This window comes from Hemiscyllium ocellatum (genome assembly GCF_020745735.1).
Source record: "Hemiscyllium ocellatum isolate sHemOce1 chromosome 27 unlocalized genomic scaffold, sHemOce1.pat.X.cur. SUPER_27_unloc_2, whole genome shotgun sequence".
Lineage (NCBI taxonomy): Eukaryota > Metazoa > Chordata > Chondrichthyes > Orectolobiformes > Hemiscylliidae > Hemiscyllium > Hemiscyllium ocellatum.
Genome location: NW_026867487.1, coordinates 4,958,132 through 5,011,155, shown reverse-complemented (window position 1 = coordinate 5,011,155; position 53,024 = coordinate 4,958,132). Strand labels below are relative to the sequence as shown.

The 53,024-nt window shown below is 44.0% G+C and overlaps 4 protein-coding genes and 2 long non-coding RNA genes across 12 annotated transcripts in view; 3 read left to right on the top strand and 3 right to left on the bottom strand.

Moving 5' to 3' along the window:
- LOC132807631 (uncharacterized) overlaps positions 1–12,027 on the bottom strand; it is a 12,775-nt gene extending 748 nt beyond the window's left edge. Inside the window, exons 1-2 of the long non-coding RNA XR_009641979.1 lie at positions 11,203–12,027; positions 9,570–9,728 (exon numbers count right to left, since the gene is read on the bottom strand). This is a non-coding gene — a long non-coding RNA (uncharacterized LOC132807631). The remainder of the gene's footprint in view (positions 1–9,569; positions 9,729–11,202) is intronic.
- LOC132807630 (zinc finger protein 234-like) lies at positions 11,779–22,981 on the top strand. 3 transcript variants are annotated; one of them, XM_060821678.1, is made up of 2 exons: positions 11,779–14,299; positions 19,250–22,981. In XM_060821678.1, the coding sequence occupies exon 1, from the start codon at positions 12,830–12,832 to the stop codon at positions 14,258–14,260; it is 1,431 nt and encodes a 476-aa protein (XP_060677661.1). In that variant the 5' UTR covers positions 11,779–12,829; the 3' UTR covers positions 14,261–14,299; positions 19,250–22,981. The 3 variants fall into 3 exon arrangements, with proteins under 3 accessions (XP_060677661.1, XP_060677664.1, XP_060677663.1); XM_060821681.1 differs by lacking the exon at positions 11,779–14,299 and adding an exon at positions 18,828–18,883; XM_060821680.1 differs by lacking the exon at positions 11,779–14,299 and adding an exon at positions 18,913–19,155.
- A 2,347-nt stretch (positions 22,982–25,328) lies between these two features.
- On the bottom strand, positions 25,329–30,058 carry LOC132807707 (zinc finger protein 383-like). Of its 2 annotated transcripts, none has more exons than XM_060821742.1 (4): positions 29,951–30,058; positions 27,621–27,716; positions 26,393–26,536; positions 25,329–26,301 (listed from the first exon to the last, which is right to left on the bottom strand). In XM_060821742.1, the coding sequence occupies exon 4, from the start codon at positions 26,121–26,123 to the stop codon at positions 25,422–25,424; it is 702 nt and encodes a 233-aa protein (XP_060677725.1). In that variant the 5' UTR covers positions 26,124–26,301; positions 26,393–26,536; positions 27,621–27,716; positions 29,951–30,058; the 3' UTR covers positions 25,329–25,421. The 2 variants fall into 2 exon arrangements, with proteins under 2 accessions (XP_060677725.1, XP_060677726.1); XM_060821743.1 differs by having other exon boundaries at positions 29,997–30,026.
- On the top strand, positions 29,786–33,564 carry LOC132807708 (uncharacterized). The gene is made up of 3 exons (XR_009641995.1): positions 29,786–29,999; positions 31,759–31,932; positions 32,221–33,564. It is a non-coding gene; the product is annotated as an uncharacterized LOC132807708 (long non-coding RNA).
- On the bottom strand, positions 31,876–48,116 carry LOC132807704 (zinc finger protein 665-like). Of its 4 annotated transcripts, XR_009641993.1 has the most exons (5): positions 48,031–48,116; positions 44,604–44,711; positions 40,023–40,192; positions 34,827–34,964; positions 33,324–33,530 (listed from the first exon to the last, which is right to left on the bottom strand). XR_009641993.1 is itself a non-coding variant. In XM_060821739.1 (4 exons), the coding sequence occupies exon 4, from the start codon at positions 38,239–38,241 to the stop codon at positions 36,808–36,810; it is 1,434 nt and encodes a 477-aa protein (XP_060677722.1). In that variant the 5' UTR covers positions 38,242–38,349; positions 40,023–40,192; positions 44,604–44,711; positions 48,031–48,116; the 3' UTR covers positions 36,481–36,807. The 4 variants fall into 4 exon arrangements, 2 of the variants coding, with proteins under 2 accessions (XP_060677722.1, XP_060677723.1); XR_009641994.1 differs by lacking the exons at positions 33,324–33,530; positions 34,827–34,964 and adding an exon at positions 31,876–32,200; XM_060821739.1 differs by lacking the exons at positions 33,324–33,530; positions 34,827–34,964 and adding an exon at positions 36,481–38,349.
- Positions 47,889–52,226, top strand: LOC132807706 (gastrula zinc finger protein XlCGF8.2DB-like). The gene is made up of 2 exons (XM_060821741.1): positions 47,889–47,983; positions 48,455–52,226. Exon 2 carries the CDS (start codon positions 48,773–48,775, stop codon positions 49,919–49,921), a length of 1,149 nt encoding a protein of 382 aa, XP_060677724.1. The 5' UTR covers positions 47,889–47,983; positions 48,455–48,772; the 3' UTR covers positions 49,922–52,226.
- The last annotated feature ends 798 nt before the right edge of the window (positions 52,227–53,024 follow it).

The following is a 53,024-nucleotide window of genomic DNA, read 5'->3' as shown; positions in this document are numbered from 1 at the left end:
AAAAAGGGCTGCCATATTTTATAAAATAATTCAGTCTTTCGGTGCACCATATTTGTGAGGAAGTCAAGGGGGATATATTCCATAATTAATCTGTGCCAATTTGAAAGTCCAGGGGGGCCCTCAGCCACCCAGTTCACCAAAATATTTTTCCTTGCACAGAAAGAGAGAATAGAAAATAGTCTCTTCCCATGCATATCCAGAGATGAGAGGTTCGAAAAGCCCAAAAGGAGAGATACAGGGTCCACCCTAATTTCCGTTCCTAAAGTTTCTGTCAGGGTATTTGCCACTTTAGTCCAGTATCTGCGGATTTTCTGACAAGTCCACAGACAATGTACAAGAGTACCCACCTCTATTTTGCATTTAGGACACATTGGAGATGCTCCTGCCTTAAATTTTGCCAGTTGAGCCAGAGCTATATGGGCCCTATGAAGTATCTTTAGTTGGATAGCCTGAGTTCTGTTACAGATAGCAATTCTTCTAGCATTTTCCCAAATGTCATTCCACATATCCTCAGAGATTTCTAGCCCCAAGTCCTGCTCCCATGTTTTAAGCAGGTCATCCATGTCTCCTGAGACTCCATCATGTAGCAAATGGTATATAGTACTAACGGAGGATGCCCCCGCTGGTCGTAAGACATTACGTTCTCTGTCTGATTTATAAAGACTATCTATTAATGTAGTCTTCCTCTGTATATAATCTCGAACTTGGAAGTATCGAAAGAGATCCCCATTAGGTATTCCGAATTTCAGACGCAGCTGCTCAAAGGACATCAGGATCCCATCTTTAAATAGGTCCCCTAAGCATGAGATGCCCCTGGATCTCCAGAGTTTAAAGGTGGCATCTGTAATCCCCGGTTGGAATCCCCATGCGCCTACTATTGGTGCATGGGGGGATGTTTTATGTGAGTTACCCTCATTTTGCCGCATTATATTCCAGGTCTTAATTGTGTTTAATATTATGGGATTTTTACAGTGGTCTGTAATGATTTTCCTCTTATCTGAAAATAAAAGGTTAATAAGTGGGTATTTTACTTGGGAGGCTTCGATATCCAGCCAAATTGATTGTGGATCAGATGAAACCCCATCAGCTATGTAACTTAGTAGGGAGCTTAACTGATATTTCCTAAAGTCTGGGAAGTCCAGTCCTCCCCTTGCCTGTGGAAGCTGTAGCTTCTTCAGCTTAATAAGGGGCTGTCTATGGTTCCAAATAAAGGAGCCCAACCAGCCATATAATTTACGTAGGGCTAGCCTTGGCAGCATCAGCGGGAGCATTCTCATAGGATATAAGAGACGGGGCAGAACATTCATTTTAATTAATGCTATTCTCCCTAGCCAGGAAATCGGAAGGTCTCTCCATCGCTGGAGGTCCTGCCTTATCCTTTCCATTAATTGTACAAAATTAGCCCTATACAGCTGATCAAATACTGGCGTGATAAAAATACCTAAATATAAGAAGCCCTCCAGGGACCAACGGAAGGGAAAAGGGGATCCGTCCATTAAGTGGGGTATCATAGCCAGACCACCCATTGGCATGGCTTCCGATTTTGAAAAATTAATTTTATAGCCTAAGAATGCACTAAATGTATTCATAACTTGAATTAGACGAGGCACTGACATTAAAGGATTACTGAGGAATAAGAGAACGTCATCTGCATAGAGGGTAATTTTGTGTTTACCTGTACCAATCCTCGGGGCCGTTATATTAGGATCAGTCCGGATGGCTTCTGCTAATGGTTCGATTATCAGTGTAAACAACAATGGTGAGAGAGGACATCCTTGACGGCAGCCCCTACCCACACTTAAGCCATCCGATCTTAACCCATTAGTAATAACAGCTGCTTTGGGGTCATTATACAATGTTGAAACCCATTTGGTAAACACCTGTCCAACGCCAAACCTTTCCAATGTGTAAAATAAATATGACCATTCAACCCTATCAAATGCCTTTTCCGCATCCAATGAAATTACTACTCCTAGTATCTTTCCCTGATGACAGGCTTGGATCATATTCAAGACCCTTCTGATATTATTGGATGATCTGCGGCCCTTAATAAATCCCGTCTGGTCCTCCTTTATAATATATGGCAGTACCCTTTCTAGTCTTAGTGCTAACATTTTTGAGAGAATTTTAAAGTCTACATTTAGTAAGGATATTGGTCTGTAAGATGCACAATCTTCTGGGTCTTTTCCTTTTTTGAGGATAAGAGAAATATTTGCTTCTTTCAGTGTGGGCGGGAGAAAGACCTGACTATGCGCAAAATTATACATATCCATAAGTGGGTCAACCAATATTCCTGTAAATTCTTTGTAGAATTCAGCTTGAAAACCATCCGGGCCCGGTGCTTTTCCGCTCTGAAGTTGCCTAATTGCCTCAAGTATTTCTTGGACTGTTAAAGGGGTATTTAGGGCCGACACCTGTTCCGGAGTCAGGCCCGGGAAGGTCAAATTTTTAAAAAATGACTGCATCCTCCTAATCCTATCTTCACAATCCTGCGATCTATATAGTTCAGAATAAAATTCTTTAAAGGTCGCATTGATCTTTTTATGATCATGAGTCAGGGTACCTGTACTTTCCTTGATGGTCGGAATAGTTTGAGGGGCTTTCTTTTTCTTTGCAAGAAATGCTAAGTATCTACCCGGTTTGTCGCCATATTCATATAATCTTTGTTTCGCAAATAATATTTCCCTTTTAGCCGTTTGAGTAAGCGCGGTGTTTAAAGCTGTCCTAAGAGCTGTAATCCTCTGCAATTTTGTGATAGAAGGTCTATCAGCGTATGCTGTTTCGGCTGCTTTTAGGCGAGCTTCGAGCAGACGCTGTTGCTCTCCCTTCATTTTCCTCTGGGTCGCTGAATAGGAGATGATCAAACCTCGTGCATAAGCTTTGATGGTCGCCCACATCATTGACGGATTGCTAGCCGTACCAGTATTAATTTCTAAAAAAGTTTTAAGTTCTTGGGAGAAGTACTTTAAAAATTTGCTATCTTTTATCAGGAAGGGGTCCATACGCCAATGCCGAGCAGATGTCCCATTGTTCTTTACCTTAGTTTCCATGTATACAGCGGCATGGTCAGAGATTGCTATAGTACCTATTTTACAGGTTGCTATAGAGTTTAGAAAAATCGATGGGGCAAAAAACATATCAATTCTTGTGTGACATTTATGTGGATTAGAGTAGAAAGAAAAATCTCTACCCTGTGGATGGAGACATCTCCATACATCTACCAATCCTAATTCTTTATTCAGGTCCGCCAGTTGTCTAGATCTGGGAGATACTCCAGCGGCACTCTTGGGAATCCTGTCTATTTCCAGATCCATAATACAATTAAAGTCTCCCCCTATAATTGTATGACGGGCACCAAAGGCCATCAGTTTTGAAAAAGCTTCCGTTATGAATTTAAAGGGGTGTGCCGGGGGGCAGTATACATTTAAGATCCCATATTCCTCTCCATTTAAGAGGGCTTTAATCAAAATATATCGTCCAGATTCGTCTTTTATCTGATTTAGAATTTTCAAAGGGAAGTTCTTCCGGACAAGGATAACGACTCCCCTGCTTTTTGAATTAAAAGAGGAAAAAAAGGCCTGATCAAATCCGCCCTGTCGTAATTTTAAGTGTTCTTTATCCGACAGGTGTGTCTCCTGTAGGAGAGCTATATCAACTCTCTCCTTCTTAAGATTTGATAATATTTTCTTCCTTTTAACTGGCGAATTACTCCCCCTGACATTCCAGGTGCACCACTTAACCGACTGTTCAGCCATAATCATCTGGACAGATCCGAGACCCCTCGGGAGGGGAAACCCTATCTAGAACATCCCGAGCATGGAGCATACAAGATTTACAAAAGTAAAGATTCTCTGATACACTCAAAACAATATAACAAAAAACTCTTTCTAAGTATAAAAAATATAAAACATTCCGAATTGGAGATTTTCTCCCTTGTTCCCAGGGAACGTCACTTCCTCTCCCACAGTCCATCTTACCCTCTTCTAACCAGTGTCCCATCCTTGACCCAGGTGTTCCTCAATAAAATGAGGAGAATTCAAATATAATATAAAGCTAGAGTTAACAGTGAACACCCCACCCCCACCCACACCCACATCTAAATATATTTGGGAATATTAATACCATATATGACTATAAGATTACAATCTCAACATGTAATACTTAAATATAATACCACAAAATAACAGGGGAAAGAAAAACAACCCCGCTCCTAAAAACAGAAGTAAAATAGAATAAGGTAACCACCTCTCCCCATCAACATTAACCAAATGCCCCAACATATATATATACACATACACACATAGGGGGAAAGATAAGAAAAGATGAAGGGATGTAAACCAAATAATGGGAAAGGCAGACCAGCGTCCACAATCTCTTACAGTTTATTTAAGAGAGTCCAAGAATTCCTTAGCCTTCTCCGGTGATCCGAAGTTATATATGGATCCTTCGTGGCTAAGGCGCAGCGTCGCTGGATATCGTAAGGAGTACTGGATATTTAAGTCCCTTAAACGCTTCTTCGCCTCATTGAATGCCTTCCTCTTTCGGACCAAAGCTGGGGAGAAGTCCTGGAACAGCATGATCCTGGATCCTTTGTGGGTCATAGCTTGGGGATCTTTTCCCAGATTTCTTGAGGCTTCCAGGAGCATCTGCAGCTGGAACAGGACCGGGCGTGGGCGCTAGGTTGAGCCGGGCCTACGTACTGTGACCCGGTAGGCCCATTCTACCCTTACCTGGCCTGATCCAGCCTGCAGATTTAAAAGTTGTGGCAGCCAATGCTCTAAGAATGCTGTCAGCTGACCTCCCTCTTCCTGCTCGGGCAGGCCCAACAACCGAATATTTTTTCTACGACATCGATTTTCGAGGTCATCAATGTGGTTTTCTAGGTTCTGGACTCGATTCTCGAGAAAACGGATGTGGTCGGCTGTTGATTTTATCCCAGTCTCTGAGGCTGCGGCCTTCGACTCCACCTCTCTGACTCGGCACTCCAATTCCTGAATGTCTCTGCCCTGCTTCTGCAGCTCGGCTGATAGTGCTTCTCTGCTCTGCCGAGACTCATCGATAAAAGCATCAATCTTTGCCTCCCACCTGGCAAACATCTCCTCAAAGCTCATCTTCATTGGTAAATCTCCTGAAGCAGCTGAAGACACCTTTGTTGCAGATGAAGAGGGAGAGGGTGGGGGAGGGGTCCCTGCTTTCTTAGAGCCGCCTGTTCCCTTCCCTTTACTCATTTTCCAGCTAGTATTAGACTATTTAAATGTACTAATAGGTAACTATTTAAGGTTAACAACTATTATAAATGGTTTAGTGAGTGTGGTGGGGGTGGATAGCCCACTTTTCCCAAGTTTTGGGTAGAGCACTGTGGACTCAGTCTTGCTGGGTCGCCGCCATCTTGGATCCCCCTTGGATGCCTTTTAAAGGTTCCCATTGCACCAGATTCCACAACTTCATCCGACAGTTCCTTCCAAACACACACTAATCACTTGGATGAACAATGTTGTGTGTGTGTGTGTGTGTGTGTGTGTGTGTGTGTGTGTGTGTGTGTGTAAACAATTCTCTCCGACTTTCAGCTTTCTGAGACACCTGGGAGTTCACAGAAGAACACGAGAACTAGGAGCAGGAATAGGCCGTCTGGCCCTTCAAGCCAGCTCCGCCATTCAGTAAGGTCATGGCTGGTTTTTTTTCATGGACTCACCCATGCTCTCACCATATCCTTTAATTCCTTTAGTGTTCAAAAGAAAATCTACCTTAACTTTAAAAATGCTTACTGACGTAGCGTCAACTATTTCACTGGGCAAGAAATTCCATGGATTTATAACCCCCGAGTAAAGAAGTTTCACCCAATTCAGTCCTAAATCTGTTCCCCCTAATTTTGAGGCGATGCCTATGGAAAATAAAGAGCATACTGCAACTATTTACCATTCAAGTAATAACCCTTTTTCCTGTTACTCCAACTGACAATTTACTAACATTTACTAACAATGTATTCCATTCTTCCAGACCCTTTGCTGACTCACTCAAAGTATCTACGTTCCCCTGTAGAGTTTTACAGTCTTCCGCACACTTTGCTCTGTCACTCCTCTTAGTGTCATCTGCAAATTTTGACACACTACACGTAGTCCCCAACTCCAAATTATCTACATAAGTTGTGAATAATTGTGGTCCCAACACTGATCCCTGAAGCACAACCACTCATCACTGATTGCCAACCAGAATAGCACTTATTTATCCCCACTCTTTGCTCCCTGTTAGTCAACCAATCCTCTATCCTTGCTAATACTTTGCCCTGAATATCATGCATCTTTATTTTATGCAGCAGTCTCATGAGCGGCATCTTGTCGAAGGCCTGTTGGAAAGTGGAAAATTACCGCCAGTGCACTTGCTATTTCTTCCGCCATCTCTTTTAATACCCTGGGATGCATTCCATCAGGGGCCAGGAGACTTGTCTATCCTTAGCTCCATTAGCTTGCCCAACACTACCTCTTCCGTGATAATGATTGCTTCCAGGTCCTCACCTATCTTCGTCTCCTTGTCAATTACTGGCAATGTTATTAGTGTCCTCCACTGTGAACACCGATACAAAATTATTGTTACATGCCTTGGTCATTTCATCATATCCTGTAACTTAATGCTTGTTCTCATCCTCTAAAGGACCAATGTTTACTTCAGCCATTTTTTTTTGTTTATATATTTGCAGAAACTTTTGCTATCTGTCTTTATATTCTGTGCTAGTTTTTCTCCTGTTCTATCTTACTTTTCTTTATAGCTGTTTTTGTGGCTTTCTGTTGACCTTTAAAGTTTTCCCAATGTTCTGGTTTCATGTGGTTTTGACAACCTTGTATACCTTCTCTTCCAATTTGATAGCCTCCGTTATTTCCTAAGACACGCATGGCAGATTACAGTCCTTTTCTTACAGTCCTTCCTTTTCATTGGAATATACTTTTGCTGAGCAATTGACCATAGGACCATAAGACATAGGAGTGGAAGTAAGGCCATTCGGCCCATCGAGTCCACTCCGTCATTCAATCATGGCTAATGGGCATTTCCACTTACCAGCATTCTCCCCATAGCCCTTAATTCCTTGTGACATCAAGAATTTATCAATCTCTGCCTTGAAGACATTTAGCGTCCCGGCCTCCACTGCACTCTGCGGCAATGAATTCCACAGGCCCACCATTCTCTGGCTGAAGAAATGTCTCCGCATTTCTGTTCTGAATTGACCCCCTCTAATTCTAAGGCTGTGTCCACGGGTCTTAAGTCTCCCCACCTAATGGAAACAATTTCCTAGCGTCCACCCTTTCCAAGCCATGTATTACCTTGCAAGTTTCTATTAAATCTCCACTTAATCTTCTAAACTCCAATGAATACAATCCCAGGATCCTCAGCCGTTCCTCATCTGTTAGACCTACCATTCCAGGGATCATCCGTGTGAATCTCCGCTGGACACGCTCTAGTGCTAGTATGTCCTTCCTGAGGTGTGCGGACCAAAACTGGACACAGTACTCCAAATGGGGCCTAATTGAAAAATTACTTTGGAATCCTCCACTGCTCGTCAACTGCGTCATCGTAAAATCTTTGTTTCCAGTCTACTTTAGCCAAGTTTGCCCTCAATCTATTGTAGTTTCCCATTTTTAAGCACAGGATCCTGGGATTGGATTTTATGTTCATACTCTCCATCTGTATTCTAAATTCAACCATACTGTGATTGCTTCTCCCAAGAGGATCACTAAATATGAGGTCTTTAATTGTTCCTGTCTCATTACACTGGACTAGGTCTAGGATAGCTTGCTCCCTCATTATTTTCTTGAACAGTATGTAATGGAACCAATTACGGATACACTCAATTAACTCCTCCTTAACGCTACCCTGACCGAGCTGGTTCGACCAATCGACATGTAGATTAAAATCCCCCATGATAATTACCGTACCATTTTTACAGGCATTAGATATTTCATTTATTGCCTGCCCAAATGTGATGTTATTATGTGGTGGCCTATCATTTTCTTCAGAGAATTTCTAATTTCCACCAAAATGGATTCAATAACATTCTCCAAAGAACGATATATCATTTCTCTGCTCAGCCTTCATGTCGTCCTTGAATATCAGAGCTACACCACATCCCTTACCTTCCTGTCTGCTCTTCTGAATAATCTGATACCCCTGGATATTTAACTCCCAGTTGTGACCATCTGTAATTATGTCTCTGTCATGGCTACCAAATCATATTCATTCATGATAATTGTGTCGTTAACTCATCAACTTTGTTACATATGCTGTGTGCATTTGGGTAAAGTGCCTTTATGCTAGCTTTCTTACCCTCATGATTTCCAACATATCTAATAATACCTGCTGAGTTATCCTTCCTTTTTACTGCTTTCATAGTCTGCCTTGTATTTAAACCCTCCTGCACACATGCTAACCTGCTGCTTACCTTTTTTATCTACCACGATAATTCCTGTTGTTTTTAACTTTCCCTTCCCCCAACTCACCAGATTAAAATCCTCGTGACCACCCTATTGATCCTTCTCGCCAGAATACTGGTTCCAGATTGGTTCAGGCAGAGACCATCCCATTGGTACAGATGTCCCCAGTTCCAAAACCAATGCCCATGCTCCATGAAATGGAACTCCGCTTTCCCACACCACTCCCTGAGCCACATGTTTACTTCTCTAATTTTCTTATCCCTAAGCCAACTTGCACGTGGGTCAGGCAGTAACCGGGAGATTATAGCCCTTGAGGACCTGTTCCTTAATTCTGTTCCTAGTGCTCGATAATCCCCAAACAGGTCCTCCATCCTAGCCTTGCCTATGTTGTTAGCCCCACCGTGGACCACAACAACTGGATTCTCCCCATCCCACTCCAATATCCTTTCAAGACGGTCAGAGATGTCCTGCCTGCCTGGTGCCACTATGCGGGACTACCAATCCAGCTTGCAAAGAATACTATCTATCCCCCTAATTATAGAATTTCTTATAACTACCACTTGTCTTTTTGACCCTCCCTCTAGAAGGGCCTTCAGTGCCATGGTGAGCCGGCTCATTCACCCCGCAGCCCTTTTCCTCATTCACACAGGAAGCAAGTATCTCATACCTGTTGAATAACATCAAAGGTTGAGGCTCCTCCATTCCTGAACTCAGGATTTCCCTACCTGCCTCACTTGCAATCACCCCCTGATCACGAACAATTTGAACCACTTAATTGACCAGAAACAAAGCACCCAGGTAATTCTCCATCTCCCGGATGTGCCACAATATTTGAAGCTCAGATTCCAAGATAATCAACTCTGAGCCAGAGTTCCTCCAGCAACCAACACTCGCTGCAAATCTGGTCACTGCCGTTCACAATGGGATCAGCCAGCTCCCAGATCATACAGCTACAGCACATCACCAGCTGAGTCAGCTCTACCTAGTTAATTATTTTATTACTTTACATAAAAGTATGTGCTAAATAATTTCTAATACTTCTCTGCTCTTTTTCAAATAACCAAAAAATATAATTAAAAGAAAACAAGTAAATGTTTAACCAAACACATGATAAAAAAGAAATAGAAATACGTTCGCTCATCAACACACCTGAAGGAAGCCTTTCATTTGTTCTGAGTGTGGGAAGGCATTCAATCAATCAACCCACTTGCTGAGACATCTTGGCAGCCAGAGGGAGGGCTAAATGTTGTAGTAGCACTGACAGTAGCTGTTGATTCCATCAAACTTTAAGTAAACATTTAATGGTGGCTGGAGAAGAAAAAAAGAGACATTTACTGACAGAGTGGAGTCAGGAGATACAGACATGAAATGTTTCACTCCTTAATTAAATCTATACCAAGTAAACATTAGTTTCAATGTCTTCCTTCACCATAAAAGCCTTCGATTGTGCAAGGGGATAAATTACAGAGAAATGTGTTTCTATAATAGCCCAAAGAGGTAACTGATGCATAAAGGGCTCAGGGTGACTTTGGTCTAGTGATGTGTAATGTAGCAGGCTTAATAAATTACAGCAGGGTAAATATCCCCTGGAGAACAGTGGTTTGGAGATGTGAAGAGAAGTCAATTGGAGGTGTGGTGGACAGCGAAGAGGGTTACCTCAGATTACAATAGGATCTGGATCAGATGGGCCAATAGGCTGAGAAGTGGCAGATGGAGTTTAATTCAGATAAATGCCAGGTGCTGCATTTTGGGAAAGCAAATCTTTGCAAGACTTATACACTTAATGGTAAGCTCCTAGGGAGTGTTGTTGATCAAAGAGACCTTGGAGTGCGGGTTCATAGCTCCTTGAAAGTGGAGTCGCAGGTAGATAGGATAGTGAAGGCGGCGTTTGGTATGCTTTCCTTTATCGGTCAGAGTATTGAGTACAGGAGTTGGGAGGTCATGTTGCAGCTGTACAGGAAATTGCTTAGGCCACTGTTGGAATATTGCATGCAATTTTGGTCTCCTTCCTATCGGAAAGATGTTGCGAAACCTGAAAGGGTTCAGAAAAGATTTATAAGGATGTTGCCAGGGTTGGAGGATCTGAGCTACAGGGAGAGGCTGAACAGGCTGGGGCTGTTTTCCCTGGAGCATCGGAGGCTGAGGGGTGGCCTTATAGAGGTTTACAAAATTATGAGGGGCGTGGATAGGGTAAATAGGCAAAGTCTTTTTCCTGGGGTCAGGGAATCCAGAACTAGAGGGCATAGGTTTAGGGTGAGAGGAGAAAGATATAAAAAGAGACCTAAAGGGTAACTTTTTCATGCAGAGAGTGGTACGTGTATGGAATGAGCTGCCAGAGGATGTGGTGGAGGCTGGTACAATTGCAACATTTAAGAGGGATTTGGATTGGGTATATGAATAGGAAGAGTTTGGAGGGATATGGGTCGGGTGCTGGCAGATGGCACTAGATTGGGTTGGGATATCTGGTCGGCATGGACGGGTTGGACCGAAGGGTCTGATTCCATGCTGTACATCTCTATGACTCTAAGTCATAGTCAACAAACTAATGGGGCTAAAGTCAGAGCAAGTCACTGGCCCCGGTTTTAAAAATAGTAAGACATAATAAAACTGTGCATGTTTAGAGCACTGAAAAAGAAAAAAAAACAGGTGCTACCTACACACATACACAACATGGGTGCTGGGGAAAATATAAGCACTACCTCAGTTAGGTGGTTGTATGTTTGTGTGTGTGTGGGGGGGGGGGAGGGTAAAGAAACATTTACAAAAATAAAACTGCGCATACCTCCTGCAAGGTAGACAAGCAAGAGGTTGGAAGCCAGGTAGCATCAGGAGAAGTCAACGTTTCGGCTGGAGGATCATTGACACCACTAGGCTCTGTGGGTGTGGGGTTACACCCAAAACCTTAACTTCTCCTGGTAGTTTATTCCTGATGAAGGGCTTTTGCCCGAAATGTCAATCTCGCTGCACTTTGGATGCTGCCTGAACTACTGAGCTCTTCCAGTACCAATAATCCAGAACCCCTTCTCCTGGTCCTGCCTGACTTTCTGTGTTCTTCCAGCTTCCTGCAAATTCTAAAACAAGCAGCCAGAGAGATGGAGGATGCATTGTTTGTAAATTTCCAAAAGATTTTGGAATAGCCCGAACAGATTTTTTAAAAACTGCCAAAGTTACTGTTCATTGGAAAAGTTGGGCAAAGCTCCTAGAATTTGAGGAACCAGATGAGCTACTGTGTCAGTCAGAGACAGGGGCGGATACAGCCCCGCCTCTCGTTCACGCCGATTGGTTCACTCGGGCGTCAGGCCCCGCCTACTGGTTCCTATTGGTGCAGAGCCGCCGTCAATCAGCTGTGACCAGACGAAATGGAGCATGCGCAGTGCTGGAACGGGCTGTCCCCGGAGAGCTTCGCTTCGCACGTCACTACGAGTGTGATTACCCTCAGGGTCCGCGGAGGAAATGCATTGGAGATTTGGTAAACGCATTCAGAACAGATTTGGATGCACGGTGGGAGCTTACTGGCGCGACGTTTGAACCGGTGACAGGCTGCTCGGCGGATCAGCGACATCCATCTTGACTGGAGGGCGCAGGGGGTGACAGTGCGCATGCCCGATCTTGCTGGCGCCAGCCAACCAATCAGGGAGCTCCCTGCTCAGGCCGGCCCCCACGGCGTGACATCAGGCGTCAGCCCTTGCCGCGTTCTGATTGGCTGGAGCGGGGGGGCGGGGCGAGCCCCAGGACTGGAGCCTCTCCCTCTGCTCCTGCTCCGATGAAAAGCCCAAAGACCAGTCACGACAACCTGCAGGTCTACGCGTTTGCAGATCCTGAGGCTGCTTCTCCGGAACATGATCATCTTTCATGGTCACCATCTTGATCATAGGTGGAGCCGGACGTATGTGTAGCTATTATAAGGGTGGGCTAGAGAGATGGGTTCAATATACAATGGACGTGGAGAAGGTGGGGGGGGGAAACAAAAAAAAGACCCAGGAATTTGGATTTTGACACAGGGGAGTGTGTTTTGTGGGATTGGTGATTTACACTTTTGAGGAACAATAGAGTTTGCATACGAAACTGGAATTCTTGGTTTTGAATTCCGATTCCTACGCTTTTGATGAACACTTTCGTAAGCATCTTTTCCAAGGTGCTCGAAGAGGAAGATCATGATTGTCATTGCATTCGGTCTTTGCTGTCTGTGCTGCCCTGGCTATAACATTTCAACCATTTATTGTGACTGAAAAATCACAAAGAGAAACACACGTACCAGACTCTGTGTGTGTGTGTGTGTTTCAGTTCACTAACTGAAAACAGCTTTAACTAGTTCCATAGCTTTAAAACAAGCATCACACTATTCAAAGCGGGAGAAACTCTTCACGTGTTCCGTTCACAACCTAGACAGACACGAGGACACCTGTGTTATGGAGAAACCGTGGAAATGTGAGGCATGTGGCAAAGGATTTGATTACCCATCCCTGTTGGAAAACCATCGACGGAATCACACTGGAGAGAGGCCTTTTATTTGCTCTGTGTGTGGAAAAGGATTTACTCAGTCATCTGGCCTTTGGTCACACCAGCGGATTCACACTGAGGAGAAGCTGTTCAGCTGCGGTTCCTGTGGAAAGAGGTTCAGGCATTCTTCCGCCCTCACTGTGCACCAACGTACTCACAATGGAGAAAAACCATTCACCTGTTCGGCATGTGGGAAGAAATTTACTCATTTATCCACCTTGCAGGCACACCAACGAGTGCACACTGGGGAGAAGCCATTCACCTGCTCCAAATGTGGGAAGGATTTCACTCAGTTATCCACTCTCCAGATACACCAACGAGTTCACACTGAGGAGAAGCTGTTTGGCTGCACTTCCTGTGGAAAGAGGTTCAGGCATTCTTCTGCTCTCACTGTGCACCAACGCACTCACAGTGGAGAGAGGCCGTTCACTTGCACTGAGTGTGGGAAGAAATTCACTCAGTCCTTCCATCTTCAGGCACACCAACGCATCCATACGGGCGAGAGACCATTCTCCTGCTCAGTGTGTGGGAAGGGATTTATTGTTTTACCCACCCTGCTGAGACACCAGCGAATTCACACTGATGAGAGGCCATTTAAATGCCCTAATTGTGAGAAGGGTTTTAAAAGTTCCCAGGAGCTTACGCTCCATCAACGTATTCACACCAATGAGAGGCCGTTCAGGTGTTCTCACTGTGGGGCTGGATTCAGGAGATCGTCTGACCTCATTCTCCACCAACGCATTCACACTGGGGAGAGGCCATTCACCTGCTCGGAGTGTGGGAAGGGATTCACTAGGACAGCCAATCTTCTGAAACATCAGCGATTTCACACGGAGGAGAGACCATTCACCTGCTCGGAGTGTGGGAAAGGATTTACTCAATCATCCACCTTGCTGACACACCAGCAAGTTCACATGATTGAACGACCTTTTGAATGTCCAGATTGTGGAAAGTGCTTTAAAATCTCTGGGGAGCTGATGCGACATCAACGTGTTCACACTGATGAGAGACCGTTCAGATGTTCTCAGTGTGGAACTGGCTTCAAACAATCATCTCAACTCAGTATGCACAGGAGGATTCACACTGGGGAGAGGCCATTCACCTGCTCTGAGTGTGGGAAGGGATTCACTCGATCGTCCCATCTGATGATGCACCAGCAAGTTCACACTGGGGAGAGGCCATTCACTTGCTCCATGTGTGGGAAGAGATTCACTCATTCATCCAACCTGCGGAGACACCAGCGAGTTCACACAGGGGAGAAACCCTTTACCTGCTCTGAGTGTGGGAAAGGATTCACACGGTCCTCCAACCTTCTGACCCACCAGCGAGTTCACGAGTAACTGCAGTGATTGCTGTTAATCACAACCATGTTCATCAAGGTCTGTTTCTTCTGATGTTCATAAACTCCAGTCCTATTAAACAGAATTGTTGTGGTGCAGAATGAAGCCATTTGTCCCATTATGTCTGCATTAGCTCTCTGAGTGACTATACTTAATGTAATTCTCCTCCATTTTTCCTGTAATTCTGTGCATTATTTCTCTTTAACTATCAACTCACTACTTCTCACGTGATGCAGTGGAACCCGTCTTGACAATGTTTCCAGGCAGTTATTCCAATTCTAGACCCTAGCTACACACTATGGAAAAAATGTTTTGTTTGCTTCATGTTTACCTCTTCTGCAAAACACTTTAAAACTATGCCATTTGTTTCACAATCCTTTTACAATCAAACAGTTTCTTGCTATCAATCTATACACAATTTTGAATTTGAAAACTTGTGACAAATGTCCTCTTAGTCGTCTTTCCAAGGGAACTATTCCGAAATATCCTCATAACTGTAGATTTGCATCCCAGAAAAATTACGTAAATCCCTTCTGTACTCTGTCCAATGCATTCATCTTCTTTGTAGTGTGGCATCCAAAATGATACCTAATATTCCAGCTGAGGTTAAACTAGTATCTATGTAAGTTCATCAACCTTCCCGTTCTTGTACTTTCTCTCGCTATCAATAAATCCAAGGATTCTATTCATTCCAAAACAGCTCTCTCCACCTGTCCTGCAACCTTTTAATGACTAATGCACACACATGCATCCAGGTCTCTCTGCTCATGAACATGTTTACAGTAGTGCACTTTATTTTATTTTAAACTGTCTCTCCATGTACTTTACCAAAAAGCAACACCTCACTGTTCTCCCATTGAACTTTACCTACTAGTTATCCTCTCACTCCAGCAACTTGACAATGTACTTTGGAAGTTCTACACTCTCCTGCTCACTGTTTACATTGCTTTCAGGTATTGATTCATTGGCAAACAATAAAGTTATCCCCTGCACATCAAGGTCTAAATCATTTCCATTTATGTCAGGAAAAGCAAACGTTGTGGCACCAATGTGTGCAGATCGCTACTGTAAATCTTCCAGTTGAAGAGAAAATTTGTTAACAATTGCTGTGTCTTTCCCATCACTCAGCAAATTCTGTGCCCGTGTGGCTCATGTTCCTTTTATTCTGTGAGCCTTAACTTTATCCAGTTTGACACTGCAGCAAACAGCATTCAGACGTCTGTGTGCACCACAGTAACAGCATCACCTTTATTTCTGTTCAATACCTTGCCTTGGGATTTCCAGTATTTGTCTCATTCCAGCCCTTCAGGATCATTGAAGATTTAATCTCTCAGCAGCAATTACTGCAGATGAAATGAGCAGATTATAATTCAGCAGTTGTTTATTTTTCATTATCAAATTGATTCAAATCACTTTTGGGTATTATTGTAAATGTGCTGTTGAGGAAAGCAATGGGAGTCTTCAATACATCTCTTCCATCTGATCTTTTATAAACCTTCTGTTTGTTGTATCATCATTCAGTTCTAAATAAGATTGGCCAAGGCCATGGAGGACTCACTGCTTACCATCTTATCAGATCACATAAACCTTCACTCAGAAACTGCAACATGGGATTTAAAACAAGCTGATGGAGTTTGAAGTATAACCCAGTCCTTCAACATAATCACTGATTGATGAATTCTTCAACTATCGTGGATTGATGAATTCTTCAACTATCGTGAATTGACATTCATGACGTATTTGATCATGTGTTTCTGACTGGTGACTAATTAACACGTTTGGTTAATTGAAGGATGTCTTCTTCAGTTAAATATTAATCTTAAAATGGTTCCCTTCACCTTGTTAGCAATTTCTAATGACTCACTCAAAGGTGTCTGTCTCCTTATGCCCACCTGCATGATCCCAATGTCTTCAGTAGTTATCAGACTATTAATATACGTTCTCTTTAAAAGTACATAGACAAAGGTAGAAACATATCCAAGACAACATACGAATATATTGCATCTTTTTAGTTTTCTTTATTTGTATCGTGGAACAAGGTGAGGGAAAATAAACTGTCTTAAATCAAGGACTGTGGAAGTGGTTGCTTCACTTTGGAAAAACAAGTTACTGGTAATCATTGTGAGTTGTGTTGACACTGTTGATTGATTCAATGGGTGTGTGTGTGTGTGTGTGTATGTGCATAAAATTGCCAAGCGGGTTTCAGAGTTTGAACTATTAGAGTTATGTGTTGGTGATGCATGTTTTGTTGCCAATGATTAGAAATAATTTACTTGTTATAAACTAGTTCTTAACACAGACTGAAACATGGTCAGTGCTTTCTGAGTCCATCAGAGGGGTAAATTGGAGAATTTCAAGTACTTCAAGTACTCCGAATAAACCTTTTATATATGAAGATGATCCAAGAAGTAGTTGGGCTAGAGTATTACCACTATCCCAGATGGGTGATGACAACTCATCAAATTGTTCCTCCTATCCAACTTTTCTTTCAGTAGAATGTACATCAAAAACAGTTAGTATTTTCAGTTCAACTGGACTCAAAGTGGGCTAATCCAGTTCCCATTCAGTGATGTTCTGTTTTCCTTAACTCAATCTCTTACCGTAAATCACCTCCTTTCATGATGGGCAGCATGGTGGCTCATGGGCAATACAGTGGCTCAGTGGTTAGCATTGCTGCCTCACAGCACCAGGGACCCGCATTTAATTCCAGCCTCAGGTGACTGTGTGTATAGAGTTTGCACATTCTCCCCAAGTCTGCGTGGGATTCCTCCGGGTGCTCGGGTTTCCTCCCATCATCCAGAGATGTGCAGGTTAGGTGAATTGGCCAGAGTAAATTACCCATAATGCTCAGAGAAGTGTAGGTTAAGTGCATTAGTCAGGGGTAAACGTAAGGGAATAGGTTTGGGAAGATTAATCTTCAGTGGGTCAGTGTGGACTTGGTCCTAATGGCCTGTTTTCACACTGTAGGGATTCAATAATTCTATGATAAAACTTTAAACATCCAATTAGTTTTATTTTCCTACCATTTTTGTCACCCCGGAGAAATATTGCTGCCCAAAATTAAGTTTCAAATAAAAGTCATGTTTTATTGATTGCATGTATTAACCTTATTTATTTCTTTATTTTAGTTGGTCAATATTACTTTGAATTAACCTGGCAAATTGTGTCTGAAATTTTTAATCAAAGGTGGCCCAATTTCAGACAACTGACAGGTTTTCTTAATCAGATTAGATTCCCTACAGTGTGGAAACAGTCCTTTCGACCCAACAAGTCCGCACCAACCCTCCAAAGAGTAACCCACCCAGACCCATTTCTCTTTGACCAATGCACCCAATACTATGGGCAATTTAGCATGGCAAATTCACCTGACCAGCACATCTTTGGAATGCGGAAGGAAGCCAAAGCACCCAGAGGAAACCCACACAGACACTGGGAGAATGTGCAAACTCCACACAGACAGTCACCCAAGCCTGGGAATCAAACCTGGGTCCCTGGCACTGGGAGACAGCAGTGCTAACTACTGAGCTACTGTGCTGCCTGGTAATCTTGATTACTTTCTCCAAGATCATGTTGAATATTTCTGTACCATGTAGCACCTTGAAAGTTTGTCATGTGAGTGTCCTTTAAAAATGGAATGTTTGTTTCCAAAGCATGAGACTCATACCACTATTTCCATGGTATTTCAAAATGAGCAGTTACAGTCATGACATCACACCATCTTGATGCTAAATCATACATGCACTGATTTTTTTTCTCTTCATGGTGGGGTAGGTGGCTTTGTGTCAAATATCATTTGAATCCCTTCTGAATTGACTGAGCCTCTAATTACCAATATACTTACTTTCAATCAGAAACAGTTTACTTGAAAAGACTGGTTTGTTTCAATTACCAGCATGATCTGACTTGAGATCCTCAAATTGATCGATACCTGGACTGACTTTGGATTTGCTCAGGTCAGGAAGAATAGGAGAAGGCTCCACATCCAGGCACAGAGGTCGGTTTCATCTGTCCGGTAGGGTGATAAAGCACAACATCAAGAAAACTGATACCTCCAGAAACAGACATCTCCATTCTCTTGGGGACAAGTAAAGCTTTCTGAGGAGACCCAAATTAAAGCAAAATTCTGCGAACGCTGGAAATCTAAAACAAACGTAGAGTATGAAAGATTACAGGATTCACACGACAGCGAAGTTTAAAGGGCATGTGTATGGGCAGTGATTCACTGAGTCACGTGACTCCAGCAGTTCAAGTCTGTTACCACTGCTGCAGTTTCAGTAATGCCCCATCAAATCATTTTCTCCTCGTTTCTGATGGGTAAAGGGTGATCCATTTAGTTGAATGTTTGTTTACATTGCCTATTCGCTTTGCTGTTTGAATCTCTGGCCCCGTGTCTACCCGTAAAAGCAGAACAAGTGACGGCGTGCATGCTTAAAAAAAGGTTAATGGCGGTGCCATTACCCAGCAGACTCCGCGGTGGCGAGTATCACCTATCCACGTCAAAGGGAACGCAGTGCACAGGCGCGGTGTCTGGCGCATGGGCAGCGCTATCCAGGATTCCGGGGCCCGTGTTGGAGGGAGCGCTGCAGCGAGAGGCTGGTGGGAGCTGAACCCCATGTGAACAGGGTGTGTGTGGGGGGGTAGTAAAGGAGTGCTCCTGGTCCTGGGTTTGCAGAGAGTTGGAACGACAGACATGAGTTTTATGAACTTCTGTTCCAGGGAAGGGGAGAATCTGCAAGTTGCAACCCAGATGGAGTTTATACAATAATGCAGGCTTTGGAAAGATTGGACAGATTGGGGCTTTTAAGATCTTCAAAAGTCAACGTGATAAATCTGAGAGGGGGGAGGGATTGGAAAAATAAGTCAGTAGACGGCGATGAAATTAAGGAAATGGGAGGGTAAGCATGAAAACAGCAGAGTAATTAGGCTGTACAGCCTTTTTCTTTCTTTCATATTCTTAAATATGTCATACTAAATTGTTTTTTTTTGCAGGGTATTCAGAAGGTGGTATTTATATCCAGAAGGTGAAAAATGCATCACATCAAAATCTGACAGCCATTCAGTTAATCAGAATCTGAATATTATTGGCCTCTGAAGAAATATCATCTGTACAAAAAGATTTAAACATAAGTGTGACTGTAAAAGGTCTGAGACACACACACCCGAAGGAGAGTGTTCCAGTGAATAGACTGTGGGAAGAGCATTAACCAGCTGCTTGGCATGAAAAATAATTACACCATCCACAACAGGGAGAGAGCATCAATGTGTTCTGTCTGTCAAGATCAATCGTTGAACCTGGAGTGAATTAAGGACACTGACACTATGGAAAAACCATGGAAATGTGGGGACTGTGGGAAGGGATTCAGTTACCCATCAGGGTTGGAAACTCATCAACGCAGTCACACTGGGGAGAGGCCGTTCAGCTGCTCTGTGTGTGGGAAAGGATTCACTCAGTCATCCAGCCTCTATACACACCAGCACGTTCACACTGGGGAGAAGCCATTCACCTGCTCTGTGTGTGGGCAGGGATTTAATGCTTTATCAACCCTCCGGACCCACGAGCAGGTTCACTCTGATGAGAGACCATTTAAATGTTCTGACTGTGAGAAGAGTTTTAAAAGCAGAAAGGATATATTGATACATCAACGCAGTCACACTGGGGAGAGACCGTTCATCTGTAAAGTGTGTGGGAAAGGGTTCACTCAGTCATCCCACCTCTTGACACACCAACTGGTTCACACTGATGAGAGACCTTTTAAATGTTCTGACTGTGAGAAGAGCTTTAAAAGTAAAAAGGATTTACTGAACCACCAACGCGCATTAACTGGGGAGAGACCGTTCATCTGCTCAGTGTGTGGGAAGGGATTCACTAGTTCATCCTACCTTCTGACACATCAATTTGTTCACACTGATGAGAGACCTTTTGGATGTCCTGACTGTGAGAAGAAATTCAAATGCAGAAAGCACTTGCTTAAACACCAGTACACTCACACTGGTGAGAGGCCGTTCTCCTGCTCTATCTGTGGGAAAGGATTCACTCGATTATCCCACTTACTGAGACACCATCGAGTTCACACAGGGGAGAGGCCGTTCTCGTGTGCTGACTGCAAACAGGAGTTTGTTGACTCCTCCGACCTTGTGATCCACCAGCGAGTTCACAGTGGGGAGAGACCATACAGCTGCTCGCTGTGTGGCAAGAGATTTAGTCAGTCATCCCACCTCACGACGCACCAACTGGTTCACACTGATGAGAGACCCTTTCAGTGCTCTGACTGTGAGAAGCGGTTCAAAAGTAAACAGAATCTGATGAAACATCAACAAATTCACAACGGGAAGGGATCATTCATCTGCTCCGTGTGCGGAAAAGGATTCGCTCAATCACACAACCTCCTGAGACACCAGCAACTTCACCTGCAAGAGCAGCAATTATATACCGCTGTTATTGCTGATGATAACTGCATCCAGAAATGAACCTGGTTTGGCTGCTAATTTCCAATGGGGTTCCACAGTTTTGTGGTATATATCAAGGATTTAGACTTCAATGTAGAGGCATGATGAATAAATTTGTAACTATCACGGATGTTGGCCAGGTGGTGGTGAATGAGGAAGAAAGCTGCAGACTACATGATGTCAATGGATGACTCAAACAGGTAGAAACGTGGCCAATGGGATTCATTCTGGAGCTAACGAATCTAAAAGGGCAGGGGGCCAACAGGGCAAAATAAATGCTGAATAATTGCTGGACAATGAGGAGTAGAGAGTGCTTCCTCTGAGTGACCTCCACAAATAAGTGAAGGTGCCTGGACAGTTAGTTACGAAGGTCAGTAGGGCATTTGAATCATTCCAGAAGATAAGACACGGAGGTAATATTGGAACTTTAGAAAACACTAGTTAGAGCACAGTTGGAGTTGTAAGGGCAGTTCTTGTCCTTACATTAACCAACAAGAAATTAAGACTAGATTAATTATCATAAAACTGAAGTCAATTTATTTATATAATTACAGTCAGTGTTGAATGCAACAAGTATAGCTGATAAAGATAAAACTAACCAACAAGCGATTATAACAGTGAGAATAGCTGAACTTTCTCAGCAAATTAAAATCTGTGTTTCAATAATAATAATTAAGAAAAACATTTTGGTTACCTTCCTATAAAATAAGGTGACTTCTGTGTAATTGATTGGTGAATAGCTGATGAAACCTTTCTTTATTTTAATCTGAAGTTTATTTAGAATTAGTTAAGTATGCACACAGTAAAGAATCCCAGTACCATGGACTGCACATTAAGTTCCATGTGGGAATGTCAGGATAGTTAGTGATAGGACAGGATCAGGCCCTTCAGCCCAACTCATTCATGCTGATCAGGTTTACTAAACTGAACTGCTCCCATTTGCCTATAACATTCCCATCCACGTACTTGTCCAGATATATTTTAAATGATGTAATTCTACCCACCTCTACCACTGCCTCTGGCAGCTCATTCCATACACTCACCACCGTCTGTGTGAGAGGTTGCCCCTCAGGACAATGTTCCATCTTTCTCCTCTCAACTCTTAGCCTCTAGTTCTGAACTCCTCTACACTGGGGACAAAGACCTTTGTTATTCACCTGATCTCTGTCCCGCATGATTTTATAAATTTTTGTAATGTCATCCCCTCAGCTTCCTACACTTCAACGAAATATGTCCATGTGACCTAACCAATTCTTATAATTCAAACCTTCCAACCTAGCTAACATCCGAGCAAATTGCTTTTGCACCCTTTGCAGGTTAATAACATCCTTTCCATACCAGGGTGACCAGAATTGTATGCAGTATTCCAAACGTGGCCTCAGCAATGTCTTCTATAGCTGTAACGTGGCATGCCAACTCGTGTACTCGATTCTCTGACCAGTGAAGCCAAGCATGCCAAATACCTTCTTCATCACTCTCTGAGATGCCAGGGACACAATATTTGTGATTGATGATAACACTCATTTGATCACAGCTAAAGCATTGCACTTAGTTCTGGTTCCCATATTCCAGGATAGATGTCATCACACCAGAGACAGGCAGAGGGGATTGATGAGGATTTTTCCAGGATTGGAGAATTTTAGCTCAGAGGAAAGATTTGACAGGCTGGGGTTATTTTCTGTGGAAAATGAGACTGAGGTGATATTTGATTGAACCTGCAACTTAAAGTCTCTGTCTGGCAACACTCCCAGGACCTTTCCATTAGCTGTGTATACCCTGCCCTGATTTGCCTAACCAAAATGCAGCACTTCACATTTATCTATATTAAACTTCATACGCCATATATAGAGTAGAAAGGATTGAGCTAGTCATTAACAAGGAGGTCAATACCTGGAGGCTTTAGATTTAAAGTAATTCACAGGAAGAGGGGGAGGAGAGAAATCATTTCACCCAGAGATGTTGGCAAGTTGGAACTCTGTACATCTCTATGACTCTATAACTCACTGTGTGATAGGGTGGTAGAGGCAGTAACCCTCAACATACTTAAAAAAAAACATGGATATGCCTGAAATGTAAAATATACAGGGCTATGGACTATGACCTGCAGAATGGGATCAGCTGGATAGTTGTCTTTCAGCCACACAAACATGATGGGCCAAGGGGCCTTGATCTGTGCTGTACCTTTTGTATGTTTATATTCTAACCTTTTGTTGTTTGTTTCTGATGTTAATAGTCCCTTATATTGGACTGGAATATTCTGGAGAAATATCAAATAAAGTAGCTTTGGTTCAAAAACGTCATTGTTGGTTATTGTATTTCTCTCCTCAGTGTTTAATATCACCTGGAGCTCAGAAAAGACAATCTGCGGGAGGATCGTACAGTAACAACAGAACTTCAGCCTGGACACATCCTTCAGGATCATGCTGCGGGGGACAAACGGTGTTTTAGTATTTATTGTTCCTTTTCATTGACAGCAAAGCGCTGGTGTGAGTTAGTCCTGTGGTGTGTGAGAAATGTATCCCAGCCACTGTCTGTCTTCCATAGCTCAGTCCTCCAGGACACATAGCAGTAACTCTCTAAACCACAAGGATCTGTTTTGGGGTCACTGCTGTTTGTCATTTTTCTAAATGGCCTGGATGAGTGTGTAGAAGGATGGGGTAGTAAATTTTCAGAAGACACTGAAGTCCGTGGAGTTGTGGATCGTACTGAAGGATGTTGCAGGTTACAGAGGGACAGAGCTGGGCTGAGAGGTGGCAAATGGAGTTTAATGTGAAAAGGTGTGAGGTGATTCACTTTGGAAGTAGTTACAGGAATGCAGAGTACTGGGTTAATGGTCAGGTTCTTGGTTGTGGAGATGAACAGAGAGGTTTCTGTGTCCATGTACATAGATCCCTGAAAGTTGCCACCCAGGTTGATAGGGTTGTTAAGAAGGCAAACGGTGTGTTAGCTTTTATTAGTGCAGGGATTGACTTTCAGAACCATGAGATCATGCTGCAACTGTACAAAACTCTGGGGCGGCCACACTTGGGGTATTGCGTACAGTTCTAGATTATAGGAAGGATGTGGAAGTTTTGGAAAGGGTTCAGAGGAGATTTAATTTAGATTTAGATTACTTACAGTGTGGAAACAGGCCATTCGGCCCAACAAATCCACACTGACCTTCCGAAGAGCAACCCACCCAGACTCATTCCTCGACATTTACCCCTTCACCTAATTAAGCATAGCCAATTCACCTAACCTGCACATTTTTGGATTGTGGGAGGAAACCCACACAGACACAGGGAGAATGTGCAAACTACACACACAGTTGCCTGAGGCGGGAATTGAACCCGGGTCTCTGGCGCTGTGAGGCAGCAGTGCTAACCACTGTGCCGCCCAAAGGATGTTGCCTGGTATGGAGGAAAGATCTTATAAGGAAAGGCTGAGGGACTTGAGGTTGTTTTCATTAGAGAGAAGAAGGTTGAGAGATGACTTAATTGAGACATATAAGATAATCAGAGGGTTAAATTGAGTGCATAGTGAGAGTTTTTACCCCTCAGATGGTGAAGACTAGCACGAGGGGGCATAGCTTTAAATTGACAGGTGATAGATATAGGACAGATGTCAGAGGTAGTTTCCTTACTCACAGTAGAAGGGGCGTGGAATGCACTGCCTGCAACAGTAGTAGACTTTCCAACTTTAAGGGCATTTAAATGGTCATTGAATAAACGTGGATGAAAATGGAATGGTGTAAGACAGATCAGCTTCAGATTGTTGCACCCACCTGTGGAACCATCAAAGGTGAAAGGATCTGTACTGTGCTGTAATGTTCTATGTTATAAACCCAGTTGTAAATGAGAGAAATGCTGGAAATGTGCTTCAGACCAAAGATTAGTGTAAAACTGTGATCTGTTCCTGTTTGGAAGTGAACCTGTAGATTTAAGTTTTCTGCACACTGGAAAAGATAAAACCAAGTTTGGCAATCCAAGTTGACCTAGAAATTATATGTCACCAAGAATATGACCATTGGGAGATTGACAGGTATTAACTTTCACTTTTAAATAATCACATATATAACACAAATTGATTGATAAGGAGGGTGTGCAATAGAGGTTACAGTTAGTGCTGGGAAGTGTTCATTCAGAGGGAGTCTCACCTGAAACGGTCTCCATTAATTTATCAGTTTCTAATCCCATTGGACCTATCCGCCATGTTTGTTCTTTTCGGTTTCCCAATGTTTGATTGATTGTTTTTCTTTTTTCTTAAATCTGTATTAAACACGTTCTTGTTGTAACACAGAAATCCCAAGGGTTTTTAACTCTTTGCTAAAGTCAATCCCCATTGAGTACAGGAGGATTCGCTTGACCCTCACTTTTTATGGTATCAACAAGCAAGAGTCTTGCAAGGTGTTTCTAAAAACAAAGTACTGGACAAACTCAGCAGGTCTGGCAGCACCGTGGAGAAACAGCGAATGTTTCAATTCCAATGATTCTTTTTCAGAATATGTTGCACAGAGGCTTCCAGACCTGCTGAGTTTCTTCAACAGGTTCAGTTGTTATTTCAGATCTCTGGTGTAAAATCTCAACACAGTGTGAGTGTGTGCATTTACAATGATGATGTCATCATTTACAAAACCAAGTCCTCCAGATATACAATTTTATTCATGTTTTAACTGCCAAAGACCAATGTTCTGTCCTTGGTGTGAATAAGAGAAAAGAAAACCTTCAACTTGTGGCTATTTGTGAATTCGTTGGTGTCTCAGCAGGTTGGATGACTGAGTGAATGCTTTCCCACAATCAGAGCAAGTGAATGGTCTCTCTCCAGTGTGTACGCGCTGGTGTGTTACCAGGTTGGATGCCTGACTGAATCCCTTGCCACACACAGAGCAGGTGAATGGTCTCTCTCCAGTGTGAACTCGCTGGTGTCTCAGCAAGTCAGTTGTGAGAGTGAATACTGTCCCACACATGGAGCAAGTGAATGGTTTCTCACCGGTGTGAACTCGCTGATGTCTCCGCAGGGAGGACGACTGAGTGAATCTCTTTCCACACAGCGAACAGCTGAACAGTTTCTCCCCGGTGTGAACTTGCTGATGCATCCGGAGAGTGGATGACGAAGTGAACCCCTTACCACACAGAGAGCAAGTGAATGGTCTCTCTCCGGTGTGAACTCGCTGGTGTGTGAGCAGGTTGGATGACTGAGTGAATCCCTTCCCACAGATGGAGCAAGTGAAGGGTCTCTCTCCCGTGTGAACTCGCTGATGTGTCAGAAGGTCGGACGACTGTGTGAACCTCTTCCCACAATCGGAGCAGGTGAATGGCCTGTCCCCAGTGTGGCTGCGCTGATGGGTTTCCAGCTGGGACGGGTAAAGAAATCCCTTCCCGCAACCCCCGCATTCCCACAGTCTCTCTCCTGTGTGACTGCACTGGTGTTTGGACATTTCAGATAAATGCTGGCAGATTTTTTTTTTTACACACACAGTTGGTGTGTATCCCCCCAGTGTTGAACGCTGCTTTTTCCTTCCATGTTCAAGACCCTTTGATAAATCAGTTCCGATAAACAGAATGCCAGTCAGACCTGGATGAGGCCTGGTGTGAATCCGTTAATTGCAAATCATCCTTTCAAACAGAAAACAAAAATTAGTGAGAGAGACCACAGGCTGTGAAATTGAGAGAAATTAATGAATTAATACCTGGGGAGAAACATTACCATGTGAACTCTTGGATTATCATTAAAACCCAACTTTGAAGCCAGTCAGTGTTTGCACAAAAGTACATGAAGAGAGGCACAACTGGGAGATACAGGGAGGCAATTGTTCTTGTTTTCTTCCCATACCCTTTGATCCCTTCAGTCCTAAAAAGTAAGGATATGGGCAGAAGTAAAATGTTGCAAATCTGACATAAAACAGAAAATGCTGGAAATACCCAGCAGGTCTGGGAGCTTCTGAAAGTGTGATTGAGGTGAACACCATCACAACTTGATTGTCTTTAGTTTGTATTCACCATACGGGCGGCACGGTGGCACACAGTGGTTAGCACTGCTGCCTCACAGCGCCGGGTTCAATTCCCGCCTCAGGCAACTGTCTGTGTGGAGTTTGCACATTCTCCCCGTGACTGAGTGGGCTTCCTCCGGGTGCTCCGGTTTCCTCCCATGGTCCAAAGATGTGCAGGTTAAGTGAATTGGCCATGCTAAATTGCCCGTAGTGTTAGGTGAAGGGGCAAACGTAGGGGAATGGGTCTGGGTGGGTTGCTCTTCGGAGGGTCAGTGTGGACTTGTTGGGCCGAAGGGCCTGTTTCCACACTGTATGTAATCTAAATCTAACATCCATCCACATTTTCATGACTACTCCCTTTCATTTTGCCATGTGAAACCCATTGTCAGTTAATTCAGTATAGTCAGTTAAATCTGGGTGGTATGAAACATGTTATGGCCAGTCATATGGGACAAAATGAGCAGACACTTGAAGAAATGTGGTTTCATTCAAGTAAGCCAAAATAGAATTGTTCACAGAAAATCGTGAAGAACTATCTCTCGAGTTTTCTGGTAAGGTGAGGAGTGTTGATGACAATAATCCCATTTTTGGGATGAGCGTGGACTGGCAAAAAGCATTAGACAAAAGTTCCATAACAGCCCAGTGAACAAAACCGAGATCTAAAGGACTAAAAGGGACAGTAACATCGATCTGAAGTTGGCTGAGTGACAGGAAACACAGTCATCATTAACAGTTGTCTTTTGAACTGGAGGAAGGTTTCTAGTGAAGTTAGTTTGAGGTATGCAAGATCAAGATAGTTTAGATAAAGTAAAGAAATGATGGTCTTGTTAACAAACAGTAAAAGGATTAAAAAACACAGATTGAGTATTTCCAGCAAGTGATCCAGGGCATGGGAGTATAAGTAATAAAAATGGGAACAACAAAGTCCTGGAGCACAACACTTACGTTCAAAGGCTAGTAACATCAAGGTCCTGATTAATGAAGTTATACCATCAAATTTGTGTTGCGACTTAGTTCTGCAAAAATTCACTTGCAAATGCCCTACAAAAGGAGATTACAAAAATCATTACCGTCACACCAGGATAGAAAAGTAAAAGAGATGAACATTTTTCTTTCTCTGCCTTTGCTTCACAGAATCATTGAAAAGGTCAAGACATAGAACGTGCCCACTTGGGCCTTTGTGCTTGGGTCGGGTGAAAAATTAGCTGCCCAGCCCTAGCCCGCTCTGCAGTCTCTTATACCCTTACACAGACTCACACACACACCCTCTTACAGACTTATACCATTTTACACACACACACACAAACTCTCTCTTCCATCAATAGCAGACACAAGAGTTTTTTTTAAAAGAAGTACCAAAAGGCTTAAGAACAGCTCCTTCCTCGCTGTTATCAGGTTTACAAATGGACCCCATGTGTTAGAGGCTCGTACAATTACAATATTTAATAGGCATCTGAATGGGTATGTGAATAGGAAGGGTTCAGAGGGATACGGGCCTAGTGCTGGCAAATGGCACTAGATTAATTTAGGATGTCTGGTTGGCATGGACAAGTTGGACAGATAGGTCTGTTTCCGTGGTGTACATCTCGGTGACTCTGTTAAAGAGTTCATCTTTCTCCGCATCTTCTCTGCAGCTGTAACACTACATTTTGCATTTTATTATATTACCTTGATGTACTTATACAAAGGATGATTTGTCTGGCTGACACACAAAAGCAATACTTTTCACTGTATCTCCATCCATGAGACAACAATCAAATCCAGTCCAATCCAATCCAATCTCCCTGTCTCCCCTGCCTCTCCCTTTCTCCTCACAGACAACTGTCTCTGAGCCAATGGGAGTTGGAGGTAGGCAAATGTGGTGCCACTATTAAGAAGGGGGGTAAAGACAAGCCAGGGAACGATTGACCGGTGAGCCTGACCTCAGTGGTGGGCAAGTTGTAGGAGGGAATCCTGAGGGACAGGATGTACATGTATTTGTAAAGGCAAGGACTGATTAGGTATAGTCAACATGGCTTTGTGCGTGGGAAATCATGTCTCACAAACTTGATTGAGTTTTTTGACGAAGTAACAAAGACGATTGATGCGGGCAGAGCGGTAGATGTGATCTATATGGACTTCAGTAAGGCGTTCAACAAGGTTCCCCATGGGAGATTGATTAGCAAGGTTAGATCTCATGGAATACAGGGAGAACTAGCCATTTGGATACAGAACTGGCTCAAAGGTAGAAGCCAGAGGGTGGTGGTGGAGGGTTGTTTTTCAGACTGGAGGCCAGTGGAGTGCCACAAGGATCGGTGCTAGGTCCTCTACTTTTTGTCATTTACATAAATGATTTGGATGCGAGCATAACAGGTACAGTTAGTAAGTTTGCAGATGACACCAAAATTGGAGGTGTAGTGAACAGCAAAGAGGGTTACCTCAGATTACAACAGGATCTGGAGCAGATGGGCCAATGGGCTGAGAAGTGGCAGATGGAGTTTAATTCAGATAAATGTGAGGTGCTGCATTTTGGAAAAGCAAATCTTAGCAGGATTTATATACTTAATGGTAAGGTCCTAGGGAGTGTTGCTGAACAGAGAGACGTGGATAGGATAAATAGACAAGTCTTTTCCCTGGGGTTGGAGAAGTCCAGAACTAGAGGGCATAGGTTTAGGGTGAGAGGGGAAAAATATAAAAGAGACCTAAAGGGCAACGTTTTCACGCAGAGGGTGGTACGTGTATGGAATGAGCTGCCAGAGGAAGTGGTGGAGGCTGGTACAATTGCAACATTTAAGATGCACTTTGATGGGAATATGAATAGGAAGGGTTTGGAGGGATATGGGCCGGGTGGGAGTCGATTGGGTTGGGATATCTGGGTCAGCATGGACGGGCGGGTGCTGGCAGGTGGAACTAGATTGGGTTTGGATATCTGGGTCAGCATGGACGGGTTGGACCGAAGGGTCTGTTTCCATGCTTCCCCATCTCTAAAGACACTACGAGTGGATAAGGGGCGGGGTTGTTTCTCCAACCAATAGGAGTGAGGACGATCCTTCTGTTCCTCCAACCAATGGGAGTGAACAAAGGGCGTCGGCCTTCCAGCGGTGCGCATGCGCCGTGCTGCGGCCCAGCTCCTGCGAAGATGGCGGCTGTTAATTGGATGAGAGCAACACCCTGAGAAGCTGACGCCAGATTAAACGCCCGAAAGGTAGTTTTCATTCGGCATTCTCGTCTCGGTGTGTTTCTGAGTCCACGCTTTGGTGACAATAAAGCGCACTATTCTGATCCAGACAACTCACCGGCCTCGGCCGTACCCTCCCGCATCCTCCGACCGGGCCGCCTTACCAGGTAACGGAACAATGCGGCCGTCTCCGTGCGACCGCGGGACCGGCACTGCGCATGCTTCGTGACACGCAAAGGGTCCCCGACCGATTGTCGGCAGCTGCGGACCAATAGGAAACAGAGGGCGGGACTGGAGGACCGAGATCGGACCAATAGGAAACAGAGGGCGGGACTGGAGGACCGAGATCGGACCAGTAGGAAACAGAGGGCGGGACTGGAGGACCGGACTGGAGGACCGAGATGCTGCGGGTTGGTCCTCCAACCCATCACAGTGAATGAGGGGGCGGGGCTCCAGTGAGGCTCCATGCAAGTGGGAAGACGACCATTTGATTTTCTACTTGGGAGACTCTGCAGTCTGTTGTGCTCAGAAGAAAAAAAAAGTACCTTCTCCCATGTCCCTGTGCATCAACCCTCTACAGCAGGCTTGTCAAAAAGAAACTGCAGATGCTGAAATCCAAGGTAGACAAGCAGCAGGCTGGAAGAACACAGCAAGTCCAGGCTGTATCAGGAGGTGGAGAAGTCAACATTTCAGGTGGAGGATATAGGTTCTGTGGGTATAGGGTTACACCCAAAACGTTGACTTCTCCAGCTGATGGAGCCTGGCTTTCCGTGTTGTTCCAGCCTCCTGCTTGTCTACCTCGCCATCACATGTTCTGCTAACATGTCAGAAATTAGATGCTAAACTATGCCAGGGGATTTTGTTTTCTGTCTTGCAGGCAAGTTGTGAAAATCTAATCATACTCTGTCCTCTGTGAATGCTAAACTATCTAAAATGGCAGTTGAAAAATAATCTTATCTCACATTGTTTTGAGAAATAATCTAATCACTTTCTGTTGTTTTTGGGTGGCAAGTACTATAATTGTCGCTGGGCATGTGACTATGGGGAAGTGGTATGGAGTATATCTTGCATGCATGACTGACTGATGTAAAACCCTGGATAAAGGGAGGACTGCTCCCTTATTTGGAGAGCCATCACTTGACATGGCTCTGCAAGCATCGCGAAGAGTGTTAAGTGATTCTCCAAAAAGCTTGTACTTGCTTCAGCACAGCAGGTCAGGCAGCATCCAAGGAGCAGGAAAATCATGGTGGGCTCACATTCCTGGTGAAGCCATGTCTGAAACATCGACTCTCCTACTGCTTGGATGTTGCCTGACCTGCTGTGCTTTTCCAGTGCCACACTTGTTGATTCTGATCTCCAGTATCTGCAGTCCTCCATCTCTCCACACCGACTAATAAAAACAAGCTTCACTGTCCTGTCTAACTGCGACTCCACTTTCAAGGAATTATGAGCCTGCACTCCAAGGTCTTTTTGTTCAAACCAAGGACTTTACCACTAAGTTAAGTCCTGCCCTGATTTGCCTTTCCAAAATGCAGCACTTCACACTTATTTTAATTAAACTCCACTTTCCACCACTTGGCCCACTGGCTCAAGTCATCAAGATCCTATTACACTCTGAGGTAACCTTCTGCACTGTCCACTACTCCTCCAATTTTGGTGTCATCTGCAAACTTAATAACCATCTATATCACATCCAAATTATTTTCATAATGACTAAAAACAGTGGATCTAGCACCAACCCTCGTGGCACATCACTGGTCACAGGCTTCTAGTCTGAAAAGCAAGCCTTCACATTTAGTTTCATTTGGGCATGACCCTGTTGTCTGACCAATCTGTTTGAGCATTCAACAGTTGTCAGAAAGAAGGTTGACACTGGACTAAGGAGTGACTGAACAGAGACTGAAGCGGATACTTCCATCTTTCCAGCGTTTCAGTGGAAGATGTATCTCCTCATCCAGATCTGGATGTCAGACCAGTCAAGACAATGTGAGATTTGAAAAGAACTTAGAAGTAATGGTGTCCACATGCATCTCCTCTCCTGTTCTTCTAGATGGTGAAGGTTGAGAATTTGGGAAATTCTATCGAGGTTCTGGTTAAACTGTAAGTACATACTATCACTATCCTTTGCTTTTGCATCTCTCACTTTTATTTTTGTTTTATTCCATGAGGCCATAATCCTGTCCATGTTCAGACTAGGATGGCAGATTCCCTTCCTGATGGACATCAGTGAACCAGTTGAGTTTTTCCGACATCCTGGCAGGTTTCATGATGAATTTCTCTCAGTGCTGGCCCAACAGAGTATCACATCAATTCATCTCAATGTCACAGCCTTTGTGTTTTTGCATGTTCTCTCACTCTGTGTTTTTTTCTGTTTTAAAATGGTTTCAGAAGTTACCATAAGAAGAGGAATTTAAATCAAGGATCACATATCCAGCATCATCTCAGAATCTGATGGCAGCTTCCAGATTATTACAAGCAGAATGTAACTGCATTTTGAACATGGAAGGAACAAGCACAGTTCACAGTGAAGAGAAACCCTATGCATATTCTGTGTGGGGACAAGGGTTCAGCCAATCATCTGGCCCCTTGAGACAAAAGACATTGAGTAAAAGCCATAGAAATGTGGGGATTGTGATGAAGGATTCAAATCCCTGCCTGAGCTGGAGACCCATCAGCGCAGTCTCATTGGGGAAAAGCCACTCACTTGCTCTGAGTGTGGGAAAGGATTTACTCCGTCATACCAACTCACGACCCACCAGTAAGTTCGCACCGAGGAGAGATCTTTCAAATGCACAGACTGTGTGGAAAGTGATATAAATGTTTTGGGGAACTGCTGTGAGCATGTGGTGTGTTCACATTGAGGAGTGACCATTCAGATATTGTCACTGTTGGAAAGGGTTCAAGACATCATCTGAAGTTACTGTCCACCAGTGCATTCACACTGGGTAGGGGCCGTTCACCTCCAGTCTGCGGGGGAAGAGATACGTGCAGTCACAAGACACCTGCGAGTTCAGTCTGAGGAGTGACCTTTTTTAACTGTTCAATTTGTAGGAAATGCCTTAAAAGTTCGCAGGAAGTGATGCCCCTTCAACAGCTTCACACTGGAGGAGACGACTCAACTGCTGTCACTGTGGGACTGGGTTCAGGCATTCATCTTGTCTCACAGTTCACCAGTGAATTCACACTGGGGAGAGGCCATTTACCTTCTCCACATGTAGGAAGACATTGATTCGATTACCCCAACTCATGATACACCAGCAAACTCACACTGGGGAGAGAACTTTTAATTGTCCATTCTGCAGGCAAGCTTTTAAACTTCTCAGGAAGTGATGACACATCAACAGGTTCACACTGGGAACCGAACTTTTAACAGCTCAGTCTGCAGTAGGTTGCATAAGAGTTCTCGCGATCTGGTGATCAATACACGTATTCAAACTCAAAGACCTTTCAGATGCTCTCACTGCAGGACTGTGTTCAAGTGATCATCTTACCTTTTTAGAACAACAGTGAATTCACACTGGGGAGAGATCGTTCACCTGCACCAAGTATAGGAACAGATTCACTCGAAAACCCCATCTGCTGACTCACCAGTGAGTTTGAACACAACGCCAGGAGTTGGACTTTGCTATTCGTCACATCCAGAACTGAACCATGTTCATTGGTTAATCAACTCCAATTCAGTTTTAGCTATTAATATTCTGGATAAAAATAAACTGCTTTGTAATTAAACAGTGTGGGAAATTATTTAATACCTCTCACACATTAATTTTGCATGAATTAATTTGGAACTGCTGTACCTTTCCTGGATCCTCCATCCTCACCAACAACACCAAGCATAGGAGATTGTAGAGCTTTCTCAATGAGACTGAGACAGAGACAATTTGATTGGTTGTTTCCGCTGCTTCCCTCCCCTCCACTTCCTCACTGGGTAAAAGTACATCTACAGTTCCTCTGTGTTAACCATCAGTTCCCATCTTTCTCCAGCATCTCTCTGATCTTCCTGACAAAGCTCATTGTGTCCACGGGACTCATGTCGTAGTCCACAAACTATTCCCACGAAACTGCTGACCACTGAAATTCGCCACATTAGCTGTTACTGTTCATAATTCTCTCATCTGTCCCCCTCACTTTTAAAATCCACATCATCAAACATCCTTAAAAACCTTCAGCACTCCATCTGAACAGATTATCACATGATCTTCCACCTGCCTTTCCTCAAACTCCTTGAACGTGGGGTTCCCTGAGGGTCGTAGAATCCTTACAGAGCAGAAAGAAGCCATTTAGCCCACTGAGTGACCCCATCTCCTTCACCTCGCATGGAGTTCTTCACCCACCTGAGCTGCGCACAGAGTGATTTTTACTGCGGTGAGTCCAAACAACCCGCAGATTTTTAGATGATGTGAAAACCCACATAAACACGGAGACGTACAAACTCCACACGGATGGTCTGTCCAAGTACGGAATTGAACCCACGTCCCGGACGATGTGAAGCAGCAGTGGTAACCACTGAACCACCCCCAGATCTATCTTTTGTTTCTTCTATTTCAGATTACAACCAGGTGACAGTGTCTGGAAGCACTCCATTAGTTTTCACATGTATGCAGCTCCACGGTCACAACCATCAATATCCATTCCTTCACTGTCACTAAACGATCAGACTGATTAACCCAAATCCAGTATCGGAGAAGAAATATCCTCTAATTAAAAACTGGGGAGATCATCAAAGGCACCATTACAAAATATCATTACAAAATTATGATCCTGAACCGACCCTCTCCTTTGGAACTATGAGACTGAACCATACGGTTCATTATCTCAGTCTCATAGTTAACCCCAGGATGAGCTTCTGACTGTACACAATATATAGTCCCAGATATTTTACTCTCCATAATGTTATCCATTGCCACCTGACCATAACTCAACGGCTAGTGAAACTCTCATCCGAGCCAGTGTTAAATTTTACCATTGCAATGCATTCCTGGCTAGTCTCTCACCTGGATGCATGAGCTCTTCAAAACTCTGCTGCTCATGAGCTTTCCCACACCAAGCTCTGCTCACCCATCACCCTGTGTTTGCTTGCTGGCTGGCTGGCATTGGTATCTGGTGGAGAAACTCAGCACGTCTTGTTGCGTCTGTGGAGAGAGAAACAAAGATAAAGTTTCCAGTTCAATCTGACATTCCTTTGGAATTGAGTTCCTAAGATGGGTTGTTATCTCAAAATCCCTCCTTTGTTAATATAATTCATTCCAAGTCTCGTTACAGTAGCTGAAGACTTACGCTGCTATCTGAAACTTTTTTTGTAGCCAGAATAAGAAGTTGTTGAGGGCTGAGTAATATTAATCCAGACACCCTGGTAACATTCCTGGGAGCCAGGGTTCAAACTCTACCATGGACAGATGGTAGAATTTGATTTTGAAATAAAAGAAATCCGGAATTAAAAATCTAATGTTGATCGAAAAACCAAGACAAAATAGCCTCTTAATTTGTTTATGAATTAGTAGTGGGATGACTGAGTGAATCTCTTCCCAGGAGAAAGTGAGGACTGCAGATGCAGGGGATCAGAGCTTAAAAATGTGTTGCTGGAAAAGCGCAGCAGGTCAGGCAGCATCAAAGGAGAAGGAGAATCGACGTTTCAGGCATAAGCCCTTCTTCAGGAATCTTCCCATACTTGAAGCAGGTAAATAGCTGCTTCCTAATATGAACTCGAGTCTATTTACTCACTTCATGTTCGGGAAGAGATTCACTCAATCGTTCCACTGCTAATTTACAAGCAAGTTGAGAGACTATTTTGTCCTGGTCTTTCAGGCAATCAACATTCGATTTTTAATTCCAGATTTCTTTTATTCAGATATTTTTTCACTTTTAAAGCTCTTTCCACAGTCAGAACATACCAAAAGTCACTGATCAATGGGAACGTGTTGATGTTCAGTGCACTGGAATTATGATGTGAACCCCTTTCTACATGTGGAGTAAGTGAACGGTCCCTCTGCAGTGTGAACTCACTGCTGTGATAACGGATCTTATTTACAGGATGTTTGTTTGCTCACTGAGCTGGAAGGTTTGTTTTCAGACATTTCGTCACCGTACTAGCTAACATCAGCCCGCTTTGTGTGTGTTCAGGTTTCATGAGGTTTCCTTAGGTCAAGAAAACCCAAACACAAGTAAAAAAAAAGAGGCCATACCACTAGTGCTTCACCGGAGGCTCACTGATGATGTTACCCAGTATAGAACATAGAACATTACAGCACAGTACAGGCCCTTCGGCCCTCAATGTTGCGCCGACCTGTGAAACCAATCTGAAGCCTATCTATCCTACACTATTCCATTTTCATCCATATGTCTATCTAATGACCATTTAAATGCCCTTAAAGTTGGCATGTCTACTACTGTTGCAGGCAGTGCATTCCACACCTCTACTACTGAGTCAAGAAACTACCTCTGACATCAGTCCTGCATCTATCCTTCCAGCTCAGCGAGCAAACTTACATCCAGAACCTTAACCTGAGATACAAATCCCTTCAAAATCCGCTAAATCCTATTTACTCTGAAGCCTTTGTAAGAGACACAGACGTTTAAAAATTTCTTTCAAGTGTGAACTGTCCTGGTGTTATAGATATTGAAAAGCCTCAGAACTGTTCAATGAAAAGCTGATTAATGTGATTTTTATTCAGAATTCTGACAGCAAAAATTGAAGTGGAATGTACTGACATCAGCAGAAAAAGTGATCAATAAACATGGTTCAGCCCTGGATGTGATTAACAGCAAAGTCCAATCCCAAGGTCGCTGCTGAACTCACTGGTGCCTCAGCAGGTGAAAAAAGATTTGACTGCATACCTTCTCACACTCACAGCAAGTGAACAGGTTTCTCCAGGGCATGAATAAGCTGGTGTATGAGTTAAGATGATTTCCCAAACTCAGTCGCACAATGAGAGCACTTGAATGGTCTCTTGGCAATGTGAACACTTTGCTGGGATATTAGTGCTTCAGAACTTTTATCGCACTTCCCACAGTCTTGTACTTAAAAGGTCTGCTCTCTTCACTGTGAACGCGCTGGTGTCTCAATAAAATGGATGACTGAGTGAATCTCTTCCCACACTTGGAGCAGCTGAAAGGCCTTTCCCCAGTGTGAACTCGCTGGTGTGTCAGCAGGTTGAATGACTGGGTGAACCTCCTCCCACACTCTGTGCAGGAGAACGGTCTCTCCCCTGTGTGGGTTCGCTGGTGGACAGTGAGCTCGGATGATGACCTGAACCTACTCTCACATTGGGAACATCCGAAAGGTTTCTCGTCAGTGTGAATGCGTTGATGTGAAATCAGTTTACTGGAACTTTTAAAGCACTTTCCACAGGCTGAGCATTTAAAAGGTTTCTCGTCAGTGTGAACACGTTGGTGGGACATCAGATCCCCTGAACTTTTATAACATTTCCCACAGTTTGAACATTTGAAAGGTCTCTCATCAGTGTGAACTCGTTGGTGAGACATTAGTTCCCCTGAACTTTTATAGCACTTTCCACAGTCTGGGCACTTAAAAGGTCTCTCCTCAGTGTGAATACGTTGATGGCGTACTAGTTCCCCTGAACGTTTAAAGCAGTTTCCACATTCTGGACATTTAAAAGGTCTGTTGTCAGTGTGAACACGTTGATGGTTCATGAGTGCCCCAGAACTTTTAAAGCACTTCCCACAGTTTGTGCATTTAAAAGGTCTCTCATCAGAGTGAACATGCCGATGGGATATCAGCTCACTGGAACCTTTATATCCCTTCCCACAGTCTGGGCATTTGAAAGGTCTCTCGTCAGTGTGAACACGTCGATGGGACATTAGATTGCTGGAACTTCTATATCCCTTCCCACAGTCTGGACATTTGAAAGGTCTCTCTCCAGTGTGAACACGCTGATGGAGCATCTGTTCCCCAAAGCTTTTATAGCTCTTCCCACAGTCTGGGCATTTAAACGGTCTCTCGTCAGTGTGAGTATGTTGATGGGACAGCAGTTCCCTGGAACTTTTGTAACACTTCTCGCAGTCTGGGCATTTAAAAGGTCTCTCGTCAGTGTGAACACGTTGATGGGACACCAGATTGCTTGAACTTTTAAAGCACTTGCCACAGTCTGGACATTTAAAAGGTCTCTCCTCAGTGTGAACACGATGGTGAGACATCAGGGTTGATGACTGCGTGAATCCCTTCCCACACTTGGAGCAGGTGAATGGCCTCTTCCCCGTGTGACTGTATTGGTGAATTTCCAGTTCCGACGGGGACCTGAACCCTTTATCACAATCCCCACACTTCCATGGTTTCTTCCCAGTGTGACTGCATTTGTGGTTTGTGAAGTCAGATGGTTGACTGAAGTCTTGTCCACACACACAACACGTGTACAGTTTCTCCCCTGGGTGAACGGTGCTTTCTCCTTCCATACTCAAAATCTGATGATATTTGGGTGATAATAAATTGGATGGTTCCGTCAGATCGTGAAAGGATATTTGGCTTGAATTTTCTGACTGTGAATCCTCCCTTTGATTAGTCTTGTGAAATTTGAATGAAAACAGAAACAATTGAATTGCAACAAAAAGAACACAAAACCACAAAGGGCAGTTGAGAAACTGAGCTGAATAAATCTGGTAATTTATGAGGTGTTCATGAGGTAACAAGTAACATTGTAAACTGCCAGATTTTCATCAAGCCCAACAGGGTCACTCATTTCCTCCAGGGACTGGAACCTGCCGTGCAGTCTGGATAACAAATCTTTGACCACATGGGAGAACAGAGAACACAGAGGGAGAGTGAGGGATAACAGAGGCCACGAAGCAGGGCAGCTTGAGGGTCGGGGAGAGCTGATAAGGTAGGAAAATTGGGAGTGAGGGAGGTAGCGTCATGGGGCAACAGTAAGAGTGAGAGTGAGGGACAAGAGTGAGAACGATGGCAATACGATAGCGTGGGGGTGAAGATAGACAGGCCAGGAGAGTGACCTCAAACCTTCATCACCAATATTAGCTATTTCCAACTCAATGACATCACCTAACTCCACCCTGGTCTCGACGGCTCTGAAACTGTCATCCAGTCCTTTGTTGCTCATAGCCTTAAACATTCGAACACAATCTGGACCGGCCTACCACATCCATCTTCCCTGTAATCTCAAGGTTATCCTCAGTCTGTTGTTCATCTCCTTACTCACACCAACCCTCTTTCACCCATCACCACCCTGCTCTCTGCCTGCAAAGCACCAAAACCTTTTTTAAAAAATCTCAGCATTGTTTTTAAAATCTCTTCCCTGCTGCCGTTGTCCCTGACTCTTCTGGCTGCATAACACTCAGAAATATCTGTGTTTGTCGAATTCGAAGTTCCTGAATTTTCTCGATTTTACATTATTCTACACCACTGAGCCATTCATTCAGCTTCCAAGGGCCCAGACTCTGGAAATTCCTCCTCAAACTTCTCCAAGTCGCACTGATCTTCAAAATACTCCCTGAAAGAGATCATTTAATCAAAATGTCTTCTCATTACCACATGGACTGCAGCATTTAAGGTCATGCACCAACTCTCCCACAAGTAATTAGGGGTGACAATATAATCTGCTGATCTTGATAGTGTTGCTCAAATCCCAAGAACTCTTTTTAAAAGTATCTGTACAGTTTTATAAATGACTATGCATATAAAAATAGATTAAAAGCATCTTCAGACAGGTTTCTTCCTAACATAGCATCTGATTAGATTGAATGCAAAGTTCCCATTTTACAACTTGATCTCCCCTACCATCCTTTGACAATTAGAGATCAGAATTTCCTGGACCTGACTGGTTTCCAATGGCCTGAGGGCTAAACTGAGCAATGTCTCCATCTTCATTCCACCTCAAACTAATTCAACAAATGCCTTCACAAGAGAAGTGGATGAGCACTTGAAGTGCATTAGAGACCCGCACCATCCTCTGGGTGAAGTGCTTTCCCCGGAAATCCCCTCAAAGCCTTCACATTGAAATTACACCCTGTTACTATTGATCCTTCGACAAAGAGGACAAAGTTGGCTTTCCTATGTTAACTATTTGTACTCTGGATTGTTCAGTAACATTTTCATAATCGTCATCCGAACCTTTTTGACACAATGATTACCATCCCTTAAATACTCAAAGAGCAGTTGGCACTTCTCATTCCCAAGAACCCGATCCAGTGGAAACAATAAAACGAAGGGAAGTGAAACTCACTGAGTTGCTCTTACGATGTATAAAATGGCCTCCTTCTGTTCGGTGATCATTCCGTGGTTCCGTGAGAAAGGAGAGACAGTAAGTAAACCTCCAGAACCAATACTGTCATACTAGAAACCAGCTCTTAATTAGTCTATCGATGTTTCTGGACTCGATTCTCTGAACAAATGCTGGAATAAAACGAGAGAAATACCGCAGATATTAGACAGCTGAGATAAAACAAACAACAGGCTGAAAAACTCAGCAGGTCAGACAGTATTTGTAGTGAAGGCAACACAGAGTTAACATTTGAGAAAGTGTAGAACAAATATGGTGAACAAAAATAGTACAGAATATGATCGTTCATATTAGCTCAGAAGTTGAAGAGAAATGATCACACATTCAGGAAATAAAATTGTTGACCATGGGAAGATAAAGCTGGTGAATCAGCAGCACGTGGTCTGCAGACGAGAAGCAATGGAAGCCTCATATAGACATAATTGGTAAAGATTATATGAAAATACCAAACAGATTTAAAATGCACCACTATTAAAGGAAGTTAAAGTCAACCACAATAACAAACCTGTTACTTCTGCAACTTTCCTAAATCTACCTCCCAATCTGCTCCTCTATGTCTTTGTTGCTATGGACATCACAGGGGCAGGAATGGTTGCTGGATGTTCCAGGATTTAGATGTTTCAAAAGGAATAGGGAGGGGGAGGTGAAAGAGGTGTGGGAGTGGCATTGCTCATCAGGGATAGTTTCACAGCTGCAGAAAGGGAGGGCTTCGCGGAGGGTTTGTCTGCAGAGTCAGTATGGGTGGGAAGTCAGAAACAGGAAAGGAGCAGTCACTTTATTGGGAGTTTTCTACAGATCTCCCAATAGCAACAGAGATGCGGAGGAACAGATTGGGAGGCAGATTTTGGAAAGGTGCAGAAGTAACAGAGTTGTTGTCATGGGTGACTTTAACTTCCCTAATATTGGTTGTAACCTTATTAGATCAAATAGTTTGGATGGAGCAGTTTTTGTCAGGGATGTCCAGGAAGGGTCCCTGACTCAATATGTAGATGGACCGATGAGAGGGGAGGCCATATTGGATTTGGCACTTGGCAACGAGCCACGCCAGGTGTCAGATCTCTCGGTGGGAAAGCACTTCAGTAATAGTGATCATGACCCCATGACCTTCACTATATTCATGGAGAGGGACGGGAGCGGATGATACGGGACAGTATTTAATTGGAGGAGGGGGAATTACAATGCTATTAGACAGGAACTGGGGCGTCGAAATTGGGAACAGATGTTCTGAGGGAAATGTGAGGTTGTTCAGGAAGCATTTGGTGATAGCACAGTTTTGTCCCACTGAGGCATGGAGGGATGGTAGTTTGAAAGAATATTGGGTGACAAGGGATGTGGATTAAGTCAAGAGGTAGAAGGAGGCTTAATTAAGGTTGAAGAGACACGAATCAGACGGGCTTTAGCGGGTTATGAGATAGCCAGGAAAGAACTGAACAATGGACTTGAGAGCTAGAAGAGGGTCTGAAAAAGCTTTACCGCGCAGGATTAAGGAAAGCTCTAAGGCACTCTACATTCATGTGAGGAACAAGAGGATGGCCACAGTGAGGGTAGGGCTGATCAGGGGTACTGGACAGAACTTGTGCCTGGAGTCAGAGGATGTCGGGGACGTCCTGAATGAATACTTTGCTTCAGCATTCACTACTGAGAGGGACCTTGGCATTTCTGAGGACAGCGTGAAACAGAGTGATATGCTAGAACAGGTTGGTATTAAGAAGGAAGATACGTTGAAAATTTCAAAAGATATAAGGACAGATAAATCCACTTGGCCATACGGGATATAGAACACAGAAAAGTACAGCACAGAACAGACCCTTTGGCCCATGATGTTGTGCTGAGATTTAATCCTAGTGTAAAATATAGTAACTTAACCTACGCACCCCTCAACTCACTGCTATCCATGTGCGTGTCCAGCAGTCGCTTAAATGTCCCCAATGACTCTGCTTCCATCACCACAGCTGGCAACACATTCCACCTGACGCCTCCATTATTCCTTCCTCCTAATATCTTAAAACTATTACTTCTCGCACCAGTCAATCTGCCCTGGGGAAAAGTCTCTGGCTATTGACTATCTATTCCTCTCATTATTTTGTACATCTTGATCAGATCTCCTCTCTTCCTCCTTCTCTCCAAAGAGAAAAGTCCAAGCTTATTCAACCTTTCTTCATAAGGCAAGCCCTCCAGTCCAAGCAGCATCCTGGTAAACCTTCTTTGCACCCTCTCCAAAGCCTCTGTACCTTTCCTATAGTAGGGCAACCAGAACTGGACACAATATTCCAAGTGTGATCTCACCAGGGACATGTAGAGCTGCAGCAAAACCTCGCGGCTCTTAAACTCGATCCCCCTGTAAATGAAAGCCGAAACACCATATGCTTTCTTAACAACCCTATCCACTTGGGTGGCAACTTTGAAGGATCTATGTACCTGCACACCCAGATCCATTTGTTCCTCCACACTGCCAAGAATCCTGTCTTTAATCCGATATTCAGCATTCGAGTTCAACCTTCCAAAATGCATCACTTTGCATTTATTCAGGTTGAACTCCATCTGCCATTTCTCAGCCCAGCTCTGCATGCTGTCTGTGTCGCGCTGCAGCCTGCAGTAGCCCTCTATACTATTGACGACACCTCCAACCGTTGTGTCATCTGCAAATTTACTAACCCACCCCTCAACCTTCTCATCCAAGTCATTTATAAAAACTACAAAGAACAAAGGCCCAAGAACAGAGCCCTGCAGGACCTCATTCAACACTGTCCTCCAGGCAGAATACTTTCCATCTACAACCACTCCCTACCTTCTATCAGCCAGCCAATTCTGAATCCAGATAGCCAAGTCTCCCTGTATCCCATACCTCCTGATTTTATGAATTCCTTTGTGAATACTCTAGATTAATACAGGAAGTGATGGAAGAGATTGCTGCATCTTTGATGATGATCTTTGTGTACTCACTGTCCACTGGAGTAATGCCAGATAATTGCAGGCTGGCAAATGTTAATCTCTTGTCCAAGAAAGGGAATAGGAATAATCCTGGGAATTACAGATCACTCAGTCTTATGTCTGTAGTGGGCAAAATATTGGAGAGGATTCTGAGAGACAGGATTTATGATTACTTGGAAAACCATAGTTTGATTAGACAGAGTCAACATCAGGTCATCCCTCACTAAACCTTATTGAATTCTTTGAGGATGTGACAAAACACAGTGATGAAGGTAGAGCAGTGAATATGGTGTACATGGATTTTAGCATGCATTTAACAAGGTTCACCATAGTTGGCTCATTCAGAAAGTAAGGAGGCATGGGATGCAGGGAGGGCTGGCTGTCCGGATATAGAATTGGCTTGCCCATAGAAGACAGAGAGTGGTGGTAGATGCAAAGTATTCAGCCTGGAGATGGTGATCAGTGGTGTTCTGCAGGGATTGGTTCTGGGAGCTCTGCTCTTTGTGCTTTACTAAATGACTTGGATGAGGCAGTGGAAGGGTGGGTTAGTAAGTTTGCCAGTGACACAAAGGTTGGTGGAGTTGCAGGGCAGTTGTAGGTTGCAATAGTAGACTGACAGGATGCAAAACTGGACTAATAAGTGGCAGATAGAGTTCAACCTGGAAAAGTGTGAAGTGATTCACTTTGGAAGGTCGAATTTGAATGCAGAATACAGGTTAAAAGCAGAATTATTGGCAGTGTGGAGGAACAAAGGGATCTTGAGTCTGTGTCCATAGATCCCTCAAAGTTGCCATCAACATGATAGGTTTGTTTAAGAAGGTGTGTGGTGTGTTAGCTTTCATTAGCAGGGAGATTGAGTTTAAGAGCCAGGAGGTTATGCTGCAGCTCTATAGAGCCCTGGTTAGACAACACTTGGAATATTGTGTCAAGTTCTGGTTGCTTCATTATAGGAAAGACGTGGCAGTTTTAGAGGGGGTGCAGAAGAGATTTACCAGGATGTTTCCTGGACTGGAGGGTGTGGCTTATGAAGAAAGATTGAGGGATCTTGGGCTTTTATCACTGGAGCGAAGAAGGATGAGAGGTCACTTGACAGAGGTGTACAAGATGATGAGAGGCATAGATAGAGTGAATTGCCATTGACGTTTTCCCACGGTGGAAATGTCTATCATGAGGGGGCATAATTTTAAGGGGACTGGAGGAAGGTTTAGTGGAGATGGCAGAGGTAGGTTCTTTACACAGAGAGTGGTGGGTGCATGGAATGCACTGCCAGCAGTGCTAGTAGAGTCAGACACATTAGTGACATTTAAGTGACTCTTGGATAGGCATATGGAGGATAGTACAATGAAAGGTATGCCAGTTAGTCTGATCTTAGAGTAGGATAAAAGATCAGCACAAGATCGAGGGCCGAAGGGCCTGTACTGTGCTGCACCATTCTATGTTCTACTAAGAGCAAGTTGGATCAATGGGGGTGAAACAAAGCAATGGACACGGATTCAGAACCACTCTAAAAGTCTCACAGCAGACCCAGAGAGATGAAACAACAGCATAGCACAAAAAGCTGTAAATTGTAGATGGATGTTCAACAATACTCACTTTCTTTGTTTTCAAATTTTAATTCTCCTGTTGGATGTTGTAGCTGGAAAAAACAGTACAAGAATTGCGTGAAGAGAAAAAGCCCGATTGTCAAAAGTCTTCATGTCTCTGTAAAACGAGATTACAAAAACCATCAGTGTCTGTCTAAATTAAAATTCAGTGACTGACATTTCTCTAGGTTGGAATTTGCCCTGTGAAAGGATTTTCCAAAATCAGAGCTGAATGTAAATTCACAACTCGATCAGAAGGAAGAGAAATTTTAATTGCAACGTTCGATTGGAGATACTGAGGTTGAGGGTAGATTTGACAAATGTGTCAAAAGTTTAGAATATATTGTATTAGTTAGATAAAGATAAGTTGCAGAGTGGAGTTTTGTTCCTGTAATACAATCCCTCCCCCAGACTGTCCAGTGAAGTGCTTTGCTATGTTTGTGAGTGATATGATAAAAATGTGTTTTCTTCTGAGATTAGATTAGATTCTCTACAGTGTGGAAACAGGCCCTTTGGCCCAACAACTCCACACCGCGCGGCCCCCCCCACCCGAAGAGTAACCCACCCAGACCCATTTCCCTTCGACTAATACGCCTGACACTACGGGCAATTTAGCATGGCCAATTCACCTGACCTGGGCTGATTCCTGATGAAGGGCTTATGCCCGAAACGTCGAATTTCCTGTTCCTTGAATGTTGCCTGACCTGCTGCGTTTTAACCAGCAACACATTCTCAGCTCTGATCTCCAGCATCTGCAGACCTCACTTTTTACTCAATTCACCTGACCTGCACATCTTTGGATTGTGGGAGGAAACCGGAGCACCCGGAGGAACCCCACGCAGACACAGGGAGAATGTGCAAACTCCACATAGACAGACGGGAATCAAACCCAGGACCCTGGTGCTGTGAGGCAGCAGTGCTAACCACTGAGCCATCGTGCCGCCCTGGTGCTGTGAGGCTGACAACTATCCTATTTGGGGGTGGCTCGGTGGTTAGCACTGCTGCCTCACAGCACCAGGGACCAGGGTTCAATTCCATCCTCAGGCTGCTGTCTGTGTGGAATCTGCACATTCTCTTCGGGTCTATGTAGATTTCCTCCAGGTGCTCCGGTTTCCTCCCACATTCCAAAGGTGTCCAGGTTCGGTGGACTGGTCATGCTAAATTGCCCATAGTGTGCAGGCTAGATGGAGCAGCCATAGAAAATGCAGTGTTACAGGGATTGGATAGGGAGTGAGACTGGCCTGTTTATATTTTGAGGGATTCTATTCTATTATACTCTCATTATACGTGCCTCAGAGTTTTCCGGAGATTTTGATCTTATGCTCAGTTTGCCAAGTTCAGGTCAATTTCTTCTATCGAGAAAAGGAACGGTAGCACGACTGACCCTGAGAGACACAACTGTTTACATCACTTCCTCTGTGAAAACATATTTGCCACACTTTTACTATTTATACATCACAAAGAAGATTGAGATTCCCTTTCACATTAACTGCTAGTCTCATTTCATACTCCCCCTGCTCCCTCACCCTACCACCCTTTTCTTTTACTTCTCTATCATTCTTCTCCATTCCCCTCTGAACTTTCTATATTCAGTCTGGTTCGCAGCTGGATGTTCTCCACGTGTCCATACCAAACAACCTTTTTCTTGCTTGCCTTCATTTTTATCTCTTGTCATTTATGAATTTCTGGAGTTTCTTTGCCCTACTTTTTGCTAATGCTTGAAATACTTCTTTTTCAAAGGTCACCAACTATTCAGCTACATTTCTTTTCCTGCCGACATTTGATTTGATTGTTTTTGGCACAGGGTTGTTCTTCTTCCATTGAAATGAGAATGAAATACCATTCAGGACAGGCCCTTTGATCCATCGGCTCAGTAATGTCATAGCAAAACTAAATCTACACTCGTACCACTCTCCAGTCCCAGGTCCAGAGCTTTGAATATGATGACATTTCAAATGCTCATCCAGGTACTTTGTAAAAGTTGCAAGGTACCCACATGAACCCATGTCTCAAGTAATGCATTACAGACCCCTGCCACCCTCTGGGTGAAATATTTTCTCTCAAGTTCCCTCTAAGCCCTTCATTTAAAATTATGCTCTGATATTATTGAGTGTTCAACTAGGAGGATTAAATTGGCTTTCCTGAGTTAATTATTTGTATTCTGGATTGTTCAACATCATTTTCATAATTCGCCTAAAACTTTTGCAACTATTATTATCACCATTCAATGCTCAGCTAACACTTTGCCCTCCTCATTCCCAAGAACCAGGTCCAGTATTGCCTTCTTTCTCACTGGGGAGAAAGCGAGGGCTGCAGTTGCTGGACATCAGAGTCGAGAGTTTGTTACTGGGAAAGCACAGCAGGTCAGGCAGCATCCAAGGAGCAGGAGAATCAACGTTTGGGCATAAGCCCTTCATCAGGATGGAGGCTTATGGGCTGGGGTCTCAGACATAAAAGGGAGAGGGTGTGGTTGGGGGAAAGGTAGCTGAAAAAGTGAGAGGTGCCATGAGGGATGAATGTGAGAGAGAAGATGATAGGTCAGAGGGGGGGTGTGATGGACCAGTCAGGAAGGCAGTGCAAAGTTGGAGGCTTGGGATTGGGATAATGTGGGGGGAGAGGAAAAGAGGAAGCTGTTGAAATCCACATTTATTCTGTGTGGTTGCAGGATCCCAAGGGGGGAATAAGACTTTCTTCCTCCAGACGGCGGGTGATAATGGTTTGCCAGTGGAGGTGGCCCTGGACCTGCATGTCCTTGACGGAGTGGGTGGGGGAGTTGAAGTGTTCAGCCACAGGGGGGTGGGGTTGGTGGGGGTGGGTTCCTCAGAGATGTTCGCTGAAACGATCCGCAAGAAGACATCCTGTCTCCCCTAAAGTAGAGGGGACCACGTCGGGTAAAATGGGATGCAGATGATGACATCTGTAGAAGTACAGGTAAATTGCTGACGGATGTGGAAGGATCCCTTGGAGCCTTGGGCAGAAGTGAGGGGAGTGGTGTGGACGCAGGTTTTGCACTTCCCACAGTCCAAAGAGGTGCAGGTCAGGTGAATTGGCCATGCTACACTGCCCGTAGTGTTGGGTGCATTAGTCAGAGGGAAATGGGTTATTTTTCAGAGGGTCAGTGTGGACTTGTTGGGCCGAAGGGCCTGTTTCCACACTGTAGGGAATCTTATCTTCAAATGTCAAGTACATTTACCCACCATGCCCCGCGGTGGTACCCATCCCCTCGCCAGGTCACGGGAGGACAGTGCGCATGCGTAGACCCGCCCACCATCTGGCGCATGCGTTGTGGCAGATGACTGTGGGCAAGAGGGACGCTTTCTTTCTCATCTGCAGGCGGTGAGGACGCGGCAGCGCGGAGGCAACGGTCGAGCTGGCGGAACGACGGGGCGGGTATGATACAGACACTGATTAAATGTTCCCAAGCCGCGAACACTGACCTGCGTGAGCCAGATTCGTGTCCCCGGGAAGAAGTTCAAGTCAACAGCCGCCATCTTCGATCCGCGGGGAGGGAGGGAAGGGAGGGGGCGGGGCAGCGCGCTTACGTCCCGGCGTGATGACGTTGAGGGGGGTGGGCGGGGTTAGGATGGTCTGATATCAACTGGGTCCAAGTGCTCGACTTTGGAACTACAATGTGAGATTCCAAATGACTGGTTCCACTGTTACTGGGTAGCTTGGATGCAGAGTGTCTCGCAGACATTGGGAATAGCATTCTGGCTTTGTTAAGAAGATTTCCTTTGTATCTCTTCATGCTTCGCTAGTCATTTTGACTTATTTTGGTTGAATTAGATCACATGTTCCAGCGAAACTGCAACTTGCCTGTTCTGATTTTCTGTTCTGGGGGCTTTTGTCATCTCCTTTTAGGCGGCATTGGAAGAAGATTGCAGACTGGAAATTCAAACCAAGCTCCACATCTCACAGAATCACTCGATTCACTCAAACCCGAGTGTCATCGGCCTCCGACTGCAGAAAGAGCAACAGTTTCTGTTCTGCCGCAAGGAGAAGGTATCAAACGTCAGTCTGACTGGAAAAGCAACCAGACACATAAACAGTTCTGAGTGAGAGTGTTCTATCACACATCCTGAGAAAGATGTCACATATTTGCAGCTGAGACAACTTGTAAACTTATGTGCGAGGCTTCAACTGATCATCCAAAGTGGAGAGACACAAGGACATTGCGCCATGGAGAAACCATGGAAATGTGGCGACTGTGGAAAAGGGTTCAATTACCCATCTCAACTGGAGGTTCATCGGCGCAGTCACACTGGGGAGAGGCCATTCACCTGCTCTGTCTGTGGGAAGGGGTTCACCCATTCCTACAACCTTCTAACACACCGGCGAGTTCACACTGAGGAAAGGCCGTTCACCTGCCCTGTGTGTGGTAAAGGATTTGCTCGATCATCCCACATTGTGACTCACCAACTTGTCCACACTGATAAGAGACCATTTAAATGCCCAAACTGTGAGAAGAGTTTTAAATGCAGAAAGGATCTAATGACACATCAACGTATCCACACTGGGGAGAGGCCATTCACCTGCTCTATCTGTGGGATGGCATTCACTCAGTCATCCCACCTTCAGACACATCAACTTGCTCACTCTGACAACAAACTTTTTAATTGTTCTGACTGCGAGAAGAGCTTTAAAAGCAAAAAGGATCTGCTGACACACCAGTATACTCACACAGGGGAGAGGCCATTCACCTGCTCTGTGTGTGGGAAGGGATTCGCTCGTCCATCTGGCCTACTGTATCACCAGCGGATTCACACAGGGGAGAGACCATTCACCTGCTCTGTGTGTGGGAAGGGATTCATTAATTCATCCAATCTTCTGATACACCAGCAACTTCACACAGGAGATAGACCTTTCACCTGCTCTGAATGTGGAAAGGGATTCACCCGTTCATGTAATCTTCTGACACATCAGCAGGTTCACACGAAGGAGAAGCCTTTCACCTGTCCTGTGTGCGGGAAGGGATTCACTCGATCCTCCAACCTGATGAATCATCAGCGAGTTCACTCTGGAGAGAGGCCCTTCACTTGTCCAACGTGTGGGAAGGGATTCACTCAGTCATCCAACCTGCAGACACACCAGAGGATTCACACTGGGGAGAGGCCGTTTGCCTGCTCTGAATGTGGGAAGGAATTTTCTCATTCATCCTACCTGGTGAAACATCAGCGAGTTCACACTGGGGAGAGGCCGTTCACCTGTAATGTCTGTGGGAAGGGATTCATTCAGTCTTCCCATCTGCTGACACACCAGCGAGTTCACAAGCAAGTGCAAAGTTTGGATTCTGCACTTGCCGATGCTGCTAGTCATATCCAGGACTGAACCATGTTCATTCTGATGATCCTGATTTGTTGACGAGTTTTTATGTTCTGCATAAATGAAAAAATTATTCACCTTTTCTGAGACATTTTTGTAATCTTTGTCTTTCCCATCTGAGTGTTTAACATGAGGCTAGAATCATAAAGGACAATGTGGGAGGAGGGTTGTGTGTCAGAAACTGATCTGTCCATCAGGGTCACACTGAGAGGGATAAATGTGACTTTAATCATTCTCATTTCTCTTCACTCACAGCTGACTCCTCATGAGGACAACCTTGAGGTGCATAATAAATTGGTCTCAGCCATTGCTTTTCTTGGCTCAGATCTCCAAGGCACAGAACAGCAACTCCCTTGCAGACGTGTTTCAAGTCAGGGAGAATGACCGTGAATGCTGGGAACAAGCTGAAATAACAGAGATTTGTATCAAAACTATGATCTGTTTCATAACACAGTCCAAAAAAGCTGTTGATGCTGGAGAACTGTGTGTGGTTCTAATCTATTCTGACTGAAAGTGAAACGGCAGGTTTAATTTTCAAGTCTAAAAATGGCACTTGATAATTCTATAACATTGGAACCTGTATGTGTTACAATCTTGATTTATTGAACAGAAACACATTAGTTACCATCCGTAGTAAAATTGAAGATGGATGTATACATAGGTGTCTTTTACAATGATAATAGTTTCAGTCCAGATAAAGAAGGGACGGCATTGAGTCTAAGACTTTCTATTGACACACTCCCCAAACACTGACGTTTAAATATACCTCATCCCTGCTGGTGAGTTAATATGATCTGGAATGCATTCCATGAAAGATTGAAGGAAACAAATCGACTAGGAACTTTGAAAATGAAATGGGAAGTACAGTTGAAAAGGAAAGCTTCTAATGACTTTGTAGAAAGATTGGCAAATGGAACAGTTGTTTCAAACAGCTGACTGGATGGGCCAAGTGCTCTTGTTCTCCTGTCCAATGCCATCGTTCAAGGGATTTCACTCACATCAATCCAAATCAATGCAATTTCATTCTTGAAGTTGCTGTTTGAGTTATTAGCATGTGGAAAATTAGCAGCAGCAATCTTACCCAATGTTATTGTCAAGCTACAGTTTTGAATCTGATTTTCAGAATCACTGGAATGTGCGTTTGTCTCTATTTTGGCAAATGTTGGGGTTGCAGGCAGAAAGTTCAGTTATCAAGCAAAAATGAGCAGGACTTTGCACCGTAACAAATTATTTACCCCAATCAATAAAAAAAATCATACACTAGATACTGATTTTACCCTCAATTGTATCTGATTGTCAGCAAACAATGAAACTAGAAGCAGTGACATCTATGGACTCGTATATTTTATCACAAACAACTAATAATTGACTTTCACATTCAAATATGCAGTAAACTCTCAATTGTCGAACAGCATTATCCATGCTGTAGTTTTTATCAGTGGGAATAATGATAGTGGAGGGTTGGTCCTGCCCAGTTGCAATGTTCACTTCAGTAAGTATTAATCCAGACGTTGTTGTGACAGTCTGGATAGCCAATTGATGAAGTAAGAAACCAGACCCGGTCATTACTGGGATAATCTGGCACAGATTTACTTATTGAGAGTGAAACATGACAGGACAGCCCTCTTGTGGTGTCATGGTCCCCAGAATAGGGAGATCTGAGTTCAAGTCCCACCTGCTCCAGATGCGTGCAATCACATCTCTGAGCAGTTTGATTTGGGAAGTTGGTTGTTTTTCCCTTTTAAAAATTTGCAACATTGCAGGTATGCAGTCCCCATCTCCCCATTGTTTCTATGTCAGTTTATGATTATTTTTCATCAACCTGTTCAGGCAGGCGATGTGAAACCTGAGGCAATTGGAATTTTAACCTGCACCTTCCAGACTGGAGGTAGGGATTCCGCCATTGCATCTCAAAAGCTCTTTAGTTTCAAAGAAGGGAGACAATAATTGTGTCAACTGAGCTTCAGTACTTAACACTGAGCATGGTGAATGCATGGTATTTGCAGAGAGACACGGAGAAAGTATAAGTGGATCAAGGGTGACATTGAATTAAAATGCAGAGACCATCAGCAATCTGTATGTTTGTTCTTGATTCTGTCAGTATGAGGTCACCCTCACAGACAGGATGTCTGTTCATGCTGATAACAATAAAATGACCACTTGCTCCATTCTCAGGTGGCACAACTTCCTGTTTCTCTGCTGCCAGTTCGAAACCGCACATGTCACTTCTCAGCAGATAATAAATGCGGGACCACTATCAGGTGGAAACATCTGGTCACAGGGTCAGTGCAGAATCCTGCCGATCACATTGCAGTGATATTTTAAAATCATCCGTTCATTCTGTTTAAAGTTTCCATTACAGGACAAACTGGTGGGCTCCATGGAACTCAACCCAACAGGTCTGGCTGAGGATCCTGGGATTGTACTCATTGGAGTTTAGAAGGTTAAGGGGAGATCTAATAGAAACTTACAAGGTAATACATGGCTTGGAAAGGGTGGATGCTAAGAAATTGTTTCCATTAGGCAAGGAGACGAGGATCTGTGGGCACAGCCTTAGAATGAGAGGGGGTCAATTCAGAACAGAAACGCGGAGACATTTCTTCAGCCAGAGAGTGGTGGCTGTGTGGAATTCATTGCCGCAGAGTGCAGTGGAGGCCGGGACGCTAAATGTCTTCAAGCCAGGGATTGATAAATTCTTGATGTCACAAGGAATTAAGGGCTATGGGGAGAATGCAGGTAAGCGGAGTTAAAATGCCCGTCAGCCGTGATTAAATGGCGGAGTGGACTCGATGGGCTGAATGGCCTTACTTCCACTCCTATGTCTTATGGCCTTATGTTATGATTTATTAGATCATCCCTCATCATAGTTACGATTCATTCACCAATAATGTGACACCTGTACTTGAATTTAATCCCCCTCTCCCTCCTGTCTGACAGGGATGTTCAGCTGCTCTGTTCCCATGCTTTAAGCCATGTTTTCAGTATGTAATAATATCCTTCTATTATGATTCATGTATCAGAACATTCAGTTCTTTTAAGACTGCAACGTTCTGCATTCCCTCTCCACTGAAGGAAAGATAAACTTTCAGTATCCCACATACCAAAGTTA

Coding starts and splice junctions, on each gene's coding strand:
- LOC132807707 (XM_060821742.1), bottom strand. CDS start 26,123: ATGTCCAAACACCAGTGCAGTCACACAGGAGAGAGACTGTGGGAATGC.
- LOC132807706 (XM_060821741.1), top strand. CDS start 48,773: ATGGAGAAACCATGGAAATGTGGCGACTGTGGAAAAGGGTTCAATTAC.
- LOC132807704 (XM_060821739.1), bottom strand. CDS start 38,241: ATGGAAGGAGAAAGCACCGTTCACCCAGGGGAGAAACTGTACACGTGT.
- LOC132807630 (XM_060821678.1), top strand. CDS start 12,830: ATGGAGAAACCGTGGAAATGTGAGGCATGTGGCAAAGGATTTGATTAC.